The sequence below is a fragment of the Cyprinus carpio genome, chromosome B20 (genome assembly GCF_018340385.1).
Source record: "Cyprinus carpio isolate SPL01 chromosome B20, ASM1834038v1, whole genome shotgun sequence".
In the NCBI taxonomy this organism is placed as follows: Eukaryota; Metazoa; Chordata; class Actinopteri; order Cypriniformes; family Cyprinidae; genus Cyprinus; species Cyprinus carpio.
In genome coordinates this window covers 10,729,531-10,785,319 of record NC_056616.1, presented here as the reverse complement: position 1 = coordinate 10,785,319, position 55,789 = coordinate 10,729,531, and the positions used below count along the sequence as shown (strand labels likewise).

Here is a 55,789-nt window from a genome sequence, read left to right as displayed (position 1 = left end):
GTACAAGATTAGACATAAAATCAAGAGTCTTCAGACAGATGTATAAATTCCAACGTTTATTTAACAAATGGGCAAAGTGGCAACTTTAAAGCATATTAGCAGATGTGTAGAGGTTAATTAGTCAGTCACATTCATTAAGTGTTGCACAGAAACTTAAATTAGTTAATAAAACACAAAATCATCAAATTTACCTAGACATGAACAAATATGACAGGTAGATTTGAGTTGTGTAGCATCCATGTTCCTCTTTGTCCCATCAGTGAGCAGGTATCTCTGCAATCAAGCTGTTCTTGTTAGTGCCTGCAGATAAAAGACAAAAGTAACAGTCAAGGTCAGCTCTCCAACTAATTTTATTTATATTAGTTTTTCATATACAACCCATCTGGCAATATTTTGAGGCAGACAATAGGTAGTGACAGAAATGTCCAAATGTACCTTTTTGAAGATGTTTTTCAGCTTGACAGGATGACATTTTTCCAGGTCCCTTGCAGCCGTGTAATGATGATGGAATCAAATGAAGTAGGAGACCAATTGATGCAATATAGCTGTCCCATTCTAAATAACAGATATGACTAATTCAGCAAAAAAATGCATGAACACAGAATATAGATACAGCATGAATATAGATATTCTTATTCAGAAATATAGTCTAACCTTGACATCGGTTTCATCCTCCTTAACAGCTGATTCAGAGGTCAGTGGTCTTGGGAGAAGTCAGGAACTTGGCTTCTTGAAAAGAAAGAAAAAAAAAACAATTAATGACAACATCTCTCTCAGGAACCATTCTGCTAAGTTGATTGTGTAGTCACACAGTGGCTCAGTTCATAACCTGGCATTAGCACGCATCTCGGGTGACACATATGGCCATATTCTTTTATTACAGGGTTAGTTAAAAAATGAAAATTTCATCATTTACTCAGCCTTTTTTTATCTTTGAAACACAACTGAAGATATTTTAATAGAATATAAGATTTCTGTCCCTTGAATGACGTCCACGCAACTACCACTTTAATACTTCATAAACTCCATAAAGAGATCTAATCCATAAAGAGAAGTAATCCATACGTATCATGTGGTTTAGTCCAAATTTTCTGTTTATGTTCTGTTCCCTGATCAATGTTTAAATGTGAAAAAAAAAGTATTTCTGTTCATTGTAAAGTGATAGAGTCTCTTCAGAAAATTTGGACTAAACCGCTTGATTTATTTGGATTAGTTTTATGATCGCTTTATGAACGTCTTGAAGTATCAAAGTGGTAGCTGTGTAGACTGTCGATGGAAGGAAATTATCTCATTCAAAATATCTTTATTTTTGTTTTGAAAATTAATGCAAGTCTTGCAGGTTTGGAATGACAGAGTGAGAAATGATGACAACTTTTCATTTTGGGGTCAACTTACCATTTATCTTTTTGCAGATTGAGATCTAAAATTAATAATTAGTAAATTCCAGGTGTGAACATAAGCTAATTGTGTGCCTGCCCAGTTAAACTTTAATTTTTCATATTCATGTGCACATTTTAAATTTGTACTGCACATAGAATAACATATAAATGAGACAGACTCACACTTCTGGCATCATCTTCAGCATTCTGCTCCTTTCTTGAAGGGCATCCACTCACACTCAGTGTCATCAGACTCACAGTTTACAATCTTATGAGAGGAGCTTCCTTCACTTGACACTGCAAAAGTCTGGGATAATTCTTTTGAAAAAGGATAAAAAAAATAAAAAGAAATAAAAAAAGAAAAGAAAAAAACCCCACTTAATTTCAATAATTTAATGTGGTATAATAATTGTGATTACCCCTAATTATGAGTATGCTGAGAACTGTCTATAATACGGGTGTCAAATCCTAAATATATATATTTTTTTTTTACATCCTGTATTCTAGGGTCAATTAAATGAAACATTGTGTAATATTCACATGGAGGCCTGAAACAATTTAAGTATTTATTTCATCTGATTATTAAATACATTTGTATAATTTTAATGAGTAACTTGAGTAATAAGGCATCTTAAAAATGATGCTCTCGCACCTACTTTGGTATCTTTTTTTGATGGGTGCGCAGCGACGCTTCAAGTCAAGCATGAATCCAGTAGGTTATTTTTCTAGAAAATTAGGTCCTGTGGCTGCCAGGTTGCCAAAATTCTTACAGGCAGTAGCAGCTGCAGAAAAACTATAATGGCTTCCCAAGAAATCAGTGGTTATGCTGATGTCACACTGCTGGTTACACACGCTGTGTCAATAATTCTGCTGAAACAGGAAACTTTACATCTGTCTACTGCTCGCTGGTTAAGATACCACACTGTATTTCTTAAAAAAACAAATGTGACAGTGAAACTCTGCTCTGTGTTAAATCTTACCACTCTTTTACCAACACAGAGGAAGGAGGAAGAACTTTGCTCTGTAACTGTGCTTGAAGCTGTTTGTAAGCCATGGCCAGACCTCAGAGAGACCCCTTTTGACAATGCTGACATGATGCTTTTTGTTGAGGGGTCAGCCTCTAGAGACCCTGAGACAGGCAAAACAAGGTTGGCTATGCTGTAACTATGGAACATGATGTGCTTTTGTCGGGGTCATTGCAGTCAAGCGGCTAAACTAGTGGCATTAACAGAGGCTTGCAGATTATTGCCTAATGATTGAACTTTCTGATTCTATTTCAGATGTGCAGACCTTTGCAAAAATGGAGAAAAAAAATGTGTATACATCAACATCACAAAATGATGATGTATACACAGGTGCCCAAAAATGATGATGATGAATTCTCAGATTTAGTCCCTATTTCCAGGGCTTGAAATGAGGGGGGATGCGGGGGGATACCATCCCCCTGGTGGAAAAAAAAATGACAAAAAGCATCCCATCAACCATCCCCTTCAGATTAATAATGTTATGTTATGTAAGATTATTTTGTGCAAATTAAATGTTAAAATTCTCTACTTATAATTCACGAACTAAATAATGTTGATTGGCCAATCAGAACTCGGTACTTTAACAAGCTGTGCACAAGCTGAAGCAAGGTTTCCTCTTTTTTTTCGTGCAAAATGGTTCAAGTGCAACTTTTGAAGTTCTTTAAAAAGAAGACAACAGAAGGTATTTTTCCTTGGTTAGAATTTAAAGACATTCCCCTGACATAATGTCATTCTGCTGTATGTGTGACTGTGAGGGAATGAGAGACGATAGTATTGTGTCACCAACTTTGCAAAAAACAAACAAAAACACATCTTGAGAGTCCAGAAGCATTCACTGCGCGCTGAAGCCCATTAGAATGCAGTTAGAATGGCCTTATAATTCAAGCAATGAAAGAAAAAAATACCCAGGTATGAGATTTTATGTTTTTATATTCATTGCACAATGTACTTTTCTGAATATCAGCACATAAATATGCTAATAATTTTATACAACAGTGTAGAGCAACACGGTGTTTCATTCCTTAAATGAGTCTGTTTTTGAACAAATCGTGAGCCAGTGATTCAATGGTCCATTCACTTGTTAAGTTTCTAAATGAATAAGCCATTCTGAATGATTCGTTTTATTTGAATGATTAAATAAATTATTTATTAAAACCTTTTTTTATCGGTCTATAATCTTTTACAACATTTAATTTATATAAAGTATATATTTAATTTTGTATATAATTTTTAGAATATATAAAATTACTAAATTACTAAATTATAATTAATTATAATAATTAATTATAATTTTGACATTTGACAAAAGTCTTATTATTTTCATTTCAATTTCCAATGTAATTAAATAAGCGGTTTTCAACAACTTTAAAATACTTGAAGTATGGTATTTATTTTATCTTATTTTATTTAGTATTAATTACATAATCAAGCTGAGATAATAACACACACACACAAAATATCATGATCTACTTATGTAATTATTGTTAATGACAGTAAGAATACAATTACCTGGCTGGAAATTATTTTGAAATTGTGATCCTGGTCCCCCATACACAAACCAATGATGTCTCCAGCATAGAAATAAGGTGATCAGAGGTGGATTTAGTGAATTGGGGGCCCAAGGCAAATATAGGAATGGGGCTCTATACATTTGCACACATTTACATAGATCAGCCTTGAGGTTCTTTTTTGTTGTCATGCTTGCTGCTGCACAATGGTGCCACATTGTTGTGTCAAATGTTTAAACATTTTTATGTACATGTTATAATGGGATTCTTTCATGTACATTTACAATTATTCATTTAGCAGACACTTTTGTATACTTATGTTGTAGACCATGAAATAGCAATTGATTTTGGTGTTGAGATACAAGTTTGAACAAAAAACAAAATAAATTATAAAATGATCTCAACCTCACAATTGAACCTTTAAACCTTTTTTTTAAGAAAAATATCGGAAATATAAATTATTATATTATTTAAAATGGATTTATGTGGGTGAATTTTCACATTGGTCTGAACAAAAACTGCAGACTGGATTACTGAAAATGCACATTCATTCTCTGCCAGCAGGAGGTGCTCTTGGAACATCAGAAATATAGTGGTTTCCCCGGTAAACGAAGCAGCTCAGCTCATAAATTATACTTTATCAGGTAAAATGAAAATGTGATCGAAACTTTTCTGAAGACAATCAGTTCCCTTCAGAGGTTCCTTCATATAAAATCTTGAATTAGTGAGAATAAGAAAAGTGTGAAAAAATATAGCCTATATTGACGAGGAAAGTCCACTGACTTAGGGCTTAAATGTATAATCGTGATTTATATTCACTCTCACTGAGCTTTTCCTGGACTGTGCCCAGCTGGTGGAATGACCTCCCGATCTCAATTCGAACAGCTGAGTCTTTGCTAATTTTCAAAAAACATCTAAAGACTCATCTTTTTCGCCAGCACTTAACCAACTAATACTAGTACTTACCTTTTCTTTTCTTGTCTAGCATATTCATAAAAAAACAAACAAACAAACAAACAAAAAACCTGGCTACGTGTTCTGTACTAGACTAACCGAGACTTGTCGTTGTTCTCTTATTGTTCTGATTGCTTCTATTGTTCTCATTTATAAGTCGCTTTGGATAAAAGAGTCTGCTAAATGATTAAATGTAATGTAAATGTATTGCATGTCATGAGTTAACTCGTGAATAATCGCAACTTAATCTCACATTTTTATCTGTTCTAAACGTACCTTAAATGAATACTTTTCCCAATGGTTTCACAGACAAGGCTTAAACTAGTCCCAGACTAAAGTGCATGTTTGAGCTGCCTCAACTGAAAATATCTTGCTCTGACATATCTTAAAATATGTCAGTGTCATTGTTTTGTGTCAAGATGCACACCTGAAACATTTTCTTCGAAGGCATTTTTGTAAAAGTTGCTTAAATATCTTAATTTAACTAAGGTCTTATCCTGGCTTAAGCTAAGCCCCGTTTGTGAAACCGGGCCTTCAAGTTTTTAATAAACATGTGCATGGACAAATATGGATGCTTTATGTTATATGTGTTTATTATTAGTGAAACCATGGTTAACAGAGCATGAAGAGTAGACATGTTTCATAGGTCATAGATGTTTTTCAAAGAACTTGTTCATGTCTATTAGACACATGAAAAAAAAAAAAAAAAAAAAAAAAAAAAAAACATAAATAATAGGTTCCTATTACTTCTCTTTCTTTGCACTGAGCAATTTACTTACACAAACCTGTTTGCATTTTCGCAAGACAGGGCAGCTCACTTCTTCTGAACATGCAAAATGTACATTTATCATTTATTATTACATTTGTTTGCCACTCTGTGCCACATTCTGTATTTTGATGCAGCTAAAGTCCCAATGAAAAAGGGACTGAAACGGGACCCATTAAGACTAACAGCTCTCCCTTCCAAGATGTTAATCTGTACAAAAAACTGATTTATAATCGTGCTGTCTTCTGATAAAATCAAATAGGTTACACACAAGATAAAGACAATAGCTGTGCTATGATTTCGGCTATACTTGTATGTAAAATTAGAGAAGCAACATATCTGTGTTTTAACTGAAAGCGCAGCTCCTTTCACTCGCTCACTGAACAGAGCAGACCCAGAGAGAGAGGTGTGCGCGCGCTGGGAAAGAGAGACCACTTCAACCTACTTCAACAAAAGTACAAATGTAAATAAAGAAACACTCATTCCAACAGAAATACAAATTTAAAGAATTAAAAGATTCGAACAGAAGAACAAAACAAAGAATTGAAAAGCTCAACAGAAGTATGTATTTAGTATAAGATGACACAATTTCATCTATGATATGCCTGCTTTTGTGTGTGCAAGTGTTTGTATCCAACTATGTGCTTAAGTGTGCGTATTTGTATGTATGTAAGTGTGGGTAAGAGCAGGTGTGTTTGTTCACAGGCAGGTTTTACACACAAACCCTTAATCTTAAGAAATTACTTCTATTGCTATTTTTCCTCTCCATGCATTCTGCCTACAGTTTGGTAAATTACCTACCGTAAATATATCAAAACTGAATTTTTGATTGGTAATATGCATTGCTAAGGATTTTATTTGAACAACTTTAAAGGTGATTTTCAAATAGTTTTATCTCTGCAAAATATTTTGCTATCCTAACAAACCATACATCAATATAAAGTTTATGATGTAAAAACCTCAATAATAATAATAAAAAATGACCTTCATGACTGGTTTTGTGGTCCAGGGTCACTTTGTTTGATGGTCATGTTCATCACATGCAAAATTGTGCAAGACAAGTGTGAAACGAGAAATGTTGTTTCCTTTTACAACACCAGAACTTCAAGGAAGACGCTTTACATGAAATACTTAATCAACCCTAGTCTGAGGGAAAATAGATACCCTAAAAGGAGACGTATGTTGAGTATGGATTATTTTTGGATGAGTTAGAAGGGTACTTGTTTTGTTTGTGTATAAATACTGAGTCGAAGTGTTCCTCTTTGTCACACACTGTGCAGATGCTCTGTATGATTGTCTGACTTTCTTGCAAGAATAAACCCTGTTTTTTTCTAATTCTACAATACTCTCTGAGTTATTGCCTCACAATAAGAGTTGGAGACATTTTTCCATAACAAGGGTGAGTAAATCTTCAGCAAAATTTCATTTTAGGTGAACTGTTGCATTAAACTCCTTCTAACTCTTAGCTAAATCATTATCATTAATTACTTTTACCATGTCTAATAATATCAGGTTTACCATTAGTGTAATAAATCATAAACTATTGGATACAAGCTTGTATCATTGCAGACTAGGCTCTTTTGTTCTATAAATTGGTTAATACACAATGCACTGATATTCTGAAGAGAGTGTCTCAGAGTGAAGTTCTCATGGCGTCTCTCCATACATTGGTGATTCTGTGCGTTTGTGCCACAGCCCTGTGTTTGGTGAGTATAGAATTCAAATGTCACAGAAACAATTTTGCGATCATATGTTGATTAATATTGTGCTAAAGCAAAACTAACACAGCTATTGTTATACTAAAGTACAATTGTTCAAGACTGAATTAGTTTTATGATAGTTTGTGGTTATTTCAAACAATATCAAAACTTGCACTGTAGCTTGTTGTTGTAAATGTGCACCTTTGACACTCATCTCTCAAATGTTTTCTTTAAAAGCCAACATCTTCACTCACAGGTGAGTCATAACAATCACATCATTTTAATATAACAATATATTCAATAATCACAACTGTTTATTTTATTTATATTTATATAATATGTTCTGAATTTGACCTTTTTTTGATATGCAACACAGAGATTGATTTGGATAATGGAAAAGACCTGGATATATTTGAAATAAATGAAGGTTTGTGGAAACATAAATATCATGTTTTAAACCTGTAGCATCATTTCTATAACAGTTTTGCATTAACTGCTGTCTCATTCAACAGCGGCAGGACTTGATCTAGTGGAAGGAGACATTCTGATAAAGGAGGTCAGTGTTTTCTTTGAGCAATTCCCATGTCACTTTCCACAAACAGGATACAAAGTAGGGCCTGAATCTCTGGGCTTAAAAAAATAATAAAATAATTGTTTAGGACATTCTTAAACTTCAGAAAATGTCAACATTAACCTGAGGAGGTCAAACTAATGTGTAAATACAGTAATATACACTAAACATCACAAACATCAAAATAATAAATTTTTATTTAAATAAAATAAGTCCATGTTTGGTTTATATTTAACAGGGAGAAGACAGAAACACTATTCTTGGTGAAAAGTATCGTTGGCCGACCACTGTGCCTTATGTCCTCGACAGCAGCCTTGGTCTGTGAATATATAATAATAACTGATTCAGTTCTATTGAATTTATGCTTTGACCTGTATCTGATATTATAATTCTAACTTAATATTTGCTCCAAATTACTCACTTACTGTCCTCTCTTTGTTATTTTTTTTTTATTATTATTTATTTATAGAAATCAATGCTAAAGGTGTGATACTGAGAGCATTTGAGCAATACAGACTCAAGACCTGTATTGACTTTAAACCCTGGAGTAGAGAGCCAAACTACATTTTCGTATTTAAAGACAAAGGGAGGGTATTAAAAATTTTAAACATATTTAAACTCATCTTCACACATTGCGCAATAATCTAAATTCTATTCACATTTATGTAAATGTATGTCACTTTTTTTTCCCAAACAATGACCTACCAAATCATTTTTTGATCTTACTTTTAAAGTCCCCATGAAATCCAAATTGAAGGTTTTTTTTTATTTTTATATATTTTTTTTTAATATGAGTATGTTATCTATAAGCTATAGTGTGCTCCAAGACAATGACAAAATTTGCATTTGGAAGATATAATCATTCAAAACTTACAGTCTCTAACTTCCGTCAATATGAATAAATAATTTTTCAGCTTCTCATCAAACTTTCTACACTGTTAAAAATCGCTGTAAAGAAATGGCCAAATTTTGACAGTAACATGCTGTTTTCCATTAAAACAGTGCATTTTGGGTAATATTTGACATTTGAGACAGTAGTCTGCTGCTATATATTGTGAATTAACAGCATTCAAAGTTAACACTCAGAGACTTTGTTTCAAATCACACCCTACACCCTCATTCACTATTCCCTACATGAGTTTACTAATATAGTCCACCTGACAGAAAAATGTAAAACTAATGAGTGAATTCATGATGAACACCTGCTGTTAACGAGCAGAATCACTGATGGAAAGAGAAACAAGACACACACAAGAACTACAGCTGACTTCAGCCACAGCTTTAGATGAAATCAACTGAAGATTTAAACAACTCAACAAACAGCTTTACCAGCTTCACTCATTACTAACCAGACTGACTTTATTTCTGTCAGATGTTTACAGAAGATCTTATTGAGAATCAACAACAGTTTAAATGATGCTGTTTTATTGTTTCATTTGACGTTACCATTGTGGAGATGAGTGTTTGCTTTAGTAGTGGTCTTGACACTTGACTTTTCAATAATGTCAGAATTTGCTTTGTCTTTAATTATTTTTTGCCATAACAAACATGTTTCGGAATTGAAACATAGTTACAGCAATAAAAGAAAAGTTAACATTAAAAAGTCAAGTTTTAAGAGCACAACTAAAGTAAACACTGTAATTTAACAGCAATAAACTGTAATTAATTTATGGCAACAAACTGTAGAAAAACAGTAACATGCTGGCAACCAGAGCTGCCAGTAGATTACCGTTAATTCAAACCATAACAGTCAGATTTACCAAGCAAAACAAGTTAATTTCACTAAAATATTAGTAAATGTTCATAGAAAAAAGGTTATGCAAAGTCATTAACTGATAAGGAAAGTAAATATTTAACTGAACTGTATTAGTTTGTTTTTGCACAAGAGATCTGTTAGTTTAATGTAGTTTTGTGGGTCACCATTGTGCTGTTGGTTTGATGTTGTTTTTTGGTTAATGATTGTGCTGGAGAGTTGAGACTGTTTTTATTGTTGTTTTTTTGATGAGAGTGAATGTGGAGCTGCTGATTCAGTGACCATCTCTTTATTAAGTGTTTTAGTACATAAATTTGTACTATTGTTAATTACTGACAATCTACAAAGATTTGAGTAAGAGTCATGTTTTGTTTGCTTTATTATTACACTTTAAATGTTTGTAATGTTATATTAAGAAGTATTTATTTTTAGTGGACTCAAATTAAATAAGTTCACTGCACTAAAAACCATCTAAACAGTAGTTTGTGTTGTTGTTGTTTTTAACTCGAATGGTTTTAAGCAATCGGTTTTCCGAATGAAACGAGTTACCACATAATAATGGTAACATACTGTAAAAATGAAGATCTGTAAATTAACTGTAGAGAGCTGTAAATTAACAGTACAATGCTGGCAACCACAGCTGCCAGTAGATCACCGTTATTTTACAGCACAATTTTTTACAGTGATCGGAAGCCCCCCACCCCCTAGACTACGCTCTAAAAAACAACCAAACTTAATGGGTTATTTTCACCTAGCTAGGGTCTGTTTAATAAAAGACACCAGGGGTGTAAATTTCGTCTAACAGTTCGGGGATGCGACAATAAACATAAAATTTCTCAAGAATGATTTTTTAAGGGGACACAAATAATACAGATAAAAATGTACGTGTAAGGATATGTATACACAGAGGAAAGCCTTACTTGCAGCATAGAGATAGTGTCAAATAAGACAACGCCAAGCTGGTGATGTCGTGCCGCGACAGTGCTTGTGTCCGTTGTATCCGTTGGTGTTGCCAAGTCCACGGTTTTCCCGTGGAATTGGGCTACTTTATCACTGTTGCTGTGGGTTGAAGTGACCCCAATAACATGTACTTTAGCTCCCGAAATGCGATTTTTACCGGGGTCCCCCTCGAAACGCAGTTAGTTTGGGCTAGTTTTGGGTAGCAATTAGGAGTGTTTTTTTTTTTAAAAAAACCTGGCAACCCTTTTCATCAAGCAGGTAATGTTATTATTGCTAACATATCAACTCATCGAAAAATACACTGGCATCATCTGTATTAAAGAGAAAATAATCACTTCATCCAATGTTTTAAGTGAATAAAACAGCCTTGACAGCCTTGGAGTTCGACAACTATTGACTTTGCTCTCTCTCACCGGACTCGTGTGTGTGTGTGTGTGTGTGTACAGTAGGTGATGTAAAAGAGGAAAGCAGGCATTTGGAGTCGGACCAAAGCACTGTGAGGCAATGGAGGGGGAGACTCAAAATGTTTCTATACTTAAAACACATTTTTTGACCCGGTTGTGTTGTTTTAGTACTTACACAATTATTTAAAGTATAAAACGTTGTTATTTACAATACATCGACTGGTTTTTCCATCCTATTTTTAGGGGGGACAAGTGACAACCCTCAGATAGGGGAACTCTTCCAAAGATTGTAAGAGCCCTCTGCAGTCATTGATTTAATATTGATTTATATTTATCTAAGCAAACTAATATGCCATATTATTGTTTGATAATTGTTTTCCTATATCATCATTATTTATTAATCAATATAGATAATAGCTCTGCAACCATTATAAACAGTCTTGGAGAGCTACCACAACCTTCAAGAATTCCCCTTTTAGTTGGGGAATATTTAGAAGGTTCCATGACCTATAGAGCTGATTGTTATATAATATAATATTATACAACATTTAAATTATATTTTTAAATCTTACTCCTAAACCAAAATGCAATCCATTCAAAATAAAATGGATGCTCAACAGCATCAAATGCTTTATAGAAATAAAAAAACAAAATAAATAAATAAAAAAAATATAGAAAAGAAAAAGAAATCCACCATCTAATCTAACATTGTTATGGATTGACAAGTGATCTAATATCTTCATCTTTTTTCTCTTCTATGCCTTTGATACTGAGGCACCAACTCATTCTATATCTTTCCTGTTCTCGATTCTTGCGAAGATGATCACTGTGTATCTCCACATCCTTAACTCTTTTTTTGTTTTTTGCACTCATTCATCTCTTCCATGTTGAACTGAATCGCCTTTGTTAGGTTTACAATCATGGCGCTTCTCATACACCCTCCTTAGGTTTAAAATCCACCAGCTTCTCATACACCCTCCTTTCCAGATTTAATATCGCCTCCAAAATGGTTTCATTAGCAATCTCCGCATTCTCTTTTATTTTGCTCCATTACTTTTACTTCATCTTTCTTTTCAACATTAGGCGAGGAATCTTTGCCTTTGGGGTCTAGTTTTAGTTTGGTAGGTTTAATCAGTTTTTGTGAAGACATCTTGATGTAAAACAGTGGGAATTACTCACTTCAAGCAAACTTTTCGGAACAACTGTCACAAGCTTTGAAAAAAAATGCAGCTGCTTAACCCACCGTCTTCGAATTCAAACAGTGTACATATTATTCTCTGAGTTGACGTAATTTTAGCTGAAACAAGAAGACATAGCGAGAAACGCTGCCTCCTTTTGAAATAGCTAGAAGTGTTTTGTTTATGTTGGGTCAGAGCTGTTGAGCTCAGTAAAGACACATTTAACAGCTTGTAACAGCCACAGTCTAACTCTAACAGAGTTCCCATTTAGTTTCAATTTGAAACGGTCACTAAAGCAAAGCAGTGACTATAATATTGCTGAGGATATATAGTTTGAAAATTGTGACACTTCAAGGCACTTCAGTGAATCTTTAATCACTTGCATTTATTAAATAATATTTTAGGCAAATAAGCATGTTAGACCTTTTCAGGCATTTGAAAACATTGGGACTTTTATTGCACTGGCTGTCTCTAAGGGGTGTATATATTTGTAACAAAAAAATGAAATTCAGGGTGATGAAAAGGTGATTTTTTATGTTCAATCAGATGTTACTCAAAGATGGGGAATCGACGGATGGGGAAACAAGAGTTGTCAATTGGTGCAGGCTGTGACAGTTTAGGAACAGTAGAGCACGAGTTTCTGCATGCGCTGGGTTTCTGGCACGAGCAATCCAGATCTGACAGAAACGATTACATCACCATCATGTGGGACCGGATTACAAAGGGTAACTATTGAATTCTTAAATATACGCATCAATTATAACATCATTCTGTCTTGCCAAACTCCTAAATACAAACTAATTTGTTCATTAACTGTTTCGTGGTTTGTTTTTCACTTAGGTAAAGAGAACAACTTTAATTTACATAATGAAACAGAGTCAAGCTCTCTTGGTGTGCCCTATGACTATGGTTCAGTCATGCACTACAGTAAGAGATCATTCAGCAAAGACCGTGAACCAACCATCGTTACCAAAATTCCAGAATTCTTGGATGTGATTGGTCAACGCATGGAGTTTAGTGACAGTGACCTGCTCAAGCTGAACCGGCTATACAATTGTAGTAAGTTTATGATTAAGCACTTTCTGTGGAATAATCCTCATTTGTTTTTTATAAATATATTGACATTAGTTTGACTGATAAGATAAAGACTACTTGCTCAACTAATACTTTGCTTCTCATACTCATCTTGTCCTAAACATTTTTCATAATTCTTCCAGCTAAAGCCTCAATATTTCTGGACTCTTGCCAGTTTGAGGAGCCAAATATCTGTGGTATGATTCAGGGTGATGGTGGAAATGCCAAATGGGCTCGTGTACAAAGAGTAAAGGGCGGTCCACAGACGGACTACACCAACCTGGGCAAATGTAAAGGTATGAACACCCCTAACCACAAAAGCAGGATTCAACCCAACACAACCCAACTGAGTTCTGCATTCATTTACAATGAAAATTGCTATTTGTGAGCCACAGGATCACTAGCAATAAAACTTAATGCAAGTGATTTAAGAGAATTTCGCAATTGTTTTTTCCATTTATTCACCATCATGCTCAGTAGCCCCGCACATTGCGACACCTCATTTGTCCAAACTCCATATAAACAAATATCTTTGGTTGTGATGCATCAAAAATCCAGTCTTGTCACTGTGAGCCACATCAAGCAGAAGTGTTGTGTGGAAATTTGAACTTTTTTCCATATGGCAACTATTATTTACACCAACTGTGGAAGATATAAAAATAAAGTGTTGTCTGTTTTTGTTATTAGATGAATTAAAAAGAGGAATATAAATATATAGAGATAACTATAAAGAGAAATGTCAAACTTACAGTCACTCTCTCAGCAGATATATTAGAAACTCCTTCGGAAATCACAGAGTTGACCATTATTTGTATTTGTTTGCCAAGGTAATTTAACACAAAGTGTTTTAAACATTCATAATTATATCATTATTTCAGGTCTTATCGCATACAGTCTTAAATGGGAGGGTGTCACATAGAAAACTATTTGTTTAATTTTGTTTCATTTTTGTTACATAACCACTTTGTAAAAAGTTTAATAATTTATAGTCCATAATCCTACACTGATACCTCTTTTATGATGGTGGCACTTTGGTCTTCATGATAAACACATTTTACTGATACAATAAGGAAATATCCTTTGACCTTCTCTAGACATTTCTTGTCAAGGATTGCAATATGACATTCAAAATGATTATTAAACTCCATTATAGGGTAGGAAAGTGAGAAGACTGGCTTAATGGTCTTTTATCTAATAAAGTTTATACTTCCACAGGGGTTGGGTTCTTCATGCATTTTAGCACAGCCACAGGAACCCAGGGTGACAAGGCTTACCTGGAAAGTCGCCTCTTTCACCCCAAAAGACGCTCCCAGTGCCTGCAGTTCTATCACTACAACAGCGGGGGCATTGATGACCAGCTAAAGATCTGGGTGCGTGAATACACAGTTAAAAACCCTAAAGGAGCCCTGAGACTCATTCAGAAGATCAGAGGTAATAATTCTTTATGTTTAAAACACCAATAAATAAATCCTTTTAGCCTATGGGTAACTTATACTTGTACAACCTAGGTGGACGTCGAGGCTCCTGGGAACTATATCATGTTACACTAGATGTCTCTGATAAATTCAGAGTAGTGTTTGAAGGGGTTAAAGGAAGAAAACGATCAAAGGGTGGTCTGTCTCTGGATGACATGAACCTCTCAGAGACCAAGTGCCCTCAATACACTTGGCGCATTCGTGATTTTACCAGGCTTCTCGCTACAACCCCTGCCGGTTCCAAAACCTACAGCCCCCGCTTCCTATCCCCAGATGGTTACTCATTTCAGATTGGTTTGTACATTAATGGCTTGAAGAATGGTCCAAATAAAACAGCAGTCTACTTCCACTTGACCTCTGGACCCAAAGACAACAATCTTCAATGGCCATGTCCATGGCGTCAGGCATCAATGGAGCTGATGGACCAGAATCCAGACATTCAACATCGCATGAACAAAATTAAGATGATCACTACAGATCCAAACGAGACTGCAACTGACTGTAAGACACAAAGTTATAGATACAGTATTAGTCATTTTTATAAACCATTAATGCTGATGTGTTAAGTACAGATACTTGGTTACAGATTATTTAGAGATAAAAGTAAATAAAATGTGGCCTGTGCTAGCAAAATGAGTCAGAATGTGCACAGGCACAAAAATGTGGATTTTAGTCAGATTTAGGGTTTTCACAAAAAATTGTTCATTAAGCCCTTGTCTAGAGATTCCAATGCTCCAAAGAGTAATTTACTGTAGTATGTAAAATTATCTTTATTTTTATTTTTTTCTGAGGGGACCTTTTCTCCACTCGCATCTCGCACTGACTGTCAACCGCAGCGCCCACATAAAAGGTGTTTCTGGCAGTGCGGGAGCCTGATAAATATACACAGAATTCCAGCAGAGATTGTCTGATTACAGTATTTACATGCCAACATAATCTGTTATGTTTTAAGTTCCTTAACGTTTATGGAACTACTTGGGAAAAACATCTTTCTAATAACTGTTAATCTATAAAAGAAAAGAGGGAATAACTCGCTGCTCTTGATTGAACTGCTTTTGTAGTTTTAATAGGCCTAATGCATTTATTTGTAATGAACACACTAAGGGGATTTTTACATTTTATTATTTGTTTTTCTAACGTGAATGCTTTTGTTCAGATGTAAAATACAAAAGGTAGCCTAATGCATTATTTGTTTCTTTCTTATATTTGTTCTGTTTTTTTTTTTGCATAGGCTATGTTCTTATTTATAATAACCAAGATAAAATAAAAATAGCTATATTAATATAGTAATTATTATTAAGAAAAGAAGTGGAGGAAAAATTCAATGTTGCTAGGTGATTTTGTCTTGGAACCTTTAGTAAACTTTGACTCGATTTGCTCATTGTGAAGGATTTTGCCAGCACAGTTCACAAGTGTTTTATAAATAGTATATCCTCTCTTTGTGCAGACATGGGTAAAGTTAAGTATTTATGGGACAACCCACGAAAAGTAGGCAGTCTAGTCACTGACGCAAATGGCAGTAAATACTTCCGGGGGCCGAGTTCTGGTACCAGCAATTACATCACACATGATCGTCTGAAGAGTCGAAGCTTCATCAAAGGAGATGATGTCATCTTCCTCCTCTCCCTTGAAGGTGTGCAGTTCTTATTCAAACCAGTGAAATTCTTATGAAATATGACGAGTTTTAAATTTCAACTCCATCAATAGATGTGACTGGACTTTTGAAGACCAAGAGACCAAAAATCAGAGACCTGCGATTAGAGATTGATGACCGTGCTGCAGAGAAGGAGCCAAAGAGACAGATGGTAGTATGTATTCAAATACCAGTTTCTCCTCCCATACTTGATCATTGTAGGGCTACCATTATTCATTATTAAGTGACTTCGTTATTCATTATAACTCCCATTTAATGCTGCGGTGTAACTAGTTACATGTAATGGAATTACGTAATTTAATTACAAAATAAATGTAACTGTAATCAAAATGTGTAATTAAATAACAGTTACTTATGAAAATGTTAACAATAACAAAGGGGTTATCTGAATATTTTCACACACATACATATTATTGACTTCTCTAAAATATGAGACACCAGTGTTTCAGGAGTTTAGGACACAGAATAGGACAAATTATTTATTTCCTATTTAGGGTTATGTATGCGTTTTATTTTTTAAGATTTGTTAACTGTTTTTTCTTTTCCAATGAATCATTATATATCAGTGTTTCCTGCCATAGATATGTAAAGATTTGATTTCAAAAACAGTATCATAGCTATTAAATGGTTTCTTATTATAATTTTAAATAAGTATTTAACCTAAGAATGATCTCAAAGTAAATCGAAGTGCTAAAGTCTGATTTTGTGGTGACTGTGCTTTAAAATGAAATGATTATAATCTTAATTAAAGTGAAGAAGGATTTGAAAGTCTGACAGTAATCAGTGTTGAGTACTACTGAAAGATTAACCTTGCCTGCTTTAAGTGTTTGAAAATGATTAACCATTGAAAACATTACAAATTTTGAAAAAAGTAATAAAAAATAATCAAACGTAATCAGTAACATTACTTTAATAAAGCAATTGAAATAGATACACTATTTATTACATTTAAAATAGGGTAAATTGTAATCTGTAACCTATTACATTTCCAAATTAACCTTCTCAACACTGCTCCCATTAAACTGAATTTTCTCTTGCAGAACCCCAGAGTTCTGGGTCCATGGACTTAAAGATCCCCATGAGATGCAGGATACATCAAGACGCCTCAAGGGAAAGAGAGAGAGAAAATGTTTCCAGAATTGGCCAGATTGTGTCTTCATTACTGAGCTGCAGCTGCTGAATCATAACTTGCATTAAACTATTCTCAAGAAACGTTATTACTAGATTACAAGCACTTCTCATGTTCATTGCCTCCTTAAGGTGAATTTCTTCTTGTATTCTTCATTTGTAAGTTGCTTTGGATAAAAGTTGCTGCAAAATGAATAAATGCAAAAGCATCAAAAGAAGTATTCAACCATTAATGCTCCCACAGTTTATTAGTGGTATGTTATAGTCTGTAACAAAGTGCTCTATTATAAATAATTGTAATGTAATTTACATTCCTGAATTTTCAAGAGATGCTGCTGTCCACTGGCACTGCTCTATATGAGAAACATCACATTCTCTGAGTCCATGACCTGCTTGTCATCCTGCATGCACTCCAGCAGAAGGTTAATCTTATTCTGGTCAAACTCCTCGTCCTGGCCTTTGTTAATGTGAGTTAGAAGATCAGAACGCCACAGACTGAGACCGGGTCACCTTAAAGGACTTCAGTAGAGCCGCCTTGAAGACTTTCAGTCTAAACCGGGTCAAGTCAAAAGGGTCACGCTGTTAAAAATATCTAATGTGCAGTTAGTCTGTTGAATTGGCTCAAACAAAATGAGGGAAAAAAGAAAGATGATTGAAAAAAAATTCCAGACCAGTTCATCACTGTGGCACAACATCTGAGCAAGTATTGGAGGAATAATGCAGAAAAATTCACATTATTGGCACAGGCCAGGGTCTATTATCTGATAATGAATAGGACTCTGTTGTACCTGTCCTGACTGATGTCAGCCTTCTTCCTTTGACTGCTTCTCTGAGATGCTGGCCTGCTCTTCTGACTTGACTGAGCTGTCAACAACATCACCTCCACATTTAAGACAACATCATATTTATACACTGAAAAAAAAAAAGAAAAAGTAAATTGTACTTCATTTTTATTTTGCTAGGTTTTTGCACATATTTTAAGTAAAATTTATGTATGGAATAAAGTAAGATCTACTTAACTAAGTTATTTAAAATTAGCAAAGGAAATAAGTAAATTTAATGTGGCCAGTTTGATGAGTAATTTCTAATTAATTATTTTAAGTTTACTTTGCAATACTCAAGTAAATTTCTTTACTCAAGCAATGTAGCACTAAAAAAAACATAACATGCTATTAAAGCATGTGGTTCACATACATACATGCAAGCAAGTAGACATCTTGTTGTCCTTAAGATAATACGTCTATCAGTAAAGTAGAAAATTAACTCCAAGTGTCACAAAACAGCTAAATACGCTTAACAACAAATGCAACACTAAAACTTGTGCCCCAGTGCATGATGGAAACACCAGAATCATAACATTACTTAAAGAATCCTTGTAGACATAAACAATTGCAAGTAAAATATACTTGTGTATTCAAACTTTCATTTTTACAAGCTTAAATTGAGTAATAATATAGAATTTACAGTTTTTTTAAATTCTTGATTTCATTCATAATTAAAATTATTTAATGTAAAAATTACATTTGTTTTTCTTTATTTAAAATTATTTATTTAATTTTTTTTTTTCAGCATAATGGCACTTAATATTTTCAAAATATTCAAATTCAATGTAGAGAGAGAAAAAAAAAAAACTACTTAACTGGTTAAATTTACTTTAGTACAGCAATGGACAGAACCTGCATTGATTAAGCATAGCTGACTGAGAAATCAAAGTGAATGAGTCTACCTACTGTTTTCATCTTCTGTGAAATCATAAGGGTCAGAGTCCTCTCCTTCTTGAGTCATTTCCACAACAACAACAACATCTTTAGAGATGCGAGAACGCTTCCTGTAGACAGTGTGGGTTAGAGTCTTCTACTTCAAACACTGGATTTAACTGTAGTGTTAACCTCCCTTTCACGCTCACCTTAGACTCTCTGTAACTTGGCTCTGAGAGACGTCCATCTCAGAGTCCTCTGGTATCTTCCTCTTCCTATCCATCTCCAGAATCTACAGAGTCATGCCAAATTACATTAGACACAAAAGATAAATTGTGAATAACAGTATCAGTTCTGGATGTGAATGATTGCATGCCTTTTTGAAATAAGCAAACTGCATGAGTTCAAGTGCAGCTTCTGCATCTTCCAGATCGTTGATTTTACTCATGCGGCTTTGGCGTGAGCTGTAGACAATCGAATCATGGTCTCCAGAGCTCTAGCGGTCACAGGCATCATCTGTGGGAATGGTTACAGTCAGTCTAAATCAAACCAAGCAATTCAAGAGTAACAATAACATGAAAAGCACCCAAGATTTGACACTTTAAATGGACTCTAATTTTACACTTTCAGTTGACTTGTTCATGGCTCTGGAGTCTGGAATACTCCTCTACTATGTAGTCTGATGCCTCCTGTGTCAGGACAGGCTTCACCAGCTTAGCGACGTGGATGTACCTCCTGATGAACTCCATGGTAACAACCTTCTCCCTTTCCTTTCCTTCTCCCTACCTTTTCTTCCTGTGGCCATGCAGGACATTGTCTTTTTTCTCATAGATCTGTAGCTCCTGCTCGGCTGCCTCTGTGATGTTTGGGTCCTCAGAAACACATCTACTGTACTCCACAGTGGCATTGCTGTTGATACAGCAACTTGCTCTCTGAAGATAACCTGCTCCGGGTCATTATATTATATATATTTATTTATTACATTTTATATTATTATCTCACATATGGATCGGCATTTTCTATAATGTCTAAGTTCTAAATCAAAATACATATTTGGTATGACTTAATATATAATTAGCATCAAACAAACAATGTCATTCATATTCTCAAGGATTAAAGATTAAACAGAAAATGCAATCATTTTTATTTTTTTTCTGTTTAATCTTTAATCCTTGAGAATATGAATGATATTGTTTGTTTGATGCTAATTATGTATTTAATTATAATATACTTAATAAATATATAATTAAATATAATAAATTAAACATTACCTTGTCATAGTGTTTTATAATTTATACAGATAACTGTTAGATAATAACCATATTAGAATAATATATTACCTTGTTTATTACTTATATTAGCGATTCATCATTAACATACCACACAAATATATATATATATATATATATGTGTATGTGTGTGTGTTTGTGTGTGTGTGTGTGTGTGTGTGTGCGCGTGTTATGAGTTATGTTCTGAGCTGGAGATCTCAAACTGAAATTGGACCAATCAGATGTGAGCAAAGTGACACATGTCTGACACAAAAAAGTCACTCCCCCAGTTTATCTTGCTCCAAATTAAAGGTCACTAGTACTAAAAAAAATGTCTGGCTTTAATGATAATTACTTAGAGTTATTTTATTTGATATATAATTACATGATTTATATTATTATTAATCCATTACACACAAGCAATTTTAGTTTATCAGTTCAGTCAGTCTATCATATACAGATCGTATGTAATATAAATAAGCTGTAGAATCAATAGATAATTGTTTAAAAATGTTTGAGTCTCTATCACTGTATATAACAAGTTTCACTTGTGACTGCGCTGATAAAGTAAGATGATTTCTTTTATTTGTCCTCTTTCATGAACAAGTACTTTTATCCTTGTAAATGCATTTAAATTCATCATATTTTTCAATCTCTTAACCTTAAGCAAAACCTTTAACCAAGGCTCTTGATTGGCTGTTCGCCAGTGATGTCACACATTCATGTGCACATGCTCCCAACTCAGGATCAAAGCCTGAGTTGACAAAGAAAGTTGATGATCAGCATCATGGTACCAACAAATCCAGATTGGAGTGGTTTGGTTTTGTCAACTTGAAACTAATCCTTTAACTCTGAATTTGTTCAACTACCTTCATGGTACAGGCCCCCGGACGTGTTTTTTGGAACCACATACCTCGAGTAAGCAAGGTTTGGGGTTAATCAACCGAAAGTTCAGGTTTTAGCTGACAGTAAGTTAACCGTGCTTGGTCATATGATGTTGCTAAAAAGAACATTATTTTGTGTATTTTGTGTAATGAAATGTGTTTACACGGTTTAAGTTTCAAAAAACACATTATTTTCCAAATTTCTTTTACTAGACAACTCCATAATTTCTTTTGTAATCCTACATTGAGCTTCCAATATTTCCAAAAGGTATTCATTTTATTAACCTGAGTCCAATTCCTACTGTATCAGTAATTTCTGTTGCTTTTATTTTGAATGTTTCATTTTCTAATAATGTTTTATTAAGTTTCCAATATCTTCTATTTGCCTTATATTTACTTGAACCATACTCATTTATATCAATTGCTATTCCTTTATGATCCGTTAAGATGGAAGGCTCTATAGAAACAGACTGAACATAATCTTCTAATGTATCTGAAATTTAAAAATAATAAATGCGTGACTGTTTAGACTGATCTTTGTTACTCCATGTATAAAAAAATTGGTTTGGATTTTTGTGTCCGCAAATATCTATTAACCCTAAACGAAGGCATGCATTTTTTATTTTACACATACCATCAAATTTGGGTGGCCATCTATCTAATAAATCATTATGTACACAGTTAAAGTCCCCTGCACATATTATTTTAGCATCAGGGAATTTGCTCATGATCTGCATTAATTTTAATTCAATATTTCCCAAAAATGTTATTTTGTAGCTTATTGTTGGTAGCATATGAATTCACCAAAATGTAATGTGACTGATCAATGCTTACTTCCAGTATCACCAATCTTCCAGAATTATCTCTCTCATCATGGTTAAGAACATGGCCCTTAAATTTTCCCTTGAGTATTGCGACCCCTGCTGTTCTATTGCCGCCATGGGCAAACCAAATATCATTTCCCTTTTTTCAGTAGCTAGGACCACGCCACAAACAAGATATGAAACTGTTAGTTGAACAGGGAGTTGGGGAAGAGTAGAAAGAGGATGAAGGGGTCGAGAGAATGGGATGATGGTCAGGTTGATCAGGGCATCTAGAATTGATGGCTCAGAGATATATTAGATATATTTAGGCCAGACAATTAGGACCCCCAAAGTTGGGAAGAGCTGATTTAAGCGTGAGCTCGGAATGCCTGATCATACGGAGAGGATGCAGAGGCTGAATAGTTCAGGCGTTAGATGGTTAACGCAGGTTCTTGTTTTTGTAAGCCTTTATTAGTACGAATGCTTGAGAATGAGAGAAGCTGGGGAATTGTAGCCAGTGGTTATTCATAGGAGTAGTTGATCCCTGACAAGTAGGTTTAGAAATGCATGTGGGGACCTTAGGAAGGAATGAGCATAAGATATTAAGTTGTGAATGGAGGGCTGGTCGGTTGATGGGAAAGGAAGCTTTGAGACAGTTCCAGCCGGAGAGGTATTCTGGAGATCATGCTCGGAGCAAGGCAATTAAGAATGGCTTCTTGGGAAGCATGTTTGGTGTTTGATCTGTGGTATGACTGGCAAGGGATGCATGTTTATTCTGGAGCCAAGTCTAACTTCTGGAAATGGGAAATGAGATGAAGAGTCGGTTACGAGATTGAGGAGTCCTGGTATATGAGTTGCTCGGAGGAGGAATTGTTGTTGAGTAGAGATTAAGTGGGCCTATGCATGAATTGCATAACTGCCAAACACAATCATACCTTGTTTATAGTTTCAACTTCTGCTGCATTGTCTGAGCGGATGAGTAGATTCGGACCATTCAACCCCCCCAAAGGATGGCTATTACTATGGGATATGTTTCATTATGCTGTGGAGACTGCCCTTGACTGTGGATTGTGGGAACTGAATTCCGGAGGCTGTTCAGAATCAACCCAGCAGCCACCATATTAACTGCTGAAGTCTATTTAGGGTGTTGCATCAGTGTACATTTGGATGCAGCCGGGATGAAAGATGTAGATATTATGTAATGAAATGTTGTTCCATGATGAGAGGTGTTGTTGCTAGAGGCACATTTCCATTGCCTGCTTATATAATGTGACTCTGTCGTAGGGGAAGGAATGGTTTCTGCTTTTTACAGAATGTCTGACGTGACAGATTTCCTTTGGATGGCATTGTTAAGGTGGCCTAGAAATCTGTCTAGCTCAGATGAAGTGTGAGGCTTTGAGGTTTCTACGCTGATAATGGAAGGCAGAGTTCAGTGAAAATGTAGATTGGTGTGGATATCCTCATTATGGTGGTGCAGATGAAGGTGCAACTATCTGAAATCTTCGAGGAGGTGATGAACGTAAGGAGTCTGTGGTTGTTAGTAAGAGTCCATTGTAGCTTCGGAAAGAGAGTCTAACATCCTAGGGCTGCTTCTGCAATCGAATGTGGCTCACTGTGAATTAATGGCACCTTCCCAGAAGCCTCACCGGATTCTTGATGGATAGGCAAGACTTGGCATTAGTGGTATCGGCTTTGGCCAGCCAATCTCCGTGGCTTGTTAAGTGAATGAGTATTCTGGGGTTGTGATGATACTGTTAATGGTTGGAATTCGAGTGTTGAGGAGAGAAGATAAGTTGATTTAATTCAGCCTCTTCTGCTAGTGGCCTGTCAACTATATCAGGTTCTTGATAGGAGTGTGGAGGTGCTTTGCAAGTCAGTCTGCTGGTGTCGTAGGGTTATGAGAGCCATTTAGCCGTTGCCAGCTAAAACTCTATAGGTCAAAAAAGAAGCCATATCTAAACATGATCCAGAAGCGCAGGCGTTTTTTTCTGGGCCAAGGCTCATTTAAAATGGACTGTGGCAAAGTGGAAAACTGTTCTGTGTGTCAGACAAATCAAAATTTTAAGTTCTTTTCGGAAAACTGGGACACCATGTCATCCGGACTAAAGAGGACAAGGACAACCCAAGTTGTTATCAGCGCTCAGTTCAGAAGCCTGTATCTCTGATGGTATGGGGTTGCATGAGTGCGTGTGAGTGAGTGTGAGTGAGTGCAGCTTACACATCTGGAAAGGCACCATCAATGCTGAAAGGTATATCCAAGTTCTAGAACAACATATACTCCCATCCAGACGTTGTCTCTTTCAGGGAAGACCTTGCATTTTCCAACATGACAATGCCAGACCACATACTGCATCAATTACAACATCATGGCTGCGTAGATGAAGGATCCGGGTACTGAAATGGCCAGCCTGCAGTCCAGGTCTTTCACCCATAGAAAACATTTGGCGCCTCATAAAGATGAAGATGGGACAAAGAAGACCTAAGACAGTTGAGCAACTAGAAGCCTGTATTACTACTTGTCTCCTCAGTCCCCAGACGTTTGCAGACTGTTATGAAAAGAAGAGGGGATGCCACACAGTGGTAAACATGGCCTTGTCCCAACTTTTTTGAGATGTGTTGATGCCATGAAATTTAAAATCAACTTATTTTTCTCTTAAAATGATACATTTTCTCGGTTTAAACATTTGATATGTCATCTATGTTGTATTCTGAATAAAATATTGAAATTTGAAACTTTCACATCATTGCATTCTGTTTTTATTCACAATTTGTACAGTGTCCCAACTTTTTTGAAATCGGGTTTGTATAAAGGATTTAGGGATTTTCTTCAAATTCAATAGAAATGTCTTAAAATGTGATATGAGGAAGCTGAACATAGGGAGAGGAAATAGACAATGAAGCACAAAGTGATAAGAACAGATCCCTTTCCACAGAAATTTTCTTCACCTTTTTGGTGTATTTTATGGTTCTATTGTCAATCACAGCATGTCAGAGAAAACATATCAAACAAACTGCAGAAATCACACAGAACAAAATGTTATTTCGTATTAAGTAATTGAGTATGCTTCATTTAAAAATGCAGTTGAAAACATAATGCCATTGATTTGACTACTGAATATAATAATGTTGCAATTTCAATATTATAAAAATTCATTAGTAAGTCTGTAAAGTTGTTCATATGTAAGTAATTTACATTTTAGGTTTCGTCAGTACGTCAGTATTGTATGTTAAAATGTTAAAAATACAGCAGTATTGTACAGCAAAATGCTGTAAATACAGTACATCAGTATTGTACGTTTCAGTGCCTGTGAAAACATAAGTAAATGTATATTTTGTAGAACCACATTTTACGTGAAATACATACAAATTCTCATGAGATCACATTGGCATAACATCAGTACGACGCTGGTTTAATAAAAGGAGCTGGACCAGTGGTGATAACAGCAAAAACTGACTTTATGTATGTAAACCACATGTAAACTACAATACCCTCTAAAAAAGGAAGTAATTGATTGTATGAGAAGCGGGCCATGCAATGACTCTCCAGTATGAACCCCATTGTTTCCTGTCAAAAAAATAAGAGACAAATGTCAGCCAACTCAATGGAGATTTTTGCAAGACCTAAAAGCTACTAACGCTGCAGTTCAGGCGCATGCACCAAATGTGCTAATATTGTCTCAAGTGTCATCAGATGCCAAATGGTTTTCTATGGTCGATCTGGCAAATGACAGATCAGTATGCCAGTACACCCAGTAAATTCTGGTTTGCATTCAATTTTAATGGGAAAGGTTACACTTTTACAAGATTATGCCAAGGCTACTGGGAATCACCAACAATACATAAAGAGGCACTGAGAAGGAGTCAAGAACCATGACTCCTGACACCACTTGATGGAATGCAGACCAACAAAGCAGTGTGAAAAAGACACTGTTAAACTGGTCATAAACCAAGCTTGTCAAAGTTACAGTTTGCACAACAGCAAGTTACATTTTTGGTGCATGTCATATAGGAGAGAGGAAGTCACTGTCTGCAAAACAAATTCCAAAACCAAGCTAATGGGGAACAACTATTGTCATTCTTGGGAATGTGTTCATCTTTTTGCACATTCATCCCAACTTATGCAATTCTAGAAGCCCCTCTGAGCGCATTGGCTCATGGGAAGGTTTGCATTCTCATGACAAAGTGAAATGGACAAAGGAGGCAGAAAATGTCTTCGTAAGTTTGAAAATTCAATTACAGAGTGTGCCCTCTCTAGGTCTGTCTGACTTGACACTCCCATTTCTGCAGACTGCAGGATGAATACAGTAGGTTATTTTTCTAGAAAATTAGGTCCTGTGCACTGCCAGGTTGCCAAAATGCTTACAGGCAGTAGCAGCTGCAGAAAAACCATAATGGCTTCCCAAGAAATCAGTGGTTACGCTGATGTCACACTGCTGGTTACACACGCTGTGTCAAAAATTCTGCTGAAACAGGAAACTTTACATCTGTCTACTGCTCGCTGGCTAATATACCACACTGTATTTCTTAAAAAACCAAATGTGACAGTGAAACGCTGCTCTGTGTTAAATCTTACCACTCTGTTACCAACACAGAGGGAGGAGGAAGAACTTTGCTGTGTAACTGTGCTTGAAGCTGTTTGTAAGCCATGGCCAGACCTCAGAGAGACCCCTTTTGACAATGCTGACATGATGCTTTTTGTTGAGGGGTCAGACTCTAGAGACCCTGAGACAGGCAAAACAAGGTTGGCTATGCTGTAACTATGGAACATGATGTGTTTTTTGTCGGGGTCATTGCAGTCAAGCGGCTAAACTAGTGGCATTAACAGAGGCTTGCAGATTATTGCCTAATGATTGAACTTTCTGATTCTATTTCAGACGTGCAGACCTGTGCAAAAATGGAGAAAACAATGTGTATACATCAACATCACCAAATGATGATGTATACACAGGTGCCCAAAAATGATGATGATGAATTCCCAGATTTAGTCCCTATTCCCAGGGCTCGAAATGAGGGTGGATGGCATCTCCCCGGTGAAAAAAAAAAAAAAAAAAAAAAGACAAAAAGCATTCCCCCAACCATCCCCTTTAGATTAATAATGTTATGTATTATGTAAGATTTATTGTGCAAATTAAATGTTTTCTACTTATAATTCACGAACTAAATAATGTTGATTGGCCAATCAGAACTCGGTACTTTAACAAGCTGTGCACAAGCTGAGGCAAGTTTTCCTCTTTTTTCGTGCAAAATGTTTCAAGCGCAACTTTTGAAGATCTTTAAATAGAAGACAATAGAAGGTATTTTTCCTTGATTAGAATTTAAAGACATTCGCCTGACATAATGTCATTGTGCTGTATCTGTGACTGTGAGGGACTGAGAGATGATAGTATTGTGTCACCAACTTTGCAAAAAACAAACAAAAACACATCTTGAGAGTCCAGAAGCATTCACTGCGTGATGAAGCCCATTAGAATGCAGTTAGAATGCCCTATGATTCAAGCAATGAAAGAAAAAAATACCCAGGTATGAGTTTTTATGTTTTTATACTCATTGCACAATCAATGTACTTTTCTGAATATCAGCACATAAATATGCTAATAATTTTATACAACAGTGTAGAGAAACATGGTGTTTCATTCCTTGAATGAGTCTGTTTTTGAACAAATCATGTGAGCCAGTGATTCAATGGTCCATTCAGTTTTTTTGTTTCTAATTGAATAAGCAGTTTTGAATGATTTGTTTGATTTGAATGATTAAATAAATCATTTTTATTAAAACCATTTTTTTATCAGTGTATAATCTTTTACAACATTTAATTTATATAAAGTATATAATATATTTAATTTTGTATATAATTTTTAGAATATATATAAAATTACTAAATTACTAAATTATAATTAATTATAATAATTATATAATTAATATATTATTATATATTATATTTTGACATTTGACAAAAGTCTTATTATTTTCATTTCAATTTCCAATGTAATTAAATAAGCGGTTTTCAACAACTTTAAAATACTTGAAAGTTTGGTATTTATTTTATCTTATTTTATTTAGTATTATTTTGTTTTTAAAAATTTTAGCTTGTAAAAACATGATTTTATTCAGATGGTCAATTACATAATCAAGCTGAGATAATAACACACACACACAAAATATCATGATCTACTTATCCACAACTTGACCCCAAAGAACTAGTTAATCATAGAACGATCTCGAATCTCCCTTTTCTGTCCAAGATACTAGAAAAGGTAGTATCCTCACAATTATATTCCATCTTAGAGAAAAATGGCATCTGTGAGGATTTCCAGTCAGGATTTAGACTGTATCATAGTACTGAGACTGCTCTCCTTAGAGTTACAAATGACCTGCTCTTATCATCTGATCGTGGTTGTATCTCTCTATTAGTGCTATTGGATCTTAGTGCTGCGTTTGACACTACTTGACCACACCATTCTTTTGCATAGAATAGAACACTTTGTTGGCATTAATGGAAGTGCATTAGCATGGTTTAAATCGTACTTATATGACCACCATCAATTCGTAGCAGTGAATGAAGAGGTATCTTATCGATCACAAGTGCAGTATGGAGTACCTCAAGGCTCAGTACTAGGGCCGTTACTCTTCACGCTTTACATGTTACCCTTGGGAAATATCATCAGGAAACACGGTGTTAGCTTTCACTGTTATGCTGATGATACTATACTATAATGCATAGTCGATATAAAAAAACTGGATGACGAGTAATTTCTTACTGCTAAATTCTGAAAAAAACAGAGGTGTTAATTATAGGACCTAAAAGCTCTGCATGTAATAACCTAGAACGCTGTCTAAGACTTGATGGCTGCTCTGTCAATTCTTCGTCATCAGTTAGGAACCTACGTGTGCTATTTGATAGCAACCTTTCCTTAGAAAGCCACGTTTCTAGCATTTGTAAAACTGCATTTTTCCATCTCAAAAATATATATAAATTACGGACTATGCTCTCAGTGTCAAATGCAGAAATGTTAATCCATGTTTTTATGACCTCAAGGTTAGATTATTGTAATGCTTTATTGGGTGGTTGTTCTGCACGTTTAGTAAACAAACTCTGTAAGGGTGGTTTCCCTACAGTGGTTCAGGCTGTAGGATTGCCGAAGGACTAAAGAAACGTTATCAGCACGATGGTATAAAACTGTACATTTCTAGTCTGTTACCACCCACTGCCACTTATACCAACGACGGAAATAAGCGCAGTTACAATAGCTAAATATGTGGGAGAGCGTTGCTATTAAGTGACTATATTGTATTGCAATAGGTAGCACTTCAAAGTTAATATTGAATCAAGATTAGTTAGCACATAATTAATAATTGAAATGGTTTAATAACAATATTTTGTTATGGTTACACTTGAATTGGTTACAAAATAGATGAAGGATAGTAAAACATATAGTTAAATGTACCTAACATGTATGTAAAATATTACCTGAGAGAGAAAGAGAGAGGGGAAAGATGGAGAAGAGGGAGAAAAAAGAGGGAGAGAGGGCAGAGGGCAGAGCCCTGAGAAGAGAGCTCCAGCAAAGAAAAGCCCAGCAGAGAGAAAGAGACAGAGCAACATTTACAGTCTTCTTTTATCCCTTCCTTGACCATGTGACTGAAACCCAAATGTGAGACATTCAAACTGACCAATCAGCAGACTACAGTTTCACCCACTGTGCAAAAGGTGTGACAATTAGCAGACCCCCGATGTATAAACATGTTGGCCTACAGGCCTTGATCGATATCAGCAATTCTGTGCCTTCAGGAATGCCAAATGACCCTTTTGTTACTCAAGATAGTTTGGGACAGGAAAACAGAAGTCTTTGATAATTTTTGACCCTACAGTTCCCCCCTTGGCACCGTTGGCCACACCTAAAGAGGCAAAAGGTGACACCAGTCAATAGAAATATGATTTCTGTTGTGTGCAGATGTCATCTTCAGACTTCTGGTCCAGACGTGTTGCAGTTGCAGCTGGTCAGTCTTTGTTCTCCTTTCAGCCCTGAGATCTTCCTCAGATGGTGTTGCACCCTTCATAGATATGCAAATCGTCCATCGAATACTTCACACCTCCACAAGAGCAGGCACTGAAGTGGGGTAGAACCCCAGTGTTCCTCTTTCTGAAGCAGGACACGGGATGTGAACTTATGAAGCAGGGATCATGTGATTTAAAAAGAACATATGGCACAACAAACAGCAAAAATAACCATGGCATTTAGCATTGGTCAGACATTTGATGTGGTCAGATTGAATTTGTCTCCGGCAAAAGGCCCTTAAATTGATGTACTTAAAAAGATGGTTAAGGTGAGAACAAAAGATGATCTGAAAAGCTCTTAAACTGTTTTTGGAAACATAAAAATAATTGCATTATAATAAAATTAACAATTATTATTGTTAACACCCCCCTTCATCAGTAAGAGTATCAGCAAATATTCAGTGTGACCAAATACAGAAATTAAAATGTTCAAAAACAATCATTGTTGCAACTGAAATGGACAACATACAAAGAAACAGAAATCAAATTAATTACATGACATATCAGTGAAAATGTTTGTACTTAGGGAAGAATGAGAAATATTAATTTACATCTCAAACTTGAGGAACAAACTAAGTGATTAGGTAAACCCAAAGAAAACAAAACAAATGATAATGGGATGAAATCTACAATTATAATACAGTCTGGATGTATAGACTTAAAAAACATTTTTTGCATTCATTTTTGAGGCAGTATCAGACAGATTTGATCCTGTGTGTGAAGATCAAATGGTGTTATCTGTGTGTCTGTATTTAGCTGTGGCTATGTGTAAGTGTAATCATGCTCCAAACAAAGACAAGGAAGTTTTACAATTGTGATGCAAATTTAGTCCTGTAGTAACAGGGAGCCAGCCTGAGAATGTGAGTATGAGGTGTGATCTGGCTCAAAATGCTTCCATACCAATGGTTTTTGTTAAGGGGCATGATGAAATGCAAAGTTCAGAGGTATTGGATCCTGTTGTGAGGAAGGCATTTTCATTGTTAAGACAATTGTGAATCACACTGTGGCCCCATGGCAATTCTAGGCTCCTGTACATGGCTTAACTGCAGCTATATGGTAAATAGCAGAGTGTACCACTCAGGAGACAAACAAACTCAGCATAGACACACATTCAACTTGAAATTGCTATACAATTCCAGTATTACAGTTATTCCAATTTCAAACAAGACACATGGTCTAGATGCATAGCATCTACAACCTTAAACCTAAGTGTTTCACACACTTACAGTAAAGCAGTCATGTATTTTAAAAGAATAAACTCAACTAGTCTTTGTACACATGTAGTTATACAAACAACTATAATGTGCTTTATGCACACAATGTGTTTAGCGCAATTACAAATTTGAAAATACAAACAGGATAATTGACGTTTGGATGTTTACATATTAAACTATCTGCTATTAAGCTGCTAACCCACTAGCAAGTGAAGTCAGTAGCTGGAGGCCTTGCATGAACAATGCAGTCAACTCACTAAGAATTTTACCTGCAAATGAGCATTGATTTCTGCCTTTAGAAAGTGGTTTCCTATCTTTCTGAAAATAAGGTGGAGGTCTACCCCTACCCAGTGACCAGCATTTTTCCTCTGTATGGCCTATTTTGTGACAGGAATTACAAAACCTGCTATCTTTGCCACAGGGTTGTTTGCTGTGTTCTCCTGAAGTTTGAGGATTTTCATGACTCTCTAATGCTTCCTTTACACCATGCGTTCTGGTCCACGACTCTGCGCTATTACGGTGCTGCATCACCTTAAGAACTGAAATCGGCACACTTTTTTGAGCAGTGGCACATGCTTCCTCTGAACTAAAAGTTCTAGAATCATCACAGGAAGTCACCTCTTCCAAGAAGTGAACATGCTTTTTAGCCCCATCACTGTTGAGTGTTTTGGGAGACATGAACTCTTGTTTATTTAGCTTAGCCTTAAGATCTGCAATGGTGCCCTTGTGATTTTTACATTTTTCATTTAGAGCTAACTGTTCAGCTAGTAATTTATCTAGCTGTGATTGAAGATTCTGAATCATTGCCTCTGACTTTTGTATTTCTGCATTTTTAGAATGCAGTTCTTTACAATTAGCATCTATACTTGAAGATAGATGTTTCATCAAATCACGTAGCCGAGTACAGCTTATGAAGTTTTAAAGCCTCAATTGTTTCACCATGTTTTGATTTCTTTTGATGTTTACCAATTATGTCCCACCATTTGAACATTTCATCATTTGAACATCTAGTATCAATATATTCTTTCTTGAGTTTGCACAAGGTAGGCTCAAGTTTTTTGCTCCATAAAGCAAACAATGCATCACTTTCTTTAGAGATTTTCCCTTCCATCCCTGAGGAGATAATCTGAATGTTGTTGGATTGTACAGTAATGGGACTACTGAAGCTACTTTCAACCTTCTAATTACTATACCATGCAAAATGGAGAATGAAAACATACTTACCAAGTCCGCAATCAGAAGGCCAGCTTTAATCCATTCATAAGATCAACTATGAAAAAAAATCCTCATTCTGATGACCAACCAAAGTGAATCTCAGAAAACTCACTGCAAGGGATCCCGGGTTTCGGCACCATCTGTAAGGGTGGTTTCCCTACAGTGGTTCAGGCTGTAGGATTGCCGAAGGACTAAAGAAACGTTATCAGCACGATGGTATAAAACTGTACATTTCTAGTCTGTTACCACCCACTGCCACTTATACCAACGACGGAAATAAGCGCAGTTACGATAGCTAAATATGTGGGAGAGTGTTGCTATTAAGTGACTATATTGTATTGCAATAGGTAGCACTTCAAAGTTAATATTGAATCAAGATTAGTTAGCACATAATTAATAATTGAAATGGTTTAATAACAATATTTTGTTATGGTTACACTTGAATTGGTTACAAAATAGATGAAGGATAGTAAAACATATAGTTAAATGTACCTAACATGTATGTAAAATATTACCTGAGAGAGAAAGAGAGAGGGGAAGATGGAGAGAGGGAGGAAAAAAGAGGGAGAGAGAGCAGAGGGCAGAGCCTTGAGAAGAGAGCTCCAGCAAAGAAAAGCCAGCAGAGAGAAAGAGACAGAGCAACATTTACAGTCTTCTTTTATCCCTTCCTTGACCATGTGACTGAAACCAAAATGTGAGACATTCAAACTGACCAATCAGCAGACTACAGCTTCACCCACTGTGCAAAAGGTGTGACAATTAACAGACCCCCGATGTATAAACATGTTGGCCTACAGGCCTTGATCGATATCAGCAATTCTGTGCCTTCAGGAATGCCAAATGACCCTTTTGTTACTCAAGATAGTTTGGGACAGGAAAACAGAAGTCTTTGATAATTTTTGACCCTACAGTAAACAAACTCCATACTGTATTTTGATGGAGCTAAATTCTCATTTTCATTGATATATTTGACTGTTTTTGTTGTCAGACAACGGGATGAATATGAAATAGGGACTGAAAAGGGACCCATTAAGACTAACAGCTCTTTCTTCCAAGATGTTAATCTATACACAAAAATCCTGATTTATAATCGTGCCGTCTTCTGATAAAGTCAAATAGGCTACACATAAGATAAAGACAATAGCTGTGCTGTGATTTTGGCTATACTTGCATGTAAAATTAGAGAAGCAAACATATCTGTGTTTTAACTGAAAGCGCATCTCCTTTCACCTGCTCACTGAACAGAGCAGACCCAGAGAGAGAGAGGTGTGCGCGCGCGCTGGGAAAGAGAGACCTCGCGCTCGTGCGGCAGTCAGCTTCAGATGCATAATATTTTCATTTGCTACAAGCAGGATGCACAAGAAGCACGTTCAACTTGGACACGCAGACGGTTGTCGTGGTAATAAACACTGTAAACAGCAATCGTTCGTGTGTCCGGCTAAATGTGCATCTCGAATATGAAAAGCATTTTAGGGGGCCCTTTGCTTTTGGGGGCCCAAGGCAGTCACCTACTTTTGCCTAATGGGTAAGTCCGCCCCTGACGGTGATGTATACAATTTTCAACTATGGTTTTCGAAGGAATGTTTTATTTATTTATTTATATATATATATATATATATATATATATATATATTTATTTAATATATATATATATATATATATATATATATATATATTTATTTTATGCACAGATATTAAAAATGTTAAGTGCCCATTTTTATCCATAAGTCTTTTTTCATATAAATTTGGACACTGTAACCTCAAAGATGTACATGCATTTTCATTTGGATTGTGCAGATAATACAAGTAGTTTCATCGGGACATTGTACAGTTTTGTTTTTAAAAGAATGGTTTCAAAGTTTAAAAGAACACATTATGCTTGTGAACTCATAACACACTAAGTAATTACTATTAAATTTATACATTGTAGCTATTGTGTCCAATTCTCTGAAATGCTGCATTTCACCCATCCAAATGCACACACACGGCTGTGAGTATTGACCACACACACACACACACACACACACACACACACACACACACACACACACACACACACACACACACACACACACACACACACACACACACACACACACACACACTGTGAACTCACACCAGGAGCAGTGCCCTGTTGAAAAAAAAAATCAGCATATGCTGGTTAGGTATGTTTTCAAGCATGGCAGCTGATTTGAGCTGGTTTAAACTGAGGAATTGGGGGTTGGGTGCCTTGCTCAAGGTAACCAGCATTGTGGGTAATGAGAGTGGAAGAAGTGCTCCACACTTCAACTTACTTCAACAAAAGTACAAATGTAAATATAGAAACACTCATTCCAACAGAAATACAAATTTAAAGAATTAAAACATTCCAACAGAAGAACAAAACAAAGAATTGAAAAACTCAACAGAAGTATGTATTTAGTATGACACAATTTCATCTATGATATGCCTGCTTTTGTGTGTAAAAGTGTTTGTATCCAACTATGTGCTTAAGTGTGCGTGTTTGTATGTATGTATGTGTGGGTCAGAGCAGGTGTGTTTGTTCAAAGTCAGGTTTTACACACAAACCCTTCATCCTGAGAAATTACTTCTATTGCTATTTTTCCTCTCCATGCATTCTGCCTACAGTTTGGGACATGTTCCATAAAGATATTTTGAAAATTACCTACCGTAAATATATCAAAACTGAATTTTTTATTGGTAATATGCATTGCTAGGACTTTATTTGGACAACTTTAAAGGTGATTTTCTCAATATTTAGATTTTTTTGCACCCTTAGATTCAAGATGTATAAATGATTATGATGTAAAAACCTCAATAAAAAAATTACCCTCATGACTGGTTTTGTGGTCCAGGGTCACTTTGTTTGATGGTCATGTTCATCACATGCAAAATTGTGCAAGACAAGTTCGAAATGAGAAATGTTGTTTTCTTTTACAACACCCTACACCCGAACTGCGAGGAAGACACTTTACATTAAATACTTAATCAACCCTAGTCTAAAGGAAAAATAGATACCCTAAAAGGAGACGTATGTTGAGTATGCATTATGATTGGATGAGACAGAAACATCCTGGTTTGAGTGTGATATAAATACTGAGTCGAAGTGTTCCTCTTTGTCACACACTGTGCAGATGCTCTGTATGATTGTCTGACTTTCTTGCAAGAATAAACCCAGTTTTTTCTTATTCTACAATACTCTCTGAGTTATTGCTTCACAATAAGAGTTGGAGACATTTTTCCATAACAAGGGTGAGTAAATCTTCAGCAAAATTTCATTTTAGGTGAACTGTTGCATTAAACTTCTTCTTACTCTTAGCTAAATCATTATCATTAATTACTTTTACCATGTCTAATAATATCAGGTTTACCATTAGTGTAATAAATCATAAACTATCGGATACAAGCTTGTATCACTGCAGACTAGACTCTTTTGTTCTATAAATTGGTTAATAAACAATGTACTGATATTCTGAAGAGAGCGTCTCAGAGTGAAGTTCTCATGGCGTCTCTCCATACATTGCTGATTCTGTGCGTATGTGCCACAGCCCTGTGTTTGGTGAGTATAGAATTCAGTTTTGCAATTATGTGTTGATTAATATTGTGCTAAAGCAAAACTAACACAGCTATTGTTATATTAAAATACAACAACCTTGGTCAAGACTGAATGAGTTTTATGATAGTTTGTGGTTAGTTCACACAATATCAAAGCTTACACTGTAATAGTTTGTTGTTGTAAATGTGCACCTTTGACACTCATCTCTAAAATGTTTTCTTTAAAAGCCAACATCTTCACTCACAGGTGAGTCATAACAATCACATCATTTTAGTATAACAATCTATTCAATAATCACAACTTTATTTTATTTATATTTATATAATATGTTCTGATTTGACCTTTTTTGATAGGCAACACAGAGATTGATGTGGATAATGGAAAAGACCTGGATATATTTGAAATAAATGAAGGTTTGTGGAAACATTAATATCATGTTTTACATCTGTAACATAATTTCTATAACAGTTTTTGCATTAACTGCTGTCTCATTCAACAGCGGCAGGACTTGACCTGGTGGAAGGAGACATTCTGATAAAGGAGGTCAGTGTTTTCTTTGAGCAAATTCTCATGTCACTTTCCACAAAGTAGGGCCTGAATCTCCGGGCCTGAAAAATAATAAAATCATTTTTTAGGACATTCTTAACCTTCAGAAAATGTCAACATTAACCTCAGGAGGTCAAACTAATGTGTAAATACAGTAATATACACTAACCATCACAAACATCAAAACAATACATTTTTATTTAAATAAAATAAGTCCATGTTTGGTTAAATTTCACAGGGAGAAGACAGAAACACTATTCTTGGTGAAAAGTATCGTTGGCCAAGCACTGTGCCTTATGTCCTCGACAGCAGCCTTGGTCTGTGAATATATAATAATAACTGATTCAATTCTATTGAATTTATGCTTTGACCTGTATCTGATATTATAATTCTAACTTAATATTTGCTCAAAATTACTCACTCACTGCCTTCTTATTTTTATTTTTTTTATAGAAATCAATGCTAAAGGTGTTATACTGAAAGCATTTGAGCAATACAGACTCAAGACCTGTATTGACTTTAAACCCTGGAGTAGAGAGCCAAACTACATTTTCGTATTTAAAGGCAGAGGGTAAGAAAACTTCAAAACATTACACACATTTAAACTCATCTTCACACATTGCGCAATAATCTAAATTCTATTCACATTTATGTAAATATATGTCACTTTTTCCCCCAAACAATGACCTACCAAATCATTTTTTTTGATCTTACTTTTAAAGTCCCCATGAAAACCAAATTGAAATTTGCATTTAGACACACAATTTGAATTTAGAAGATATAATCATTCAAAACTTAAAGTCTCTAACTTCCGTCAATATGAATAAATGATTTTTCAGCTTCTTATCAAACCTTCTAGAATCGGAAGCCCCCCGCCCCCTAGACTACACTCTAAAAAACAACCTAACTTGATGGGTTATTTTCACCCAGCTAGGGGCTGTTTCATAAAAGACATCAGGGGTGTAAATTTTGTCTAATAGTTCGGGGGTGCGACAATAAACAAAATTTCTCAAGAGTGATTTTTAAAGGGGACAGCTAAAAATGTACTTGTAAGGATATGTATACACAGAGGAAAGCCTTACTTGCAGTAGGGAGACAGTGTCAAATAAGACAACGTCAAGCTGGTGTGTCCGTTGTATCAGTGTTGCCAAGTCTGCGGTTTTCCCGTGGAATTGGGCTACTTTGTCACTGTTGCCGTGGGTTGAAGTAACCCCAATAATGTGTACTTTAGCTCCCGGAATGCGATTTTTACCGGGGTCCCCCTCGAAACGTGGTCAGTTTGGGCTAGTTTTGGGTAGCAATTGGGAGGGCTTTGTTGTAAAAAACCTGGCAACCCTTTCCGTCAAGCAGGTAATGTTATTATTGCTAACATAGTGACTCATCGAAAAATAAATTGCATCATCTGTATATAAGAGAAAATAATCACTTCATCCGATGTTTAAGTGGATAAAATAGCCTTGATATCCTTGGAGTTCCACAACTATTGACTTTGTTCTCTCTCACCGGACTCATGTGTGTGTGTGTGTGTGTGTGTGTATGCAGGTGATGTAAAAGAGGAAAGCAGCCATTTGGAGTCGGACCAAAGCACTGTGAGGCAATGGAGGGGGAGACTCAAAATGTTTCTATACTTAAAACGCATTTTTTGCCCCGGTTGTGTTGTTTTAGTACTTACACAATTATTTAAAGTATAAAACATTATTATTTACAATACACAGACTGGTTTTTAATAATATTTTTAGGGGAGACAAGTGACAACCCTTCATGAATTCCCCTTTTACCACAACCTTCATGAATTCCCCTTTTATTTGGGGAATATTTAGCAGGTTCCATGGCCTAGAGCTGATTGATACCATTATATAACATTTAAATTATTTTTTTAAATCTTACTCCAAAACCAAAATGCTTTAAAATAAAATGGACTTTTTGATTTTATGATACTTAGATTTTTAGAAAAAAAAAAAAAATATATATATATATATATATATATATATATATATATATTGGATGCTCAACAGCATTAGATATATATATACATATAAAAAAAAGGAATCCACCATCTAATCTAACATTGTTATGTATTGATATTTTTTCTATTATTTTCATTTTTTTTGTATTCACCAACTCATTCTATATCTTTCCTGTTCTTGATTCTTGCGAAGATAATCATCATGTCCTTAACTCTTTTTTTGTTTTTGTTTTTTGCACTCATTCATCTCTTCCATGTTGAACTGAATCGCCTTTGTTAGGTTCACTTAAATCCACCAGCTTCTCATACACCCTCCTTTCCAGATTTAATATCGCCTCCAAAATGGTTTCATTAGCCATCTCCGCATTCTCTTTTATTTTGCTCTATGACTTTTGCTTCATCTTTCTTTTCAAAATTAGGCGAGGAATCTTTGCCTTTGGGGTCTAGTTTTAGTTTGGCAGGTTTAATCAGTTTTTGTGAAGACATCTTGATGTAAAACAGTAGGAATTACTCACTTCAAGCAAACTTTTCGGAACAACTGTCAGAAGCTTTGAAAAAAATGCAGCTGCTTAACCCACCATCTTCGCACGGCCTTGTTCACATAGTAGTTTCCGTATGGTGGATGGCATGTAGTGCACTATATAGGGTATAGGTAACAATTCAAACAGTGTACATATTATTCTATGAGTTGACGTAATTTTAGCTGAAACAGGAAGACATAGCGAGAAACCCTTCCTCCTTTTGAAATAGCTAGTAGCGTTTTGTTTATATCACAGCTTGGGTCAGAGCTGTTGAGCTCAGTAAAGACACATTTAACAGCTTATGACAGCCACAGTCTAACTCTAATAGAGTTCCCATTTAGTTTCAATTTGAAACGGTCACTAAAGCAAAGCAGTGACTATAATGATGCTGAGGATGTGTTTGAAAATTATGACACTTCAAGGCACTTCAGTGAATCTTTAATCACTTAAATTTATTCAATAATATTTCAGGCAAATAAGCATGTTAGACCTTTTCAGGCATTTGAAAACATTGGGACTTTTATTGCACTAGCTGTATCTAAGGGGTGTATATATTTGTAAAAAATTGAAATTCAGGGTGATGAAAATGTTTTTTTTATGTTCAATCAGATGTTACTCAAAGATGGGGAATCGACGGATGGGGAAACAAGAGTTGTCAATTGGTGCAGGCTGTGACATTTTAGGAAAAGTGGAGCATGAGTTTCTGCATGCGCTGGGTTTCTGGCACGAGCAATCCAGATCTGACAGAGACGACTACGTCACCATCATGTGGGACCGGATTAAAAAGGGTAACTATTGAATTCTTAAATATACGCATCAATTATAACATCATTCTGTCTTGCCAAACTCCTAAATACAAACTAATTTGTTCATTAACTGTTTTGCGGTTTGTTTTTCACTTAGGTAAAGAGAACAACTTTAATTCATATGATGAGACGGTGTCAAGCTCTCTCGGTGTGCCCTATGACTATGGTTCAGTCATGCACTACAGTAAGACATCATTCAGCATAGACCATGAACCAACCATCGTTACCAAAATTCCAGAATTCTTGGATGTGATTGGTCAACGCATGGAGTTTAGTGACAGTGACCTGCTCAAGCTGAACCGGCTATACAACTGTAGTAAGTTTATGATTAAGCATTCTCTGTGGAATAATCCTCCATTGTTTTTTATAAATATATTCACATTAGTTTGACTGATAAGATAAAGACTACTTTCTCAACTAATACTTTGCTTCTCATACTCATCTTGTCCTAAACATTTTTCATAATTCTTCCAGCTACAGCCTCAATATTTCTTGACTCTTGCCAGTTTGAGGAGCCAAATATCTGTGGTATGATCCAGGGTGATGGTGGAAATGCCAAATGGGCTCGTGTTAAAAGAGTAAAGGGCGGTCCACAGACGGACTACACCAACCTGGGCCAATGTAAAGGTATGAACACCCCTAACCACAAAAGCAGGATTCAACCCAACACAAGCCAACTGAGTTCTGCATTCATTTACAATGAAAATTGCCATTTTTGAGCCACAGGATCACTAGCAATAAAACTTAATGCAAGTGATTTAAGAGAATTTCACAATTATTTTGTCCATTTATGCACCATCATGCTCAGTAGCCCTGCCCATTGTGAAACCTCATTTGTCCAAACAACATATAAACACAACTATCTTTGGTTGTGATCAGAGGTGGAAAGAGTACAAAAATATTCTACTCAAGTAAAAGTACCATTACATTAATGACATTTTACTTAAGTACAAGTAAAAGTACCAGTCTAAAAATCTACTCAAGTAAAAGTAAAAAGTAGCTCATTTAAAATTTACTCAGAGTAAAAAATTACTTAGTTACATTTTAACAGTGGAAGGGAGGCAAAAATGGGACAGGCCAAGGGTGTCAAACTCAGTTCCTGGAGGGCCGTAGCCCTGCAGAGTTTAGTTCTAACCCTGTTCCAGCACACATATCATGTAGTTTTCAAATAAGCCTAAATAATTAGATAAGCTGGATCAGATGTGTTTAATTAGGGTTATATCTGAACTGTGCAGGACTGAGTTTGACACCCCTGGGATAGGCCTTTTAATCTCAAACTAGTTGTTTTTAATTAAAGGAATCCGTTATTTAGAATAATAAAACATTTGGGGCAAATCAGTATCAACAAACTCATCTTTTCAATGCAGAGGAAATGCAGAAGCTTCATTGGAAGTGGCATTTAGATGTATTTACACTGTTTAATGAGAAATTAATTACTGAAGAAAAAAAAAAAATCAAAAGATACTTTAAATGTGAAATTAAAATGGCCAGTAGGTGGCAGCAAGTCACTGTTAATAAGTGAGTCATTGTGATTGAACCGAATCATTTAAACGGTTGATTCATTCAGGAACGAAACACTGTCATGTTGCTCAGAGACGCAAAACTGCGTTTGGAATTATTTTTTGTTGTAAAAATAGAGCAAAAACAGGCAATATGGTGTATAAAACGCAAGCCTCTTAATTAACTTGTTTACAGACCTGTTCTAAAAAAAAAAAAAAAAAAAAAAAAAAAAAATATATATATATATATATATATATATATGCATATATATATATATATATGTATATGGGGGCTGTCAAATGATTAATCACGATTAATCACATGCAAAATAAAAGTTTTGGTTTACATAATATATGTGTGTATACTGTGTATATTTATTATGTATATATAAGTACACACACATGCATGTATATATTTAAGAAGAATATGTTATGTTTATATATTAAATATATTTTTATATAATATAAAATATAAGAATATAAATATATAAATGTATATACATGTAAATATTTTCTAAATATATAATTTATGTGTGTGTATTTATATATACATAATAAATATACCCTGTACACATACATATATTATGTAAACAAAACTTTTATCTTGGATGTGATTAATCGTGATTAATCATTTGACAGCCCTAATATATATATATATATATATATATATATATATATATATATATATATATATATATATATATATATATATATATATATATAATCATGAAAAACCGGCATTCTTTGTGTGATTTTGATTTATATGAAATGATATAAATATGTAAATCTTCTGCCCCATATCTTCCATTTTGTGATCATTCTAAATGTATTTTGCAAGACTGAATCACACAGTGAGAAAGAACGCACTCTAAATGCGCGCGCACATCATTAAAACAACAATTGATATTATCGCAAACGATATATATCGCACACTCCGCACCACTGTCTTTTTGGCTAATTTGTGCAAACCTCTTGCTAAAATGTCAAAGCTTCATTTTAACCACCAATGCAGCGATGCAATTATTTAGCGTACCTCTACATGCTTGCGAAGGGTTGATGTCTTGTCGAGATCTTATAAACTGCTAGTTTGGTCTCCATAGGCAAGCACAGCTTACACTGCATAATAGAGCTTACATATGGCTAGAGGTTCACTTCATTTCCTTCGAGTTCAACTTCAGAATATGACGGGGTTTCGTTTTCAGCGGTGTCTGCACCACTAACGCCTGTTTTGTCCGTCTGCATCTTTCTTGTGATTTTAGCGCCAGTTTGCTCTCCTGCCCATTATTTACTGACGTAGTTTCCAGCGAGGGATTTTTTTTTTTTACTCAGTAATTAATGTGTTTTAAAATGTAGCGAAGTACAATACTTCAAACAAAATATACTTAAGTAAAAGTACAATTACAGATTTTAAAAATTACTTTAAAAAGTAGAAGTACACAAAAAAGCTACTCAATTACAGTAACGCGAGTATTATGTAATTCGTTACTTTCCACCTCTGGTTGTGATGCATTAAAAATCCAGACTCTTGTCACTGTGAGGAAATTTGAACTTTTTTTCAAATGGCAACTATTATTTACACCAACTGTAAAAGATTTTTTAAAAAAAAACACACAAATTACACATTCCATGACTTAACAAGAGGAATCAAAATATATAGAGATAACTATAAAGAGAAATGTCAAACTTAGCTACAGTCACTCTCTCAGCAGATATATTAGGAACTCCTTTGGAAATCACAGAATTGACCATTATTTCTATTTGTTTGCCAAGGTAATTTAACAAAGTGTTTTAAACATACATTATTATATCATTATTTCAGGTCTTATCGCATACAGTAATACCTAGTTATGCCAAAGACTGTCTTAAATGGGAGGGTGTCACATGGAAAACTATTTGTTTAATTTTGTTTCATTTTTGTTACATAACCACTTTTTAAAAAGTTGAATAATTCATAGTCCATAATCCTACACTGATACCTCTTTTATGATGGTGGCACTTTGGTCTTCATGATAAACACATTTTACTAATACCATAGGGAAATATTCTTTGACCTTCTCTAGACATTTCTTGTCAAGGATTGCAATATGACATACAAAATGATTTTTAAACTCCATTATAAGGTAAGAAAGTGAGAAGGCTGGCTTAATGGTCTATTATCTAATAAAGGTTATACTTCCACAGGGGTTGGGTTCTTCATGCATTTCAGCACAGCCACAGGAACCCAGGGTGACAAGGCTTACCTGGAAAGTCGCCTCTTTCACCCCAAAAGACGCTCCCAGTGCCTGCAGTTCTATCACTACAACAGCGGGGCTGGACCAGCTAAACATCTGGGTGCGTGAATACACAGTTAAAAACCCCAAAGGAGCCCTGAGACTCATTCAGAAGATCAGAGGTAATAATTCTTTATGTTTAAAACACCAATAAATAAATCCTTTTAGCCTATGGGTAACTTATACTTGTACAGGTGGACGTCGAGGCTCCTGGGAACTATATCATGTAACGCTAGATGTCTCTGATAAATTCAGAGTAGTGTTTGAAGGGGTTAAAGGAAGAAAACCATCAAAGGGTGGTCTGTCTCTGGATGACTTGAACCTCTCAGAGACCAAGTGTCCCCAATACACTTGGCGCATTCGTGATTTTACCAGGCTTCTCGCTACAACCCCTGCCGGTTCCGAAACCTACAGCCCCCGCTTCCTATCCCCAGATGGTTATTCATTTCAGATTGGTTTGAACATTAATGGCTTGAAGGATAGTCCAAATAAAATAGCAGTCTACTTCCACTTGACCTCTGGACCCAAAGATGACAATCTTCAATGGCCATGTCCATGGCGTCAGGCATCAATGGAGCTGATGGACCAGAATCCAGACATTCAACATCGCATGAGCAACATTTTTATGATCACTACAGATCCAAACGAGACCTCAACTGACTGTAAGACACAAAGTTTTAGATATTAGTCATTTTTATGAGCCATTAATGCTGATGTGCTAAGTACAGATACTTGGTTACAGACAGATTATTTAGAGATAAAAGTAAATAAAATGCGACCTGTGCTAGCAAAATGAGTCAGAATGTGCACAGGCACAAAAATTTGGATTTTAATCAGATTTGGGGTTTTCACAAAAAATAGTTAATTAAGCCCTTATCTAGAGATCCCAATGCTCCAAAGAGTAATTTACTGTAGCATGTAAAATTATCTTTATTTTTTTCTGAGGGGACCTTTTCTCCACTTGCATCTCGCACTGACTGTCAACTGCAGCGCCCACATAAAAGGTGTTTCTGGCAGTGCGGGAGCCTGATAAATATACACAGAATTCCAGCAAAGATTTTCTGATTACAGTATTTACATGCCAACATAATCTGTTATGTTTTAAGTTCCTTAACATTTATGGAACTGCTTGGGAAAAACATTTGATAGGCGTCTTTCTTATAACTGTAAATCTATAAAAGAAAAGAGGGAATCACTCGATGCTCTTGATTGAACTGCTTTTGTAGTAAGGCGAGACACTGCAGGTGAATAGGGTAAAAAAATTAACTAGCTATCACCTTACTTACCAAGCTGATTGATTACATTGATAATTGCAAACATTTTTTATATTACAAGTTTTCTAAAATGTTCTATTTAAATATGCAAATGAGGCATTATTTAATGAAATATGCGCTAATTTGCATAAATTTCTAGTACAAAAATCTGAACACAGGATGAAGTCAGTTTCAAAATTCTTGTTTAATTTTTTTGACATATTAGAGTCAAATGTTTTTACAGAAGGAATTCTGGGTATCTCTTTTTGTCACTCTATAATTCAGAAAATACTTTGAACAGCTAGAAAACAATATATTTTCACCATTTTTTGGGAATAAATGTTGTATATAATCAAGAAAATTATATATGAACAAATACCTCTGTAAAAACCTTCAGAATATAGACAGGAATAAAAATGTAAAGTTTGGTGTGTGTAAGTGCCACTGAAGTGGAGATATATGGCTCAGAGTTGGGAGAAAAAACTCATTTTGAGGGAAAAACGGCCTTTTAAAAATATGTATTGTAATTGAAAGCTATTGACACAAATAGATAAAGTGCTATAAAAGAAACACTTAACAGTGTCTTCTGGATGTCTTCTCTCCATCAGTCTGAAAAAACTTTTTATGTATGTATTGTAATTGAAAGATATAAATACTGACAGTTGCGTGAAAAAAACTCTGTTTTTGCCTGCAGTGTCTCCTAGGCCTAATCAATTTATTTTTAATGAACACACTAAGGGGATTCTTACATTTTATTATGTTTTTCTTACGTGAATGCTTTTGTTCAGATGTAAAATACAAAAGGTAGCCTAATGCATTATTTGTTTCTTTCTTATATTTGTTCTGCTTTTTTATTTTATTTATTTATTTTTTGCATAGGCTATGTTCTTATTTATAATAACCAAGATAAAATAAAAATAGCTATATTCATATAGTAATTATTATTAAGAATAGAAGTGGAGGAAAAGATTCAATGTTGCTAGGTGATTTTGTCTTGGAACCTTTAGTAAACTTTGACTCGATTTGCTCATTGTGACTGATTTTACCAGCACAGTTCACAAGTGTTTTATAAATAGTATATCCTCTCTTTGTGCAGACATGGGTAAAGTTAAGTATTTATGGGACAACCCACGAAAAGTAGGCAGTCTAGTCACTGACGCAAATGGCAGTAAATACTACCGGGGGCCGAGTTCTGGTACCAGCAATTACATCACACATGATCGTCTGAAGAGTCGAAGCTTCATCAAAGGAGATGATGTCATCTTCCTCCTCTCCCTTGAAGGTGTGCAGTTCTTATTCAAACCAGTGAAATTCTTATGAAATATGACGAGTTTTAAATTTCAACTCCATCAATAGATGTGACTGGACTTTTGAAGACCAAGAGACCAAAAATTAGAGACCTGCGATTAGAGATTGATGACCGTGATGCAGAGAAGGAGCCAAAGAGACAGATGGTAGTATGTATCCAAATACCAGTTTTCTCCTCCCATACTTGATCATTGTAGGGCTACCATTATTCATTATTAAGTGTAAATGGATAACTCCCATTTAGTGCTGCGGAGTAACTAGTTACATGTAACGGAATTACGTAATTTAATTACAAAATAAAAGTAACTAATCAAAATGTGTAATTAAATAACAGTTACTTATGAAAATGTTAACAATAACAAAGGGGTTGTCTGAATATTTTCACACACATACATATGATTGACTTCTCTAAAATATGAGACAGCGGTGTTTCAGGAGTTTAGGACACAGAATAGGACAAATTATTTATTTTCTATTTAGGGTTATGTATGCGTTTTATTTTTTTAGATTTGTTAACTGTTTTTTCTTTTCCAATGAATCATTAGATATCAGTATTTCCTGCCACAGATATGTAAAGATTTGATTTCAAAAACAGTATCATAGCTTTTAAATGGTTTCTTATTATAATTTTAAATCAGTATTTAACCTCAGAATGATCTCAAAGTAAATCGAGGTGCTAAAGTCTGATTTTGTGGTGGCTGTGCTTTAAAATGAAATGATTATAATCCTAATTCAAGTGAAGAAGGATTTGAAAGTCTGACAATAATCAGTGTTGAGTACTACTGAAAGATTAACCCTACCTGCTTTAAGTGTTTGAAAATAATTAACCATTGAAAACATTACAAATTTTAAAAAAAGTAATCAAAAATAATCAGTAACATTACTTTAATAAAGCAACTGAAATAAATACACTATTTATTACATTTTAAATAGGGTAAATTGTAATCTGTAACCTATTACATTTACAAATTAACCTTCTCAACACTGCTCCCGGTAAACTGAATTTTCTCTTGCAGAACCCCAGAGTTCTGGGACCATGGACTTAAAGATCCCCATGAGATGCAGGATACATAAAGACGCCTCAATGGAGAGAGAGAGAGAGAGAGAGAGAGAGAGAGAGAGAGAGAGAGAAAATCTTTTCAGAATTGTCCAGATTGTGTCTTCATTACTGAGCTGGAGCTACTGAATCATAACTTGCATTAAACTATTCTCAAGAAACGTTATTACTAGATTACAAGCACTTCTCATGTTCATTGCCTCCTTAAGATGAATTTCTTCTTGTATTCCTCATTTGTAAGTTGCTTTGGATAAAGGTTGCTGCAAAATGAATAAATGTAAAAGCATCAAAAGAAGTGTTCAACCATTAATGCTCACAGAGTTTATTAGTGGTATGTTGTAGTTTGTAACAAAGTGTTATATTATAAATAATTGTGATGTTATTTACATTCCTGAATTTTCAAGAGATGCAGCTGTCCATTGGCACTGCTCTATATGAGAAACATCACAATCTCTGAGACCATGACCTGGTTGTCATGCTGCATGCGCTCCAGCAGAAGGTTAATCTTGTTCTGGTCAAACTCCTCGTCCTGGCCTTTGTTAATGTTAGTTAGAAGATCAGCACACCACGGACTGAGACCGGGTCACCTTAAAGGACTTGAGTAGAGCTGCCTTGAAGACTTTCAGTGTAAACAGGTCAAGTCAAAAGGGTCACGCTGTTAAAAATCAGTCTCCATATCTAGTGTGTTGTTATTTTGTTTTATTGTGTTGAATTGGATGAGGGAAAATGAGGGGAAAAATGATTGATGATTGTTAAAGATCAGTTCATCACTGTGGCACAACATCTGAGCAAGTATTGGAGGAATAATGCAGAAAAATTCACATTATTGGCACATGCCAGAGTCTATTATCTGAAAATGAAGAGGACTGTTGTACCTGTCCTGACTGATGTCAGCCTTCTTCCTTTGACTGCTTCTCTGAGAAGCTGGCCTGCTCTTCTGACTTGACTGAGCTGTCTACAACATCACCTCCACATTTAAGACAATATCATATTTATACACTGAAAAAAAAAAAAAAGTAAATTGTACTTCATTTTTATTTTGCAAGGTTTTTGCACACATATTTTAAGTAAAATTTAAGTATGGAATGAACTAAGATCTACTTAACTAAGTTATTTAAAATTAGCAAAGGAAATAAGTAAATTTAATGTGGCCAGTTTGATGAGTAATCTGGTATCTTCCTCTTCTTATCCTTCTTCAGAATCTACAGAGTCATGCCAAATTGCATTATACACAAAAGACAAAACTGTGAATAACATTATCAGTTCTGTATGTGAATGATTGCATGCCTTTTTGGAATAAGCAAACTGCGTGAGTTCAAGTGCAGCTTCAGCATCTCCCAGATCGATGGTTTTACTCATGTGGCCTTGGCGTGAGCTGTAGACAATCGAATCATGGTCTCCAGAGCTCTATTCGTCACAGGCATCATCTGTGGGAATGGTTACAGTCAGTCTAAATCAAACCAAGCAATTCAAGATTAACAATAACATGAAAAGCACCCAAGATTTTACACTTTAAATGGACTCTAATTCTACACTTTAAATTGACTTGGTCATGGCTCCGGAGTCTGGAATACTCCTCTGCTATGTAGTCTGATGCCTCCTGTGTCAGGACAGGCTTCACCAGCTTAGCGACGTGGATGTACCTGAACTCCATGGTAACAACCTTCTCCCTTTAAAATGTTTTTCAAAAGGATAATCACAGAAGCCCAGTGAATTATGGTAGACGACCTGTGTTACACAACATCTATAAGGAAACAAAGTACTGAAGATTTTAAATCAAAATGAAGAAACACCTTTTCTTCTTGTGGCCATGCAGGACATTGTCTTTTTTCTCATAGATCTGTAGCTCCTGCACGGCTGCTTCTGTGATGTTTGGGTCCTCAGTGGGAAACACAGCTACTGTACTCTCCAGTGGCATTGCTGTTGATACAGACATGACAGAAAGAGAGCAACAGCTGACTAAAGCTTCTGAAGCTGAAAACTGAATAACATGAAATGGTCTACATCAGCGCGTGTAATTGTTCTACATCAGGCATTCCAAGTTGTCCACAGGTAGGCAGATAAAATTATTAAAATATTTCTTAGATATTATAAAACATATACATTAAAAAATAAAAAATGTTTTGCTTCTTAATAAATAATAAATGTGGAAACAGTGATATTTTTTTTCAGGTTACTTTCCGGGTAAGTAAGTAACCATAGCAACTTGCTCTCTGAAGATAACCTGCTCCGGGTCATTATATTATATATATTTATTTATTACATTTTATATTATCATCTCACATATGGATTGCCATTTTCTATAAGGTCTAAGTTCTAAATCAAAATACATATTTGATATGACTTAATATATAATTAGCATCAAACAATGTCATATTCTCAAGGATTAAAGATTAAACATTTTTTTCTGTTTACTCTTTAATCCTTGAGAATATGAATGATATTGTGTGTTTGATGCTAATTATGTATTTAATTATAATATACTTAATAAATATATAATTAAATATAATTCAATTCAATTCAAGTTTATTTGTATAGCGCTTTTTACGATACAAATCATTGCAAAGCAACTTTACAGAAATGTTCAGAAAAATCAATAAAAGGCGTAAAAAAACAGATGATTAACACTATTAACAGCAATTATGCAATCAAATTTGTAGAAATATTTTGTAATTCTGTATGTTGTCTCTGGGTTAGCATCATCTGAGGTCTTCTGAGGGGCTGGCATCATCTCTTCTCATGTGTTCTGGATCCAGACTGGAGCTTGTGTAAATCCTAGTTACCACGGGATGTAAATCCCGTGGCAAAACAGAGAAACAAATAGAGACATAATTAGCGTAGCTGCTGTTCCAGCCAAGTAAAAATTAATTAGTTTAACCCAAGCTAAGGAATAAATAATGCGCATTTGATCAGATATAACTGCAGTCCAAAATTATGAGATGCATTATTTGAATGCTTGGCCAAAAAGGTGTGTTTTTAATCTAGATTTAAACAGAGGAAGTGTGTCTGAACCCCGAACATTATCAGGAAGGCTATTCCAGAGTTTGGGAGCCAAATGTGAAAAAGCTCTACCTTCTTTAGTGGACTTTGCTATCCTAGGTACTATCAAAAGTCCAGCGTTTTGTGACCTTATTGTGCGTTCACACCGCCAGCATCAAGAGCGTCAAAGTGGCCGGAAGTCATTCATTTTCAATGAGAGCCGGTGTCGAGCAGCGGCGAGGAGCAGCGCGGCGCGACTTGGCCGTTGAGAGCGTCGATGAGAGTTGAAATCAGGGCAACTTTATTGTAATGAGCTATGACGCGGTTGGGCAGCAACCAATCAGAACGTAGAAGTCCACCGCTTGAGAGGATTCCAGAGAATGCAGCTCCGACCAAATTAGTTCTCAAAACAAAAGGTTGATTATTGCTGTGGCGTGTTTGCAGTAATGATGTGTCCCTGTTTGCGTACAGGGACATAAAAAAAATAAATTAAAATTGATACGTGGACCAAGGTGTCTGAAATTGTTCATTATTCTGGGTGAGTTGCTGATGTGCAGTAATGATATAAGAATAATAATCTAATGATATCATAAATAATAGTACAGCAGTCCCAGTTTACTTTTAACACAATTTTCTTGATTATACTTACATTAAGTAATGTTTATACTTATATTTACTTAAGTAACATTTTCAATGCAGGACTTTTAATTGCATCTCATTCATTTTCAATGAGAGCCGGCGTCGAGCAGCGGCGAGGAGCAGCGCGGCGCGACTTGGCCGTTGAGAGCGTCGATGAGAGTTGAAATCAGGGCAACTTATTGTAATGAGCTATGACGCGGTTGGGCAGCAACCAATCAGAACGTAGAAGTCCACCGCTTGAGAGGATTCCAGAGAATGCAGCTCCAACCACATTAGTTCTCAAAACAAAAGGTTGATTATTGCTGTGGCGTGTTTGCAGTAATGATGTGTCCCTGTTTGCGTACAGGGACATAAAAAAAAATAAATTAAAATTGATACGTGGACCAAGGTGTCTGAAATTGTTCATTATTCTGGTGAGTTGCTGATGTGCAGTAATGATATAAGAATAATAATCTAATGATATCATAAATAATAGTACAGAAGTCCCAGTTTACTTTTAAACAAATTTTCTTGATTATACTTACATTAAGTAATGTTTATACTTATATTTACTTAAGTAACATTTTCAATGCAGGACTTTTAATTGCATCAGAGTATTAATTAGTTTAACCCAAGCTAAAGAATAATAATGCGCATTTGATCAGATATAACTGCAGTCCAAAATTATGAAATGCATTATTTGAATGCTTGGCCAAAAAGGTGTGTTTTTAATCTAGATTTAAACAGAGCAAGTGTGTTTGAACCCTGAACATTATCAGGAAGGCTATTCCAGAGTTTGGGAGCCAAATGTGAAAAAGCTCTACCTTCTTTAGTGGACTTTGCTATCCTAGGTACTACCAAAAGTCCAGCGTTTTGTGACCTTACTGTGCGTTCACACCGCCAGCATCAAGAGCGTCAAAGTGGCCGGAAGTCATTCATTTTCAATGAGAGCCGGCGTCGAGCAGCGGCGAGGAGCAGCGCGGCGCGACTTGGCCGTTGAGAGCGTCGATGAGAGTTGAAATCAGGGCAACTTTATTGTAATGAGCTATGACGCGGTTGGGCAGCAACCAATCAGAACGTAGAAGTCCCACCGCTTGAGAGGATTCCAGAGAACGCAGCTCCGAACACATTAGTTCTCAAAATAAAAGGTTGATTATTGCTGTGGCGGGTTTGCAGTAATGATGTGTCCCTGTTTGCGTACAGGGACATAAAAAATAAATAAATTAAAAATTATACGTGGACCAAAGGTGTCTGAAATTGTTCATTATTCTGGTGAGTTGCTGATGTGCAGTAACAATATAAGAATAATAATCTAATGATATCATAAATAATAGTACAGCAGTCCCAGTTTACTTTTAAACAAATTTTTCTTGATTATACTTACATTAAGTAATGTTTATACTTATATTTACTTAAGTAACATTTTCAATGCAGGACTTTTAATTGCATCAGAGTATTTTTAGAGTGCTTTATACATTATTAGGTAAAGGATCTTAATACTTCATCCACAACAATATTTAATGAGGTTAGCTTATAACGTTACTCTTATTTGTGGTTAGTCTGCACAAGATCAACAAGCTTGTTTGCTTTGCGGCCGCATTAAATACACAATAAGCATTCGATCTACGTCAGAGCGTCAGAGTGCTCACAAATCTTTCTGCAGCGTTGTGAGCAGAGCGGCCAGAGCGATTTTTGATGCTCCCGACGCCGGCGGTGTGAACGCACAGTTAGGGAGCGTGATGGGTAGTAGCGTAGTAGAAGACTAGTTAGGTACGCAGGAGCTAAGCCATTAAGGGCCTTATAAGTTAAGTAATAATATTTCGTAACTGATACAGAACTTAACAGGTAGCCAGTGCAGAGACTGTAAAATTGGGGTAATATGATCATATTTTCTTGACCTGGTAAGGACTCTAGCCGCTGCATTTTGGACTACCAGTAGCTTGTTGTTTGAGGATGCAGGACAACCACCTAGCAGTGCATTACAATAGTCCAGTCTAGAGGTCATGATCGCATGAACTAGCTTTTCTGCGTCAGAAACAGGTAACATGTTTTGTAGCTTGGCAACTTTCTAAGATGGAAGAATGCTGTTTTTGTAACATGGGAAATATGATTTTCAAAAGACAAGTTACTGTCTAAAGCCGAGTTCAGACTGCACGATTTTCAAAGTAGTCGGGTCACTGTTGTTTTCACACTGCATGACTATCTTGGCCAGCATTCAGTCGCTGCTGTGTTCACACTGCACGATGGATCGGCGACAGAAGGTTTCACACTGCATGACTTTACATTAGGAAGAATCACCGACAACTCTGTCTGGCATGCAAACTACGTTTCACAACCAAACACACGCGAGATGTGACAAGGAAACAACGCGATATCATACGTGCAAGACCGGAGTTCTCACGTGAGACTGGGATAGCTCAGATGAAACGTCAAACAGACACGGGTGCTCCTGCCAAATTTCGACTAATTGTTCTTCCATTTCTTGGGTCCAAATAAACCGAGAAGAAGCCTTTTTCTGAAACAAAGCCATGCTTGCTGATATTGTGGTCTATAACTCCTCCCCGAACTCCCCGCTGCTCTGTATCTTGCTCTCTCATTGGCTGTTAGTCATCGCCGACGTAGTTTTCAGTCAGAACACTTTTTACACAGCATGATTTTGAATCGCCGACAGGTCCAGATATTTAGCATGCCAAATATCTCACGGGCATCGGCGACTCGTCGGTAATTCTCTCAGATCGCGTCTTTGCTCATTCACACTGCGTGATTGTCACTCGCGTGAACGAGCACCGATTTGCCTGTGATTTCGGGCATTGTCGGCGATTACTCAAAACCTGTCGGCGAGCCAAAAACTGGCCTAAAATCGTGCAGTCTGAACGCGGCTTAATATAACACCCAGATTTTTTGACAGTAGAGGAAGTAACAGTACATCCGTCTAATTGCAAATTGTAATCTACGAGATTTGGTCCAATAAGTAATATCTCTGTCTTATCTGAATTTAATAGGAGAAAATTATTGGTCATCCAATCTTTTACATTTTTAACACACTCTGTTAGCTTAGATAATTTAGAAGTTTCATTTGGTCTTATTGAGATATATAGTTGAGTATCATCAGCATACAGTGGAAACTTATCCCATATTTTCTAATGATATTACCAAGGGGCAACATGTATTTTGAAAATAGCAGAGGACCTAGGACAGATCCTTGTGGCACTCCATATTTTACTGGTGATAAATGAGATGACTCCCCATTTAAATAAACAAAGTGGTAGCGATCGGACAGGTAGGATCTAAACCATCTTAAAAAGCCTGTCCTTGGATACCTGTATAGTTTTGTAATCTATCTATGAGTATGTCGTGATCTATGGTGTCGAACGCAGCACTAAGATATAATAAATTAAACATTACTTGTCATAGTGTTTTATAATTTATACAAATAACTGTTAGATAATAACCATATTATAATAATATATTACCTTATTTATTACTTATATTAGCACTTCATCATTAACATACCATACAAATGTTTGTGTGTGTGTGTGTGTGTGTGTGTGTGTGTGTGTGTGTGTGTATATATGTGTGTGTGTGTGTGTTTTTGTTTGTGTGTGTCAAACTGAAATTGGACCAATCAGATGTGAGCAAAGTGACACATGTCTGACACAAAAAAGTCACTCCCCCAGTTTATCTTGCTCCAAATTAAAGGTCACTAGTACTAAAAAAAAAATGTCTGGCTTTAATGATAATTACTTAGAGTTATTTTATTTGATATATAATTACATGATTTATATTATTATTAATCCATTACACACAAGCAATTTTAGTTATCAGTTCAGTCAGTCTATCATATACAGATCGTATGTAATATAAATAAGCTGTAGAATCAATAGATAATTGATACAGTCTCTATCACTGTATATAACAAGTTTTTACTTGTGACTGCGCTGATAAAGTAAGATGATTTCTTTTATTTGTCCTCTTTCATGAACAAGGACTTTTTCCCTTGTAAATGCATTTAAATTCATCATATTTTTCAATCTCTTAACCTTAAGCAAAACCTTTATCCTTTAACCAAGGCTCTTTGTTGTGTGTTGGAAGGTGATGTCACACATTCATGTGCACATGCTCCACAAACTCAGGATCAAAGCCTGAGTTGACAAAGAAAGTTGATGATCAGCATCATGGTACCAACAAAGCCAGATTGGAGTGGTTTGGTTTTGTCAACTCAAAACTTATTCTGTAACTCTGAATTTGTTCATCTACCATCATGGTACAGGCCCCCGGACGTGTTTTTTGGAACCACATACCTCGAGTAAGCAAGGTTTGGGGTTAATCAATTGAAAGTTCAGGGTTTAGCTGACAGTAAGTTAACCGTGCTTGGTCATATGATGTTGCTAAAAATAACATTATTTTGTGTATTTGGTGTAATGAATGTGTTTACACGGTTTAAGAGTCAAAAAACATTATTTTCCACATACTGTACATTATTGTTTTTCTCTCTTTTTTTTTTATTCCATATGAAACAACTATAACAACAAGAGAAATACAACTTTGCATAGGCCTATAAATGTCATCAGTACACAAGATTACAAAAAAAAAAAAAAAAAAAAAAAAATTGCCAGAGGAAGAGAAAGAAAACAGAATAAATAAAAACAACTAAAATAATGAAGATGCTACAGTTTACTTGTCTATTTCAAATTTGCAGATAAAAAATGGAAGTCCTGAGAGCTTTTTTTTGTTTTACATTTATATA

At 35.5% G+C, this 55,789-nt stretch overlaps 1 protein-coding gene and 1 pseudogene across 2 annotated transcripts; both read left to right on the top strand.

Annotated features, from left to right (window-relative positions):
• The first annotated feature begins 6,890 nt into the window (after positions 1-6,890).
• LOC109072846 (meprin A subunit beta-like) lies at positions 6,891-17,747 on the top strand. 2 transcript variants are annotated; one of them, XM_042746736.1, is made up of 15 exons: positions 6,891-7,031; positions 7,258-7,338; positions 7,570-7,588; positions 7,709-7,759; positions 7,845-7,888; positions 8,142-8,220; positions 8,373-8,490; positions 12,745-12,923; positions 13,039-13,257; positions 13,416-13,568; positions 14,488-14,703; positions 14,781-15,248; positions 16,195-16,380; positions 16,455-16,555; positions 17,442-17,747. In XM_042746736.1, exons 2-15 carry the CDS (start codon positions 7,282-7,284, stop codon positions 17,469-17,471), a joined length of 1,920 nt encoding a protein of 639 aa, XP_042602670.1. In that variant the 5' UTR covers positions 6,891-7,031; positions 7,258-7,281; the 3' UTR covers positions 17,472-17,747. The 2 variants fall into 2 exon arrangements, with proteins under 2 accessions (XP_042602670.1, XP_042602671.1); XM_042746737.1 differs by having other exon boundaries at positions 6,977-7,031; positions 16,455-16,552.
• LOC122134589 lies at positions 6,904-47,737 on the top strand (annotated as a pseudogene).
• Positions 47,738-55,789: the final 8,052 nt, after the last annotated feature.

Coding starts and splice junctions, on each gene's coding strand:
- LOC109072846 (XM_042746736.1), top strand. CDS start 7,282: ATGGCGTCTCTCCATACATTGGTGATTCTGTGCGTTTGTGCCACAGCC. Junction 8,491..12,744: donor TTCGTATTTAAAGACAAAGG/GAGGGTATTAAA, acceptor ATGTTCAATCAG/ATGTTACTCAAAGATGGGGA. Junction 13,569..14,487: donor CAACCTGGGCAAATGTAAAG/GTATGAACACCC, acceptor ATACTTCCACAG/GGGTTGGGTTCTTCATGCAT.